Genomic DNA, 62,551 nt, shown 5'->3' with positions numbered 1-62,551 from the left:
AGTCTGCGTCCAAAATCACCAGGGTGAGGGGGTTGGAAAGGAAAACAGAGAACTTGACGTGCACTGTTCACCTATTGGAAAAATAAGGAGAGGTGGAAGTTATTTCCCATATTTTATAAACTGTCAGTGGACATGTCATGGAAAGGAAGATTCATTTGGCAACAGGTGGGCCAGGGTTTTTTGCCACGAATGAGTTACCTCCAAATAGAAAAAAACTCACATCAGCGCTCAGTAGCATACAGCATCATGTGAGGGCCCAGCCTTTTCTGTTGTCCTGACTCAAAGATAGAAACTGTGTTTTTGTATTTAGGGTCATTGTCTCGGTAGTGTCCAGGTATTATTAGCCCTTACAGCAGGGCTGATGTTGTTTTCATCTTGTGTGTGTGTGCGTGTGTTTAAGTGTGCGTCATCATGGTAAAATGTGGTCCAGGAGACACATATTGTAGCAGGAACTACCACAGACGCGGTTTTGAAAACTTTGGCAGGTGTTTTCATGTCTGTGTGTCTGTCTGTGGACAGATTTTGTCACTGCAGTAACGTCAAAACTGAGCAAGCTGCAGCCACACCATTTTACAGATGTGTAGTTGAGATCAAAATGAAGGCTGAGTGTAAAAATGGGTGTTTTCCGATAAAGGGCGGCAGATGTAGGGGGCTAATAGGGAAGGGGTAGAGTTCAAAGATGGGTATAGTCTGACCCATGAGTCCTGAGTAGCCTACTCATGTAATAATGTAGTAATGGGTCGTAAGCTTGACGAGCAGGTCCCATCGCAATATGGTCTCTAGTTAGGAAACAATCTCAGAATTGAAGTGAATGTACATGACTGGCAACTTCATTATTCTTGTTTTATTCCTGGAGGTCTTCCCTGAATTAGATTTCAAGAATTGGCTTGTTTGATTTGAATTTCAGGAACTGGCAGCCATTCACCACCTTTTATTTAATCATCTCATCCTAAATTAAGTTAAAATGGCCCATTTTTTACTCTGTGCTGCCAATAACATTAAGGAGGGGACAAGCCAATGAAGTTTGCTCCCTCATAACCAATTTTATATGTTTAGAAGCTTAGTGTTTCTTAAATTTTCATCTAAGATTTTGAGTCATGTCAAAGCATAATGCTGCAAGGGGTAAATGCTAAAAATAAATAAATAAATTGCAGTAAGTAAATGTCTAATCTTTTTGTTGATATCAGCCACTCATCAAATCTCAAAATATTACAAATCACTTCAGTGGATTGCTCCAGGAAACCTTTGTTATACTTCAAAATAAAGATTTGCATGTGAAATAACGGGACATCAATATTTTCCTGTTGTGGCAATGGTGGCAACAAACAAAATACTAAATGCTAACATCACAATGCTAACATGTGCAACAAGAACAATGTTTAAATGCTGATATCTAGCAGGTACAATAAAATATTGACTATGTTCACCATCCTAGTTTAGTGTTTTATCATGCTAACATTTGCTGATTAGCTCTAAGCTCAGCAAATTTATGGTGGTATTAACTTTTAACTTCCTGGTAATGGTATCAACTTGTTCATAGTGTTTCGTCTGATAGTATTGTTAGTTAGTTGATATTGCTAGGACAAAGTGTGTTACAGTTGCATTACATTTTTTCTCTCTCTTCTGTTTATTGTAACTTTATTACAAACAAAATGATTTTGTCATTTTAGTTATGTTGGTACTAATGGCTGCAAATGAGCTGTTAACCCAAGTCAGCTGATTAGAAAAATGTGGGAATTTATTAGATAGCAGCATCTTTGTTTATTTTGTTTTATATACTTGCCACAGTAACGTTGAATGTGTGATCTGGTTGGTTTGTTGTGTGTTACCACATCTGTATTTCTCTCACTAACAACAGTCAGTCGTTAAACTGACGTTATAAAACCAGTGTCTTGTGCAACACTGACAGCAACCTGCCATTTCCCACATATGGCAAAAACAATATTTTGATATATTCCATATTCTGCTGCGCTAACCAAGGCACATTTACAATGGTATGATTGATAAGTGAATAGTGTGCACTGTCTCATGTAAAAAAACAAAACAAAAACAATAAACTCTGTCACCCCAAGTGGACAAAAAAATTAATAACTGCAGGTTAAAGTTTCCTACCGTTTCATTTAAATGAGCTATATAGACATCACTAAAAACCTAATTTCTTTTCTTTTCTTGTTATCACGATGTCACACATCCCCTCTCATTATCAACCTCCATGCTGTTGACACACTACCATGGTTTGTATGTTGCGGTGAGGTGGGAGTGACCATGTTGTAGGTGCATATTGATCTTAGAGGCTTCGATGATCCTGCAGTGGCACCGTCTGTGGTGTGAGAGGATATGAGCCCTCAGAAGAAACACTGGATGGTGACATTACAAGAAGTTTTCTACCCTGCCTTAGCAGTGGTGGGCATCCCCTGTAAGTACATCAAAACTCAGCATCACAGTTAGAGCCTGTTGATTTCACACCAAAAATGATCTTATGTCATTTAGAAATGTTCATTTAATGGATTCATTGTGAAAATATTGGATGTGAGACATCAGATGCCTCAACTGACACAAATCCTCTCCTCAGCCAACACCATCACCTTTCTGATCATATGGAGGAGGAGCTGCATGCTCTCCAGGTCCAGCACTTTCTATCTGATGGCCATATCTGTGGCTGACAACCTTGTTCTGATCTTCATTGTGATTCTTGAGCTTTCTGTCAAATACCACCAGCAGGAGCCGTTTTGGAGTTATGATCCGTGGTGCAGCCTGAGGGACATTTTTAACTACGGGGCCTACAACGCCTCAACGTGGCTGGTGGTCATGTTTACAGTTGAACGCTTTATCGCCATCCACACGTGGAAAATGAAAACTAAAATCTGCACACCGAGATGTGCAGCATGGACAATTACAGCAGTCTTCCTCTTCAGTCATCTTTGTGCCATTCCTTACTACTGGTCTAATGCCTCAGTCTATGTGAACAACCAGACCAGGTGTATTTACAAGACAGAGGCTCCGTTTCAGTTCATTCACACCTTGGTTTGGTTTCAAACACTGCAAGCCTACATAATCCCCTTCCTCGTCATCCTCACACTTAATGGCCTGACTCTGCGCCTCATCTCTCTCAGCAATCGGGTTCATATCACTGCGGATTTGACCTCCAGGGTCAACAAAGTCATGCCCCTGCTGCGCTCCAGGAAGAGAAAATCTGTGGTGCTTCTAGTGACTGTGTCCATGAGTTTCATGCTGCTGTCTGTCACCCGTGCTATAACTCAGATCATCCTCCGCACGACTCACATGTACACTTTTGATCGTAATGATTACTACCATCAGATAAATATAGCAGCAGACACTGGCACCATGCTGAGCCTGAGCAACGCGGCTGTCAACATGTACCTGTATGTCTGCACTCAATCCAAGTTTCGCCAAGAGTTCTTAGCCTGTGTCAGACAAGTGTCTTTCTACTGCAAAGCAAAGCTCTAGGAAAACCCCCGTGTTGTTACTAAACACAATTACTGACACTGTCCTCGAGGAAGTTTGTACAGGTGCTCTCGCCTGGTGTCTGGGAACAGAGGAAATGATCTCATGGCAATCATAACCAGTTAAATGTGAGTCCATAAAACACAGCTTAATTTTCTTTATCACTACGTTTTACTCATTCTGTCCCTGTATTACATGGGAGGATTTGCCTCCATGTAAACAATCCTGACACACATCTGCACTGTTTTATGTTTCAAAATTAATTTCCTGCAATTAGTTTCTAGACTCAGAGCAAACAAACAAGACGGTTTCTTCATATGATTTTACTACAAAACGTGTAAAACCTGTCAACTTAAACCTGTCGCATAATGAATGTGTACTTCACTTGAATATTTTTTAATTATTTTCCCTTTTTTTTATGTCAAGACTAAATATGTTTCATATTTGAACCTAAAAGGCTATAAGAGTTCTCAATGTTTAATACATGTAAACCAATGATATTTAATTTTTTTAGCATTTGTTACTATTTGATTTAGGACCAAATATTGACAATATACTGCATATCTTTTCTTATCTTTTTTGACTATGAAACCAGGTCTGCAATAAAGGATAATTAAATAAATGTAACTCGATTTTTGTGCAAAAACCACATACATCATCTTTTACAACAAAGTACTCCCCAACTATGCCTCATTAATCCACAATATGTGCTAATCAGTTCTTCTGTAGGTTATTACTGAGTATCACAGAGATATGCATAAAAGGTAAAACTGCTTCTTTCAAGGATTCATTGATGTCCATTGATGATATTAACTGACATATCGTCTGTGAAAAAGGCCCTTTACAAACGCAGTTCACTCAATGGCTGCTTCAAGGAAAGGAACAGTTTTTCGTGACACTTTGCAAGTAGGTTGTTCCAAGCATCTTGGAGAACCTGCCACAATGGTGTGGATTTATAGGCTGCCTTAGTATCTTCTGTCTCTTCAATGTGATCCCAGACTGAGTCCATGATCCTGGGATCAGAGCTCTGTGGGGGTCAGACCATCTGTAGGAGGGCTCCTTGTCCTTCTTGTCTCTGAAGATAGCTCTTTTTGATGCTAGCTGTACAGAATACATCACAGAACACCATGAGGATATTGTCTGACGCATAAGAATTTAAACATCTCAATGCCTAAAACTTTTGCACAGTACTGGATGTGTAATAATTACTATTACTACCATACTACCAAAACTATTTACCATATTTGTTGTATTATTACAAACAACAGAAACAATATGTTAATGCTGTAAACCAGTTCTAGTTCATGTATAGTTTCCTTTACAGATACCTGATATTTTCGGATAAATAAGTAGTTCCATCTGAAAGCACCTGAAGCAGACTCAGATGAGAATCACTGGCTGAACAGTAAGAAGGTACAGTTCAGAGAGACTTATTAAGAAAATCGACCTGAAAGTATTGGCTAAAAGTGAGAAGGACAAAAAAGCATTTTAAAAAAGTGAGCTCCATCCACCTACCCACCCATTAGGGAACTATAAGTAAATCTTAATTGCCTTTAGGGGAACAACAGATTGACACAAATTCCATTGTTTACCACCACAGCAACATCCTCAAGAAAACAAACAAACAAACAAACAAACATGATATAGAAAGCAAATATGCAGATGGAACACTAGATTGCTCACCACGGAGACCTGACCGCAACATAACTGAGGCTGTGTAATTACAGCTTTAGTTAAAGTTGAGTCCATTACTTAGAAAAACAAAACAGAAACCTGGCAAAAACAACCAAAATCAAATGAAGACTTAGAGCAAATTCTGTGAGGAGCCTGAAAGAATTTACCGCAGGAGAATTAAAATTTCCTTTGGTGTGGTGAATTCACCAAAGTGAAACACTGCAGTTTTGAAAATACTGGCTTGTTCGAAAAATACGGTTTTGTTACTTTCTTATTGTATCCATATTTCTTGGTGTTTATTGTTTATTTTTTATTGATATTTTGTTTTCAAATAAAAACTAAATATCCTGAAATGTGCTGGTTAATTTCTGGACTTTCAGTTATCCCTTGGACTTAACAACGGTGACAAACCTCAAAGTGGCCGGTTTAAGAACAGGGAAACTGTCCACCAGGGAGGTGGATCTGCTCAACTTCCTGGTGCGAACATGGAAATATGGGTTAAAAAAAACACACCGGTTTTGGGGTTAAAGCACAGACCATGACCCTAAACATCCCTGGTCTGCTTCCAGCTGGGGACCATTGGTGCATGTCATTCCTCGTCTCTCTTTCCCCTCATTTCCTGGCGTCTCCCCACTGTCGGCTGTATAAAAAAAGAGCCTGAAATACCCCCCAAAATATGTTATATGTTAAATTATATCGCTTTCAAAATCATACAGAACATGTTTAATCATTGTATATGGAATTATGGAAATATTTGAAATGGATTTTGGCTGTTAAAAATGATTACATTTCCTTTTCTTTCATTTTTTTAATGAATCAGTGCTTATGTAATGAAGACTATTCTCTAAAATGTTTTTATAAAACTTGTCTGGCACAGCATTAAACTGTTTATAAGACAAACACTTGCACAAGCGCCTCTTTTGATCTCCTGCATATTCATGAATATGGTTATTATTATTATTATTATTAATGTGGTTATTATTATTTACTGATTTGTCCACTTGTTATTAGTCATTATTACATAGTCTTCATCTGATCGTTATTAGTTGTTATTTTGCCTTTTATTGCCTTAGTTAATATTTTACTTGCTTGGTTTACACTGGTTTGTATTCTCTGCACTGAACAAGCTACTGGATTTGCTTTGGGATTAATAAAGTTTCTATCTAATACAATCCAATTAGTGTTTGATCAGTTTGGTAGTTTCATGTGGACAAAACAGTTTTCTCCTAATGTTCTCTCTCACCATCAGAAACCAGTTACCTTGCAATGACTGCTTACTGACCCACCAGTAACTTTACTCTGAAATATCTCTGGGGGCCAAATCAGATCAATAAAACAATAACAACTTCAGTCAATGAACTTTATTACATGTTGTGTTTGCATACAGTAAAGCAGCTTTAAAGCTTCAAAGACTAAGCGGCTGGTGTAGCAGGTAGCGACACTACTTCTTCTTGCCACCTTTTAGAGCTTTGTCTAGTCCTTGGATGTACTTGCGAGGAATTTGATAGTGATCTGAAATTGAAATAAAAGATTAGACAAAGTGAATTTATTTCTGCAAATAAAGCAATTGAGAGAAATTGTGAGAAAGATATTTGAAGTATTATTAAGTTTCAAACCTAATAGCAAACTGCCAACTTGGTGAATCTGGTTGCCTTGGATCTGGACCAGGACTTTATCCTTGGCCCCGGGGATGGGCTGTAAAACAGAGCTGGCCTGGACTCTGCGCTGCAAAGTAGTGGCCACGACTGCAGGATCCAAACAGTACACTTCCAGGTTCTTTATTAGAGTTACCTAGAGACAGCACATGGAAACAATTAAAGCTAGAGCAACAAATCAGCCGGGCCGATAGATGAAGTGATATTAACTTCTCGCAGATATACTTGCATTGTGTATGTGGGTCATTCCATACTAACTCACCTAGAACCACCCAGTTCAAGTCAGGGATTTTCTTGAAAATAATCATATAAAAACTTAATATTAAATTAATTCAATTAAATTCAGAGTCCTACAACTCCAAATACTTATTACTACAAATTCCATAATTTTTGTAATTTCTCATATGTGCACTCCAGGCCTGCACTGACTGCTTATATTTCACTGGAGTTGAAATTTGTACTGAACAAGGATAATTTGCAACAGGTATTCATGTTTTACAGAAATCAAATGAATAAAAATAAATTTTTAACGGAGCAAAGTCTTTCATTTTCAAAAAGTATTATCTTCACTAGTTTTTACTTTCTTGCAGCCAAATTTTGATTATGTGTAGTATTATTATATATTAAATATTGTATGTCAGGTGTTTAGTGGATATCTGTAAATTGTAGCTACAGAAAATAGGGTGGCACTCTCCCCTTCTAAACTGCATGAGTCTGCATCGGTCACACGCCATGTCACCCACCACCACAGGTAAATTCTCAACCTGTGGGAAATAATGATATTACTACATCATTTAATAATTTTCTGTATAAAATTTCAAGTTAGCATAATATTAACACTGTATGGCAGAGTTACTGTCGGTTATAGCATAGAAAAATTGATCGTACATCAGCAGTATTCAAGGATGGTCCAGTTTTCCTCATCATTCTCGGACAGGTAGTACTGTCTTCCATTTGTTGTAGCCGGGGGATCAATGATGCACAGCACTTTCTGAAGAGGCACCCAACATGTTTCCTGTCTTGCCGGCCAGTGCAAGGATTTTGCTGGTCCATGTGGATGCATGACCATGACCATCATCAGACGTTTCCATGACAGATCCAAGCCACCACATCTGGTCACACATAGAAGCAAGGTATTTTCCCGGATCACAGTGGCGTACATTAGAAATCGTCAACTCAGTTGCTGATGCTGAAGTTGCTGTTTTCAATTCAAGAGTTTTCTCAGTGGCTGGAATTTAACTTGGTGACTACGGGTGCCACTCACTGTTTTTGCATTGAGATATCTGTATTTCAGCTGATCATCGTGCTGAAGTACATCTTCACTTGAAATATAGAGCAACTTCATATTTCGTATGTTGTCATCTCCCCAATCACACAGCTCTCTTGGAGTAAATATGTGGCTAGTGGAAAGAGCCTTGCTTTTACTGCTTCTTGTTTTATGGTGCTCTCCAATGCTATCACAGGACTTCTTGCCGTGGCTGGTGGCAAACAAGTATCACTCAGCTGTGAGGCCAAAGTCCTCCTGGTGATGCTGGTGATGATTAAAATTTTTGTACTGTGATGCAGCACCATCTGAAAAGGTACAAAAGAGTTTTCTATTGGAAATGGGAAAATACACTGATGTAGTAAAATGTTGTAAATGATCGCTGATTACACACATGCTGATGTGACGGGTGTCCCCATTGTCATCTTTAGGTCACAAAGGGATGGATAGTGGCCTGGGAGATTTCCCAATGAAATCCCTGGGCTGCATCTTGGATCAGAAAGCTGTAACTTTCTGAAAAATCCAAAAGAACCACAGCTTCAATTTGGTGAGTGTTCTCCTTTAACTGAGCCAAGTATGATGAATGGTTCATTACAATAAAATCATGACTTGTCAGTTTATCCAATTTGTCAGCCAGTATTTCCATGAAATCTTGAAAGCTGCTACTGAAGCCTTGAAGGTTGGTTCTGTCAGTTGTAATCCATTGCTTATATTTTAAAGTGTCATCTAAAGACACTTCATGGGCCTGTAGGATGTTTTCCAAGTACTCCCGCAAAGCATCTGATCAAGGAGAGTTGGGACATCTGTGCAGCATGCAGTTTGTCATTGGTTGAGCAAACAAGCTTATGCATTAGTCCCTTATAAGTGGCTATGTTGTGTGTGAGCAGTGGGAGGGCACGCACCATTAACTCGACATTCAGATGATTCGTGTACTTAGAGGACTTAGGAGCACAAACATTTTGGTACAGTTATTTGAGAGTCATGAGGATTCTAGTGCGTTTACCCTCGTCCACCACACTTAACATCCTTTGCCCCTGGCATAAGCCTGGAATACTGGTCATCCATGTAAAACTGTATCACTCATATTTGAAGGTCATTAGCTTAGGGCCTGGCTAACTTTGGTTCCACTTCCCCGAAACTGTCCTTTCATCAACATCAAGTTTAACCTTGTGCTCAATAACTTTGAATTCTTGCAGTTTTGGCATTTTACCAGCTTGATAGTTCGAAAGTAAGCATCTGGACTTGCTTTCGTCATGAAGAAATACAGATTTTCTCTTTGAGTAAATCAATGAGCCTGTCTAAATAACATGGCTGGTTGACACTTCACCCTGGGGCACATCCACTGCAAGACATTGAGCAATTTCATGCGTAACAGCTTACTTTAATTCAAAACATTTATGTTCCCCATAGCTGGCATTGGGTTTCATCTCTGCTTGCTACAGATGTTGGTGTGTACTCTTTCAGTCATCTGTGTATCTTCATCAGTTTCTATTTGAGTCCTTTATCACATGCGGCGGGCACAACTTCTGTCCAGGCTTGACAGACCTTCCTGTGAGTGCCCTTGCTTCCTCCTAATGATCCTGAGTGAGTGACTCCGTTTGCTGTTGACATGGAAGTTGAAGGGCTCACAACACTGTTTTTGAAGAAAGCTGTATTTCACCAAAATTACTTGGTGATGGAAACAAACTGTGGCATCATCCGTCAAGGAAGTACATCCACTTGAAAGATCCAAACTTGAAAGATGAGCTTTTCCATTAGTGTAGGCTGTCTCATGACAGTTGGCTTCTTCTGCTGGGCTTTTTTCCGATAAAGTAGGGCTCCAAATGACAAAATGAAGTATGATTGCACTCATTTATATACTTCAGGGTATGTTGCAATGCATTGACCTAAACCTAAAGTTCTGGATTCTGGGTGAATTTGCATGGAATGACCCATAAGTCAGCCACTAAGTAACAAGAAGCTGCAGTACAGAAATCCCAAAAGTTGCGCATCCAGCTTATACAGTGCATTAGCCGATATGTAGTCATCAGAAGCCCTGTTCAGACCTGGCACTAGCACGCGTCTCGAGTGATCTGATCACAGACGGACAGCTCTAAGCACGTGAGTTCACACAGTGAGAGAGAGAGAGAGAGAGAGAGAGAGAGAGAGAGAGAGAGAGAGAGAGAGAGAGAGAGAGAGAGAGCGAGAGAGCAAGAGAGCACGAGTGGGGCATGCAGGGGCTGAGTGAATCAATTTGCTGCACACAGCTCTACAGTGAAATTTAGCCATTTGAAATAGTAAAATATTTTTGGTTCATTACGAAACTGTGGCGGGACTAATTACACTGTGGCAGAGGATGTCAGTTAAGTAGGCAGTCCTTCAATGTGTACAAGGACACAATTGCATTCACACTGCTAAAAGAATGTGGCCACATGTGGCCAGGACCACATCTGAATGTGGTCTGAGTGATCGGATCTCAAATGGATCCTCCATGCTTCTTGGATTGCGTTCACACTTGAACTTAGAGCTGTCCACCTGTGATCGGATCACCCGAGACACATGTTAATACCAGGTCTTAACAGGGCCAGAACTCAGGGTCATGAAATTTTGTGCAGACATTAATAGTCCCCAGAGAATGAAGCCTTATGTCTGTGGTGACCCCCTGACTTTTCCTAAGGCACCACAACTCACTCATATTTGTGGTTAAACTGAAATGTCTCTGCAACAATTAGATGGATTGCCATGAAATCTGCCAGACATTCATAGATCATTTAGCATGGCAGTGGACCATAAACTGTCAAATATAAAGTATAAAAAAAATCCACACTGCTCTACAGCAAAGAAATTGTAGCTTGAGTTGTCACCTTCTTATTGGAGCCTCGAGAAGCCACAGAGATGTCTATGGGCTCTATGTGACCCTTCTTTATTATGGGTGTTTGTCCGGGGAACACAACTTGGTAGCACTCCTGCATTCTTCGCAATGTCCTGTGAAAATGACGTTTAATAGTTTAATCAGTACCAAATGTTAGATGATAGAGAGATGGAGACTGATTGCCCTGCAAAAGAGTTTCCTTGATCATTACATAGAAAAATGTCTAGCTTTACTGAGAAGACAAACACTGAGCCTTTCTTCACCTTGATCTGTTGTCTTCGCTATCAACAATCTCTCCTGGCCCAGAAAATCACAGTCCTTGTGGTCTCCATGTGGTACCTCGTAGCCCACAATGTGTATTCACATGTTTTGAGGAGGTGCGTGTCAGCTTCAGCAGCAACCTCCAGTGGAGCTACAGACCTTGTGTAACACCCTGATGCAGATGTATAAATCTGGCTTAAAAATAGAGACTCCTATTTTGCTATTCAAAGTCATCAGAAATCATTCAAATGAAATATGACACTGGTAATTCTTGAAACTCCCAGGGGTGGAAAAAGCAATGCAAGGGAGGTCTTTGCTTTTGGCTGACCAGGATCACAAACAATATCACTGATGCTCAGACTTTTCAGAGCAGCAGCGATATTGTTGTTTACAGATCTGGATTAACTGTGGCATTAAGGGTGATTATTTTATCTCCTGCCCATCCCGCAATGATGATGCTCACCACCTCCATTTCCCTGCATCAGTAAATATAGTATATTTGCATGCTGACTCAGGTTGGTATGATGGATGACGGTATTCAAGGGCTGAAAGGAATGGGTAACAGCAACAGTTTTGTTTAATATTGTACGCGGTCCCTTAAAAAACAAAATGAGAAACAAAATGATAAAAATAAGTCTTAACCTGCTGAAGAGGTCATCCCACTTGAGAGACTCCACCTCCTGGTACTCCGATTTCTCCAGCAAGCAGTCACATAGAGTCGGGTTTATGGTCACGTAACTGTCAGAAGGGAAAAAAAGCACTGAAGCCACTTGTACTGAAAGGAACAGCACACAGTTGATGCAAAGCACTCAACAGGAAACACACTGCCTTTTTAAGATATGCCAAGTCTGTGACAGATTTTATTTAATTTCTCCTATCGCTCATTATCAATTTGTTTCACATGATGATGCCCAAATTTCTATGACCTAAAAAGAAACATGAGATGTCTCTTTAGTTTCAGAGTCACATTTAAGCATTTTAGCAAATTATAACAACATCACATGGCCTAGGGTCAGCCTCATGTTTGTGCAGTGGCTATTAGGCTGCCCTTTTACCACTGCATCCAGTAATGGAAAAACCAGCGAAATGGTTATATTTAAACCCAAACTGAGCTTGATTGTGTCAAGAATGGAGTTTCTTTTTTCTCTTATGTCAGCTGACAGACACAGAATTTGATTGTGAAATGCAAATCCATGAAATCTTTCCTAAAACACCCTCACAGACACGTGAAACATGAAATACAACAAAACCATGAGCTCTGACAATACGCTCCGATATCTGTTGTTTTCAAACAATGCACTCATCAACACACCGATTTCCCCTAACAGGACTTGAGCATCCACTTACTTTTTATTATTTCCATCCACCAGTTCATTCTTCTTCACATACTCTGTGACTATATTTCTCACTTCAACAGGCTGCAAAATTGCTCCTTTCCTGTAGGGAACCAAAGCACACATTAGTACAAGAATAAATGTGCAAATATGAGAAATTTATCAAGGTATCTTCAGTTTAAGGAGTTATTCAGTATTTCTGTAATGCCACTAAATTTAACACCAACTTAAAAATAAAGACATAGAATTGGCACTATTATTTGAATATGTATTTATTTGATGTATTTAGTGTTTATTTTTAAGTTTTTATGTCCTAATTATTTATTGATGTGTACCATAGACCGTGATGTCACCCATAGGTTTCTGAAGAGCTGTTTTGAAGCTCAGTGTGGGCTACTCTGCTGTTGCCACCTTGGCAGTGAATTACTCTGCCTGGGTCCCGGGTAATCCCAAAACAGGCAAAGTGGTGGGGTGTGTGGAACTGAGGCTTCAGTGAATGCTGGGTTGTGGTAAGTATATGCTCCCCCGTCTGTCACTCAAAGGGCCACACCCTCAATTATGCATAACTTAAGCCTTAATAGAATATAAACACTTGAGTTATATAAAAATTCAACCCTAGCATTTATAGCCTCAGCCGAGTTTACACTGCCCGTCAATGCATGGACTTTTGAAATACACAAAACTCGACAAGAAAACACATTAGCCCAAAACATGAAAACAGCCATTTAAAGATCCCATTCAGTGCTCCTGTTTTAAGATATAAAAACACTCTGCTTGGAATAATAGTTTGTATCTAATGTGTGTGTGTGTGTGTGTATGTAATCTACTCCTCTCTCATTGAAAAATCCTTAATCCCTGAATATACAAGCATTTTTCGTTTCAACAGTTTAACCACTGAATGAAAGATGTCTAACTTCACTGAAAACTCCTTCCTCAGTATAAACTATATATACACCAGAGGCTTCAAATTTCCACATCACACTTGTTAAATTTTCATTTATTTAATTGGCTGCAAACTAATTGATGTCAAAATGTCATGCTCATATACATATACATATATATACACACACACACACACAAAGACTGTTGATATTTGAACTCAACAACAAAACAAAAACACCCCTCCCTTCAGTGCTCCTTCAGAAACTCCACTTCCCAAATTGATGGACACGCATTGCCAAAGCACAGACACTGTGGTGGAATCCAGAGCATCTTATAGGGCGTGGAAGTGAAGATTCTTTCTCATACTTGAAGCAAAACAAACTTTATAATATATAATGTCATCAAACAAATGACATGCACACAAACACAGGACCACAAACAAAGCAGAGTAAAAACTAGAGAGTTAGTTAGTCTTTTACAAAACTACAGTGAAAGAAGAGAGGACTGTGATATGATATGATATGATATATAAAAAGTATATTAACTTACAATTGCTTACTCTACCTTTAAACTCAGATTTGAAGTGATCACAGAGAAACTTTCCCCCTCTGACAGATGAATATACACTCACACTACACATACATCATTAACTAATTCATTAGTTAATTAAATTAATTTATAAATTTAAATAAGTACAGATTACTTAGTAACCCTCATCCTTTTTGGCGGATATCATATATCTTTCTCTTCATGATTATTGACTTTTTACCCACTTCCTGCAGATCACTTCAATTTTGGATTCATGATCTACCCACAGATTTTCAATGATGTGTAGACATTTACACTGGAAAACAAACCATGAACTGAAAACAAATGAACTTTTGCAATTCTATTTTCTCTCTTCATACACTGTATTGTGGCCTCAAACATTTCCACAATAGAATAAGTGTAAATAATAAAATTAGTGATGGCTTAATTCAATGTAGCTGCTTCAGTTCAGTAGCTCTTAGAGATGTGATAAATTGCAGCCTACAACTGTCAGTAATGACACAAACTAATGATTCAGCAGTGTCAGAAATCTCAGTTTGCTAACTATGGAGCAAAACAGTTGAGTGACTATTCTTTATGGAGTAGTAAATGAGTGAACCAAAGACTGATTTTGGGCAAAGTTTAGGATAAAGTGTACGACGTGTGTCTTGGAAATATCGTCTTACTGCCTCACAGGAAGGTCAGAGGTCAATGTCAGCTACAGCTCAGCCCTCCTGGAGATGGTAAGGATTTAGTGTCTCATTCAAGTAAACCTGAAACTTGTGGATGCTTACTGAAACACAAGCTTCAACGCTCTCTGCTACGTCCCCTTGCTGTCAGAAGGGAAGTAAAAGCACACACGCATGCACGCGCACACCCCACCTCTTGTTTGCCTCCAGAAAGAGAGGCTCCAGGCGAGCAGAGACAGAGTATAAAGTTGTGATCTCAGGAGGATGGTATGGAGTTTCTCCTTCCCCTCCATCCTGCACCGGAGCCGCTTCACCGCCTGTCTCCTCAAGAACGTTGAAGGAGCGCAGTCTATAAAGTGTTAAAGTCATACAAAAAGGAAAAACACAGGGCTAGTCAGGCTGAATGTGGGCGGGTTGTGAGTTTGAATCTCAACCAAGAATTTCTTTAAGTTGAAGCAGGGCTTGGCTCACTCTGGGTTTTTCCAGTCCACCTCGACAATGCTCTCCACCCCCTTGGTCAGTTCTTTTACTCGCACAAGGTTGTGCTGCTGCTGCATGGCCTGAAGAAACTTTGACAGCTGTTGGAAAAAAAAAAAAAACAACAAAAAAAAAACATCTGATACATTTACTGGAGGAGTTATATAGTAGTCTATTTATCTGTGTAAAATATCATATTATGGACATTGGGTATACCTTTTTATAGCTGGATTTCTTGATATCAAGTTGCTTTCCACTTGGGCTGAAAAGAAATGCAAAAATATTTTCAGTACTAAATTTAATTCCTCCTGTGCACTTATTAAAAGATAAACTGTGTTTTACCAGCAGGCGAACATGTGGTTGCGGAGAAATGTACTGGTCAGCAGAGGGAGCTCTGACTTCTTCACCTTGCTCTTAAGAGCATGCAGGAAACACTGCACCAGCAGGGCATCCATTATCTCTGTGAAATCAGGGTAAGACCTGGGTCATATCCTTTTCCCTCACAACAAGCTCCCATTTTGTCACATCATTTATCACTTATTTTCCAGTTGAAACAACAAAACATAACCATATTGTCACAAAAATCACCCTGTGACCATTTATTGGTGAATGTGTGAAAATTGGATTTGAATCAGGGATAACAGAACTTATGAAGTTTTAACTCAGTTTTATTAAGAGCAGATTGATGGTAAGTACTTCAAAGTCAAATCTACAACTTGAAATAATTCCCTTTTAAATGAAATTTTAATAAACGATCGGAGATATGACTAAATCTGGTACCTTGTGGTGTTTTCTGGTCATCTTGATTCTCCTCCTCTTCTTCATTGCCCTTTTCACCTTCCTCTTCCTTCTGTTCAGCCAGGCTCAGCTCCTCAATACCAGAACAGACTTGATCTGTGACCATTTCACCGGCACTCCGTTCCTCCTCCACACACGTCTCAACCTCCTCCTTTTCTTCCTCCTCCTCCTCCTCCTCATCAGTCTCACATTCGTCTCCATTCACCCCTTGTCCATCGTTCTCTATATCCGGTAAAGAAGGAGGAACTGACTTGTCTCCAAAAGCCCTTAAAAAAGGATATAACAAACCACACGTGCAAAGTTAACTCACCTGTAGTGCTGCACAGTGAACCCTGTAAATGTAATCTTGATTTTGGCTTCTACGATTCGATATACTCCATACTACATTTGACACAATTTCTATTTAGAGAATGACTGAATATTAAAATAATGATAAATGCGGTGGATAATTCTGCTTAATGTGATAGAAGTCTTGCTGGTTGACTTGTGATGGAAGCAGAAACATTTGTTGAAGCTCAGTCGAGGAGAACAGAGATGAGCAATACATTAAGGGCGTATTTAAGCCGATACAAAACTTACATGCCCAAACAAGGATATTCTTCATGGGACCTCAGCACCAATACATGTGTGAATCCTACACATTAAAGCAATACTTTCTTCAAGGGATGGCTATCTCAGAGCTATGACTGTTCACTCCCTCCACCCATGGCTTGGTCCATCATATCTTTACAACCTTGGTTGTTATGACAACGGCCGGAAATATGCTTATGAGTGAGGTTTAACTGTTGGGGGCTGAAGACAGGTTTAGATGTAGTCTGTTGTTCAGGAACAGAAACATTTCAAAAGGACACAGTTATCAAACAAGGAAGGTTGAGCAGGGGTCACTTTACAATTCTCAAACCAAAGACTAATAAAAGAAAACTCTATGTCATGTATGAAACCATATCTCACTGGAACAGTTTGTTTCATATCTCAACAATATAAAAAAAGAGAACTGAGAATGTTATTGCTGTTTTGTTTTACATGCTGACTGTCTACTATTTTAATGTTTTGTATAGGTTTGATGTAATTTTACTGTTGGAGGCAATGGTAATGTAATTACATTGTTCACTATAACTAGTTTAAATGTAAACCTGTTGATGATATGTATTTGAAAACAACCTATGACGATCACAATAATCAATAAACAACAACAATACACTCTCCTATCTGTCTGGTAAATTACAGCTACATCCACGAGCTGGTTATCTTAGTTTAGCATAAAGATGGAAAAAAAAAAAAAAAAGGGGGGGGGGGGGGTTATTTACTTTTTCGTTAACAAAGCAAATAAGCTTATTTCCCAATATGTCAAACTATTCCAGAAAGGTTCATTTAAACAATGTAGGAAGATGGAAGCTACTCACCAGAGATTATCCATGTACGTGTGGACAACACACACTCCTCTTCCCTTCATGCCCGAACTGTGCATCTCTGCACTGGACACTGCAGCTGTGCCGACTGCAACAGGAGCTCTACAATCAACCGGGAGAGCGGTGTCACACTTACATCCGTGAGGAACGTGTTAGTTAGTCTTTCCAAATCTTTTATTATAACCTACCTATTATTCACGAGTGTAACAGCACAGCAGTCGCCCCGTTTCACATCTGGGAGACCACTTGAAGGCACCACTACGCCTGGCAGCATGAGATCTTTGTGAAACACAGTGTTTGTTACTTTATATCAATCTTAAAGTACAGTATTAAACATCTGTCCAGGTCTTGAGCACAGAAAAAGGAGCGTACCTGCCCCTCCGATCAACTTCTGAAGCACAGGAGTCCATGTCCTTAACGTCGGCAAGAGAGCAGGGTAGCGCCAAAGCACATATACTGACAATGTAACAATGGACAGTTAAAATAAGTCACTTAAAGGAGCAAGTCATTCAACTCAGTGTAACTGAATATCTGGCTTATTACCTGTAGGATAAAGTCGTTTCTCCAGTTCAAAGAACAGTGGATTTTTATGAAGAACGTAAAGCGTCACAGCTTCTCCTTTATGTGCATAAATCTTGACTACATTTATCTCCTCTTTGTTGGGGACAAGCTCCGACAGCTCATCAGCAGAGAGTGAAGGAAAGGCTGCAGATATGTCAGCTTTGAGCTTTCTCCTAAAGGCAGCAACAAAAACAAAACTCTCATTCAGTGGGTAATGTCACACTTGTAACACCTTCTGCTACAGATACAGATTTTGCATATTTTACAGATGCAATATTTTGTTTCCTCTTTGACTGAATTTGTTGTTTTCCACACTTCCTAATCACGACGATAGCCATAAGCCATACTTTCCTCAGACTTAACAGCAACTTAATGGGACTTCCTAACAGGGTAAAATTACAAAGTAAATATGCTGTGTTTTTTTTTTTTTTTTTGCTTTCAACTGTATTTTTTTTAATACAAGGAAAGCTTACCAAAGAGTGATATCTGTGCCTTCTTTCTATGAATGTTGAATGATCTGTAAATAATCCGTCTAAGTGAACTGGAATTAGCCATGATTTACCCAATAAATGGCAATTCATCCTGGAGCTGATAGTTATTTGATTAATCAATAAGTCAGTCAAAAGAAAATTTATTGGCAACTATTTTTATAATCAAACAATTATCTAATTACTTTTTAAATAAGAAATGCCCAATAGTTGAAGGTTCCAGGTTCTCAATTGTGAGAATTTGCTGTCTATTTCCAATGGTACAACCTCATGCTCTGGGACATCATTAAGATGATTTTTGAAACAATTGGCAGATTAAGCAATAATGAAAAATAATCAATGGTTGCAGCCCCAAGTCTTCCCACTAGACATTTTCAAATGTTGTTAAAATATGAGTATGTCAGAGATTTCTGTGAAAACTCTGGCGGATGTTGGCTGTGCAGCTTTAATTTTGAAAGAAAAATCTTGTATTTAATTACAGCAAGAACAACAATCCCTAAATAATCCTTAACAACACTCCTGCCAGCTAATGAGCTGACTTTTTTCACCTCAGTCCAGATGCTGGGATTTACAGGAAATTCAAGATAGTTAAATACAGCTGGCTAGCCAAACACACACTGCTTGGGTCTGAATCTGGAGCCTCAGGGACAAAAATGAAGTTTTACGAGCAGTACACTGTTGGTATCAGGTGAGGTCTATTTCAGTGGCCTTTTGACGTTAAAAGTAGTTTGCAATAATGCCTGCATAGAAAAAAATCACGCAGGAATAAATGGCTGAGGGTAAAAGTGGCTATTCTGGTTAGAGCTGGCAGCAGGCAGCAGCACTGACTCACCTGTCTGATCCTTTGATCACGGTGTTAGATTTGACACGGAACGGTTTGGCAAACATCTTCTCAGAAAATAAACAACTACTACGACGAACTCAACGTGTCCGCTTCTCAGGTAATGTAAATGTGTCAGTACATCATCACAGATATTTTAAAACAACACCTCTGCACCGGAGACACTGACTAACATATTTCTTATTTTGGCATTGAAGTAATCAGCTGTTCCTCGTTGGGTATGATGGTCCGACACATATTTATTTCCGACGTGAAACTGCACAGCGGCAACGCGACGTAACATCAGTTCCGCATGACAAATGAAGCACGTGAATTATTATTAGAACAACATTAGTTTATCTATGTATTCATACTTCTTTTTTAAGATTTTGGGTAATATATCGCCCCCAATCCTCAAAATGTCCATCATAGTCAGTACTGAAATGTAGATGTAACCAGGTACATTTACTCAAATAGACAACTTCAGTACAAATTTTGAGGTACTTGAGTTTTTTCTTGTCATGCCACTTTATACTTGTACTCCACTACTCTCTAATGTACTTATTGCTCCATTCCATTTATTTGACAGTTTTAAGTTACTAGTAACTTAACTTTAAGATTTTTACATGCAAAACAAATGAAAAGCTTATAAAAGATTATGCTTTGTTATAAATGAAAGTAGCCAATAGTACACATAAGTAAAGCTGAAACTAATTGTCAATTAATTCATTATTTGATTGATGGAAAACGAATTGGAAACTATTCTGTTAATCATTTAAGTTATTACATTCATATTCATGCAAAAATGCCAAACATTTCTTGGCTCCAGCTTGCAACATTAGAGGAATATGAGTGATAATAATAATCTAATAATATATAATTGTGTAAAACAATTTAAGGGGCATTTTTTGCACTGAGTAGTTTTGCTTTCAACATATCAAGTACATTTTCAAATACTTTACAGTAATGGGTAATTTTTACAGTGTGAAATTAGTACTTTTACTTCAGCACAGGATCTGAATTCTGATGGTTCACATACAGATGTACTGAAGTGCATTTGAACTATGATGACCATGATATCTTAGGCAAGAAGATGACTACAAATCCTTGAACTGAGCCAAACAAAGCGATTCAAATCAACAAAGGGAGTCATGATTTCCACCTCTACATGACTGGAGCACCTTATTTTTCAGAAACATTTGCTGGCTTTATAGTCTCAAAAATCCTGAGTTTGGGGTGGCAGTGGCAATGCCCCCAATCCCCAGGCACGCCCCTGCCCGACCGTTGCACAGAGATGCTATTTTAACGTCCACCATTTCAGGCCGGAAGTTTGGGCATTTGTTTGTCTATTAAGTCATTTATGTAATTCTATATATTAAATCACACTACGCGGTGTGAAGTCCGGGGCCAAGACTGTGTGACACGAATCACAGCTGAAAGCGGACTTTCTGGAGAGTCACCCAGCCGGACACCTGTTTGTAGGAGGACTTGAGCTGTCGAGCTGTCCTGTTAGCGGTAGGCTAATATCACACAAGGGCAACCAGAGCCAACCGTTAAGTGTTATGCAGCTGAGACAGTAGCCGTTTCTCAATAGAAAGCACGCCAAGTCCGGACTCGCAGTGAGAGGACGAGAAACGCACCTGTTGAACCCAGTTGTCTCACTCATGTGTTGCCGTTAGTTAAGATGTCGAATCAGCACCAGCCGGTTTTCCCGATCCAACAACAGCCCAATCTGAACTCTGCCTCTTTCCCACAATTTTTCGTGAAGCCTTTTAACAGTGCTCTTCAAATGAGAAGGAATGTAATAACAGACGATTACCGTGTATCGAGTCAGGTGCTCGGGATGGGGATCAATGGCAGAGTGCTGGAAATATTCCACAAAGAGAATGGAGAAAAGTATGCACTAAAGGTAAACATTGTTATCTTAATCTTACTGTGCAATAATATAAACTGATATCAGAATGACAAATGGGTCATTTCATGACTCATAATTCAGACGTTTTCCCAGTTCATGTCAGGGATTTTCTTGAAAAAATAATGTGAAAATGTCTATTAAATTCATGGGATCTTGCATAATCCTATAGCTCTACTCCAAATACTCATAAGTTATGAATTTTGATGTTTGGCCCCTAAATTTAATGAATTTTGCGATTCTTTGTATGTGTATTTTAGGCCTCATGTCACTTACTTTTCACTGCATTGGGTAAAATTTTATACTGAACATAGAAGAAGCCCTAAGGATCTCTCTCAACATGTAGCCATGTAGCCTAGATAGTTGTTGCTGAATGTTTTGCAGTAATCTAATTAATAAAAATATATATTCTTTAACCTAGGATTTTTTAATTTTAATTTTCAAAAGTTAATATCTCCACTATTTTTCACTTTCTTGCAACCAAATATAGATTCTGTACATGATTGATAATGTTCTGTCACATCTAGAAGTTATTTTGTCCTGCATTAAAAAGCACTGAATGCCACTGATTCCTGCTAAATAGCCTATAGCTTTGGAGCTAAAAACACACTTTTTAAGATATTTTGAAAGATATTTTGACTGCATATTTTCCCAAGCAGGATTGTTTTAATTTCCTTGAAACTTTTTTTTTTTATGGGAAAGAAAGAAAGAAAGTTAATATTCAATGCAGGTATATATAAATTATATGGCCCTATGGATTTAATAATAGTTTTCACATGAAGAAATCCCATGACATGTCCGGTGAGTTAGTATGGAATGACCCGGCTGTATTGAGACAGGACCCCTGACGCTTTCTTTGCCAGAAATAAACATTTATTTTTTTATTGTGTGTATTAAACAGCAAAGTGGATTAGCCTAGAGACAGCAGCACATGTTGACTGTAGCATTGAAGCACCCACCCTCTTCTAATTACAGTGAAAGATATTTGATATTGGTTCATGATATGGATCAAGTCATGTGCTTGAGTTCATTCAGAGGGATGTTTTTGTATTTGGCTGTCAGGAACTTGAGTCTGTTATATATCACCTCTCACAACTGCAGTAACCTTTGCACAATCTTGCACATTATACAGACAATAACAGGAGACACACTCCGTGCATGTTGTTTGATTTTGACCTACTGAGCCACACCCCTTACAGCCAAAAATTACTACAGGTCTATGTAATATGAATTGAAAGAGGTTCATGTTGTTGTCTTCAGAGAGTGAACATTGTGCACTTGGAGCCCCTAACACTACCAGGAGCTTTTTCAGGTCTCTAGTCAAGCTCTTTTTCATTTTCAAGGTCATTAAAAAGTCAAATATAGTAATTTGGAATACACAGAACTGAGCCCAATCTGCATGTAGATTTGTTTTTGGGTTAACAAACAGCATTGTGCATTAATTCCATGCACATGCACCCAGCATTTCCTTTATCTACATGTCATTGTTTAGAGAATGATTTTCCCAGAAGACTTGGAAACTCCGTTTATGTGATTTGTGTGCAGTAAACAGGGTTAAAGTCTGACTGTTTCCGACAACTTTGTAGTAACAATCTTTGTGCATTGAGCTTGTCTGCTTTTTGTCACAGTCTTAGAACCAAACAAACAAAGTGCAGACAAGGCTGAACTCAGAAGTATCAAGCCAAGTTGAAAGTTAACAGATGCTTGTCCGTTATCTTTGATTTTAGAAAATCTGATCGTCATAGACTGCTTCCTTTTTCCCACTCCTCAGGACAGTGACTTTCAGCTAATAGCAGGAGATAACCCTGATGCATTCCTCTGGGATCAATTAGTCATTCCTGAGGCATGTGTGATGTTTATCCAACTAAACAGAAACTGTTCTCTTTGGTTCTGGAGTGACAGGCAGTATTTAGAGTTAGAGATGAGAGCTACCAGAGTTCAAGAGGTAGGGTCACTGTTGGTGCTCAGTGTGATTTGCAGATTTTTTTTCTGGTAGAAACCTGTGATTTTCTGGCATTTAGGCCTTCATGCACAACAAATGGCTCTTTTCAGGGTCTAATCTCTGTCCTGGAGTTTGTAAATTATATATTGTGCAGTTGCTCTGGCCTGACATGTTCAGGTGTCTGTTTTGAAAGAGGAGTGTTGAATTTTCCTATCCAAATGCTGCCAGCCAGAAAGAGAGAGGGGAACATGCCTGAGTCTAAAAGTAGCTTCATGCGAGAGGCCTGAGATGACTGAGAGATTATGATGTTTGCTGGGGTACAGGCAGATAGCACACTCTCAGCTTTTATTAGGCTGTGAAGGTGTTTTAAGGCGAGTAAACATGGTGAAGAAACTAGCAAATGACCAGTCTTTTTATCCAACAGTTGTTTGTCTAAGACAAGCGCAGTGATTATTGAGTTGTCTCTCTTTCGGGCCATTTTGGAGAGCCACGTATTTGTGTAGACTTCAGATGCTAATCTTTTTTCTATGAAAAACAAGTGTCTCCCACCCACTTTTCTGTGTTTGTGTGCCGTCTAGTTTGTATTTGTCAGATCCACCCACTTCAGCACCAGTGTATGGTATTTTTATTGAAAAGAAAAACACTTAATTAGTGTGAAAGTTAGGTCCAGTGCAGCTTTACACGAACTTTATTTGCCAGATTTACAGGCTGAGTTTGACTTAAAGTGGACAGACATGAGTGTGGTGAACTATGGGCCTACGGTGTCTACAGCATAAATATAAAGTTAAACATCCAGTTATAGTTTGTGACTCTTTGATTCAAGTTTGCCTTCCTACTCTGTTTCGACATGTCAAGATTCATCAGTGAACCATACATCATCTTCTTTTGCACCCTATTAAAATAGTCATTGTGGTATGATCCTGTGAGGGAACATTCTGTTACGATTTGTAGTGTGTGAGGCGGACTAATATAAATAGCAAAGTCCTGGAAGTTTCTGAATGTACCACAGTACATCTCAATGAGGTCCCCCTGAAAGACTCTGATAAAGAAGATTGTAAAATTGACATCCTTGAGATTGCTAAAAATTGATGTAGTGGAAATATCACAGAGCAATGCAACTGAAATGCAACATGCATTTATTTATTTTTTGTGTCATATAGTAGTATTAACAGCATTCAAATTATTCAGCTGCCAAAATTGCAGTATTGTCCAGATAGAGTCATCCAGCAATTACAAATATTTCAAAATAAATGAATGAGCTTAAAAAAAAAAGAGTAGGTTATTGAATAAAAAGGTTAAATATACAGTTAAATATACAGTATACCTTTTAAAATGTAGGGAAATTTGTTTAGCCCCCAAATAGGATAGATACTCTCTTATTTGCCCAGGCATGTGCAGCCTCTAACCCACAACAGGCAAGTTTAAAGGAAAACAGGTTATACTTATAGACTTATAGACTTAACCACTCTGGTGCCAATAATTGCCATGGAGCTAATTTGCAACTAGGGCTGCAACTAATGATTATCAATTATAATTAATAATATAGTACAGTAGTAGTAAAAGTATAAGTCATTTTTGGATTCTTTTTTTAATTAATTGTATATGATATATAAAATGTCAGAAAATAGTGAAAGATGCCTTTTATAATTTCCTAAAGCCCAAGGTGATGTCTTCAGATATCTTATTTTGTCAGACAAACAACACAACGCTTAAAGATATTCAGTTTACTATCATATGTCACCAAGGACACTATCAGATCTTCACATTTGACAAACTAGAGGCAGCAAATGTTTGGCAATTTTCCTTAAAAAAAAAAAAGAATAAAACAAGTATTCAATTATCAAAATAATTCATTTCAGTTAAGATCAATCACCTAATCCATTAATTGATGCAGCAACTCCCATTTGCAACTGGGGCAAAGGGTTCTTGCTGTGAAATTTATTGTTACTTGTGAAAAGCCTGAGTTCCTCAATTGCTTTCAAAACAAAAATCTGAGGAATGGGATTATCATATAGTCCGGATTCTGACTCATTATCTTGTTCTTTTTTTATCTGCTCAAAATGGCAGTTAATTTTGAGAAAACTGAAATCTCGTCATGCTTTCTGAATTATTAATTTCTGAGCTGTTGCTGTTTTTTTCCACCATGTTCCAGATGCTGCAGGATTGTCCAGAGGCCAGACGAGAGGTGGAGCTCCACTGGAGGGTGTCACCTTGCTCCCACATTGTGCCCATCATAGATGTTTATGAGAATGTCTACCAGGGCAAGAAGTGCCTCCTCATTGTAATGGAGTGGTGTGTTAGCTAATAATGTTTGTGTGATAGCATATGTTGACAAAAGTAGATTTCCGTCTCTGGACATTGTCCATCTTTTGAATGGCTCGTGGGAGTTGTGGCTTGTATTAGTTGCTCTGTGTGATGATGGAGCCAGCTTCTTTTTTTAATGCGCACCAACTGAGGTGAGTAGTTTCCACAACACTTTAGGGCAGAAAGTAATAAAAAGCAGGCAGAGGCTGCTTTGTCTAGAATATAATAAGGCAGGCGTCTACCTTATGACTTCAGCCACCACATATGAAAGAATAGCAAAATGTACTTGAAGCTGGATATGATATGATCAATATGATGTCATGATTGAATAATCCCTTGTAAATGATAAAAGTGAGTGGACTGAATTTTTAGTCAAATGGATGCAAGTGTGGAAATCTGCCAGCTACAGTAGATTTAGGTTAATAGTGTTGTACTTAAAGATCTAATTTGCAGATTATTGTGTTATAGAAAATAATCATAAAAATGACATTTTTCAAGCAAAAATGACGCTCGGATCGAAACATTCACTATTTCAAGCATCTTGTTTTCTTCATCTTATGTGATATTAAACTAAATATCTTTGGGTTTTTACGAGGGTTCAGACAAGAAACAATGCGAATCAGAACAATCGATTATAGAAATAAATGTTAGTTGCAGACCTAAGATGATGATACATGATAATATTGTATCTGAAGTCTGATACCAACCCCAGAAATTAACATGGAAGTGATTTTACACTCATTGTTATAAGTAGCCCTTACACAGCCTTGTGCTCCTGCTGCCATGTGTTATCACCTTTGCACTTGGGTGAAGCAGAGGAGACATTGCATGTCAAAGATTGAACAATTAAATTACTGTACCCTTATACCTGTACACACTCAAAATACTTGTTTTTTTTCATTTTCAGTATGGATGGGGGTGAATTATTCAGTCATATCCAAGACAGAGGGAATCATGCATTTACAGAAAGAGGTAGGAGGAAGAGATTATCATTTCTAAAGCAAAATCAAATCAACAAACGTGCTGCTGAATGTACTGTATGGTTTCATCTGTGTTTTTCTGTATTAACTCTTGTCCATGTTATTTCTCTCTCCTCTGCTTCCTTGTTATTCAGAAGCCTCAGATATCATGAAAAGTATAGGAGAAGCCATACTTTTCTTGCATTCCAACAATATTGCTCACAGAGACATCAAGGTAATACCTCACTGTCATTGTATTTGTATCTTAGACATAACCTGCAATGGAAAACAAAAATTGAGGACTATTTTTGTGGATGAAAATGAAATATCTCTAGGGATTTCCTTGAAAAAACTTGTGAAAACTTCTATTGAATTCATGGGACTTTGCAAAATCCATTAGCTCTACTTCAAATACTTATTACTTTTTGAAGTTTGGCCTTCAGAGCTTATTTTTTTTATTTTTTATTTTTTGGTGATTCTTTGTATGTGTTTTCAAAGCCTCACCAATTGCTGATTTTTCACTGGATTGGGTTGAAATTTGTACTGACTATCCAAGAAATGTGAAGAATCGTTTGTATTCATGTAGATAGTGTTGTTGCTGAATGTTTTACAGTAATTCAATTAATACAAATAATGATATTAAAAAAAAGTAATTTATTACTGGAGTGAAAAATATAAAATTAATAATCGCCTAAGTCTTCACAAATTTTGATTCTGTGCAGTATTAATACAGTTCTATCACATCAGTTGACCAGCATGATAGTGCTAAAGTAAACATCTGGACTTGCTTTTGACGTAAAGAAATGCAGATTTTCACTTTCAGTAAATCATTGAGCCTGGCTTCAGGCTCATTCAGATTTTTCTGTGAGGTACATCGACTGCAAAACATTGAGCAATTTCATGCGTAACATCCATTCATTTTGTGCCGCTTATCTGAGGTTGGGTCGCAGCAGGTCAAGCAAAGTTTTCCAGACATACCTCTCCCCAGCAATGTTTTCCAGCTCCTCCTGGGGGATCCCGAGGTGTTTCTATGCCGAATGAGATATACAATCTCTCCAGCGTGTTTTGGATGTGCCAGTTGGGCTGCTCAGCCTCCCAGGGAAAGCCTATGCCAGGCTTCTGGAAAGGAGCCTCCAACCGATTGTCGAACCTTGGATTCAGGAGGGGTGATGCAGATACCTCCCTGGCCGTGCATCAGTGGACCAACCCTCTACCGTGGCAAGGCTACTCGAGGGGTCATGTGAGTTATCCTATCCAGTCTACATGTGCTTTGTGGACTTGGAGAAGGCCTATGACCGGATCCCTTGAGGGATCTTGTGGGAGGTACTGTGGAAGTATGCGGTTCCGGGGCTGTTGCTACAAGCTATCAGTCCCTGTACAACCAAAGTGAGAGTTGTCTGTGTTCTTGACAGGAAGTCAGACATGTTCCTCGTTTGTGATTTTCATGGACTGGATTTCAAGGTGCAGCCTGGGGAAGGACTGTGTCTGGTTTTGGTGCCTCAGAATTTCCTCTCTACTATTTGCAGATGATGTGGTTCTCTTGGCTTCATCAGACCATGACCTCCAGCATGCACTGGGGTGTTTTGCAATCGAGTGTGAAGCAGCTGGGATGGGGGCAGCACCTCCAAGTCTGATGCAATTGGCGCCTTCCATTGGAGGTCTTCATATGTAACAGCTTGCTGTAATTCAAAACATTAAGTTCCCCATAGCTGGCTTTGTTTCTTTGGTTAATATCACTGGACTTCAGAGGAGGAAATCCTGCATTCATGCAGCACTTTTGCAGCACGTAGTGTTGACCTAGCTTGCATTTCATCTCTGCTAGCTGCAGATGTTGGTGTGTATTCAATCATCTGTATCTTCATCAGTTTCTGTTACAACAGTGAATTATGAGTCCTCTATCATACATGGCGCGCAACACTTCTGTCCAGGCTTGATTGACCTTCCTGTGCGTGCTGTGAGCTCCCCTGCTTTGTCTGTGTTAATGATCCTCAGTGAGTGACCCAGTTTGCTCTTGGGATGGAAGTTGAGGTGCACAACACTGTTTTTGAAGACAGCTGTATGTCACCAAAAAATAGATATATAATACGTGATGGAAACAAACTGTGGCATCATCTGTCAAGTCAGACCATCCACTTCTCAACTTCAACCGATTTTTTGTCTGTTCGCAACTCAGCCAAACTTGAAAGATGAACTTTTCCATTAGTGTAGGCTGTATCGTGACAGTTGGATTCTTCTTCTAGGCTTTTTCCAATAGAGTAGGGCTCCATGATATCACTATCACATCAAACTGCTTTATACTACTGGGTATGTTGCAATCCATTTTGCAAACATCCGCCCAAACTTTTTTCAGGTGGGATTAGCTCTGACTTGCTCTGCTGTTTTTGCATGATACTTGTTGGCAGTGTCAGAAATGTTTGAACTTTGAATAATATCTGTTGATTGAGCAAAGGAACCAAGATTAATATTTTGTCCAGACACATGGAATAAGATGTTCTAGTATGCCACAAACCCAGCCATTACAAGCTATGAAAGGAAAAACAGGCTCAATAGATCACACAGAGACAGAAAACCTTGAAGTCAACATAGTATGAATATGTGGAATAAAACCACAAATGTAACATTACAGGCAGTGAAAAGTACGAAAATTAAGCTATTTTCAAAATGAAGATTAAATGACGGAGTAATATAATCTTTATTTTTATTTCTCAACAATGAACTCGAATAAACCTTTTTTAGGTTTAAATATGCTATCATTCTGTTTTTGGTTCGTAATTGTTTTCTTTTCTTGTGGTTGATCAACAGTTATCTGAATTCTATTGTTCAAAATCTTTCTCTCTTCTTTAAGCCAGAAAACCTGCTGTACACCTCCAAAAGACCAGATGCCCTCCTTAAGCTGACTGATTTTGGGTTTGCCAAAGAAATCACCACATTAAACTCATTGGCAACGCCATGCTTTACCCCCTACTATGTCGGTAAGACCAACTGCCGTCTTTAGTTTTATGTTTGCCATACAGAGATGCTGCTGGATGTAATTTCATATTTACTGCAAAGATATGAGAATGGCATTGATCTCTACTCACCTAACTCTCAGTAGGAAAGTGAATAAATGTGTTTCCCCGACTGGTCTCAGCTGCCCCAATATTTACTGTAACATTTTTCCTCGATTCATCCCTCCTACATAAGCTTTGTGGTGTTTGGCAGTCACAGCTGTGAACATGCGTTTTTGTTTTGATGAGGATCAAATTGAATTTCGTGAGTTCGTGATTAGGAGGAATTTTGGACCACTATAGAACTGCTTCAGCTCAGCCATATTCTTAGGATGTGTGATGTGAGCGGCTCTCTTCTCTACTGGATTAAGGCCTGCATGTTGTCTGGGCCACTGCAACAGGTGGATTTTCTTTGTTTGAAGTCATTCTGTGGTAGATTTACTGTGTTGTTCAGGGTCAATGTCCTGCTGCATCAGCCAACTTCTACTGAGCTTCCACAGATGGACAGCCACCCTGAGATTATCCTGTGAGATACCTTGATAAACGCTTGATAAATTCATTTCCCCTTGATCATGTCAAGCTGTCTCGGCCCAAAGTCAGCAAAGCCCCAAATCTTGATGTACTTCACTTTTGGGATGATTTTTGCATGTTGGTATGCAGTTCCCCTTTGACATCATACATAGCGCTGCATTTTCTTCCCAAACAATTCAAACTTTGAGTGTGTCACGCTGCTTTTTGGCAATCTTCAGGGGCACAGCAATCTTTTTTTTAAAGAACAGAGGCTTCCTCTGTGGTGTCCTGCCATGGATAACATGCTCCATGCAACCATGCACCATGTTTTTTGTGTGGTCGACTCATGAACAGAGATATTAACCAGCTCCAGTGTTTCCTTTAAGCCTTTAGCAGTTACTCTGATGTTCTTTGTCACGTTACTGATCATTCTGCGTTGTGCTTTTGGAGTCATCTTAGCTGGGGGCCCACTTCAAGGGAGAATAGTCACAGAACCAAATCGTCTCCATTTATAGACAGTTCATCTGATTGTGGACTGATGAATATCTAAACCCTTTCAGCTTTATGCAAATCAACAATTCTTGATCATAAGTCTTCTGAGACCTCTTGTTTTGGGAGGAATAGTTCACATCAGCATGTTTCTTGTGAATAGCAAACTCAAAATGTTTAAGTATTTCTTTTACACATCAAAGTTGCTCTAACCCACACCTCCAATCTGGTTCCATTGATTGGACCCCAGGTTTTATTAATCCTGACTCCAGTTAGTTTTTGTAAATGCCATTAGCTGAGGGGTTCACACACTTTTTCCAGCCTAGATTGTGAATGATGTTTTCAATATGGACAAGAACAATACAATGTGTGTTATTAGTTAGAATAGATTGCGTTTGTTTGTAATTGTCACTTCTTCTTGTAACTAAAATCTGACTGTGTTTTAGGATAAATTTATACATAAATGGAGGTAATTCCATTTACTAACTAACTTACTTACTTTTTCTTGCCACTGTACTTTAAAAATTGTCTTCTGGTGAGTGCAAAGCATTACCTAGTTGTCTGGGGACTGCACAGAACATACTATTTTGTGTAATTATGAGACTGTTGAGGTAATTATGTATGTAATTGTGCAATGTGTAATTATGTAATTGCAATATACAAGTGACTGGCATTTTCTTGACAGTGTCAAGTTTTTGATAACCAGATTTTTAATCGTCACGTTTTTGCCACGTGTTTTTCAAACTTAACTTGACCCAGTTGTTTAGTTCAGTGCTTTCCCTGAGGGAACGTAAAATAAAAAAAAAATCTGCAGGCAGTTTTCTTCCTGTGGAAAATGACTAGACAAATGTGGGTTATTAGACTTTACATCCTGTGAACCGGTTGGAAAATCCTACTTATGCTACCTTTAATAACCTGGTTTTTCTTTGTTTTTTTTTGCAGTCATCTGTCTTATAGACTACATAAGACCTTAAAAGTGAAACAGAAGCAATTTCTCCAGTCCAATTTAAATAATTTCTCTTGACACTGTGGCAGCTCCAGAAGTTCTTGGTCCAGAGAAGTATGACAGATCCTGTGACATGTGGTCTCTGGGTGTCATTATGTATATTCTGTAAGTGAATCAGTGTGGTGTGTTTTTGTGTTTTCTGTAATTTTACTATTTTCATGTCTTTCACATTGAAGGTTCCCTAAACAATTGCTGCTTGTCATCAGGCATTTCTTTCTGTCTTACACACAGACTTTGTGGATATCCTCCTTTTTTCTCACATCATGGTCTCGCGATATCCCCAGGGATGAAAAGACGGATACGTAACGGACAGTATGAGTTCCCCAACCCAGAGTGGGCCGATGTGTCTGAGGAAGGTGAGAGGGACGCATGTCAGAAATTCATTTTTGGTCATTTTTCAGGTTTCTATCACTGTCTAACTTTTTCCTAACCTTTTTGAATGGTTGTCTTTAGGAAATGAGCAAAACACAATAAAGCATGATGATAACTCAAAAAGTAAAGAAGCTACAACACTGAAACCTGGTGAAAAGCTTTCCATACTTCACCTTCTCAATAATGGTAGAGATAGCATCACCATGTGGTGAGAAATCAGCTTCCAAATATCGAAAAAAATGTTTGGCTGATATCTTGGAAGAAATCTGGTGTCCTTGGATTCGGTGGATGATGCTGAAGAGACTGATACAGGCCATGCTCATCCGTGGCATCAAAATGCCTTTATGAATTTTTTGCTAGACAGATTTTGTCTCCTTCTCTCGTATCTTTTATCCAAACTTCACCAAGCTGGAAACATATCATGTTTGGATGGCCCAGAACATTGCCCATACATTAGATTTCATTTTTTCCATGATTAGCTTTTTCCATGATAAACCTTTGCGGGTGTGGTCAAACCCAATCAACCTGCTGTAACTTTTGAATGCTTCATCCAATTGCAACCAATTTACGCTCAAGTGTACAGACTGAGACCATGAATAAGAATGACGAGTTTCATGTCATTTCGCCGCCAGGGGCCGCTATGTTAACAGTAAAACAAACATTGCTTACTACAAATAGCTACTCTGAGATCCTGATGGCTAGAAAGATGGTTCCACTTTTAAAATGTCAAGCATGACTTGGCCATATGAGTTTTTTAAACAGTTTGTTGAAATCTATAATAAATTAGTTGAATTGTGAATTGAAAATTGTAAAGGTTACAGAAATGAAACTTGTCAGACAACTGGCATATGAAGGAATTCTTCACATCGTAGACAATCGTTGCGATGGCACCACCAAGTGGACAGTTATTGATGTTTTTTGTTACAAATACTTTTATACCTATATTATTTCACATATGTTCATGTCCCTTGCTTTGACCATGATAATGTCCTTTTTGACACATCACTCACCAGCAGAGATGGCAGCAGATTGAGCAATCACATGCATTTTCCTTTTATATAACATTCATTTAAATGTTTTCATAGGAATTGTCAACCAGACTGATTACATTTGGAAACAACAACAGCCCGTGTATTTACAGCCACTGGATGATTTTCAAGGATGTTGCTCATGATAATGGGAGACGCATGAACCATGAACGATGATGATGATGATGATGTTGATGATGATGATGATGATGATGATGATGATTTCCTGTTGCAGCCAAACAACTGATCCGCCACTTACTGAAAACCGAGCCCACCCAGAGGATGAGCGTCACAGAGTTCATTAACCATCCATGGATTAATGTAAGACTCCCTGTCGGCTTGAAACTGTTGAATTAGAGCAACTGCTGGTTTAGAACAATGTTCGTGAGATTTGGTAAACACCATATTCTCTTAACACCGCAGCGGTCCGTGGAGGTGCCACAAACGCCTCTTCACACCAGCCATGTGCTGCATGAGGAACAAGACGTCTGGGAGAAAGTTAAAGTAAGTGTTGGTGATGTTCATGCGTGTAACTTTTTTGCAACTTCTTTAAAAGGTAGGAGAAGCTTTGATGTCGGACGAACAGTTTTGCAGCTCTTATAGTGTTTTATGCAGGAAAACAGCTGTCGCCAAAAGAAAAAAAAAGACGCTGCTCTTGATTTGTTTTTATCTGTTGAAAAATTGTGAGTGGGTTGAGTAAAAGGGGGTTGAATTTGACATTATGCAACAGTTTGTTTTCGATTTGGATATTTCATGCCTGAATCTGTCACAAAATAATGAAATCCATATATAGATATATAATATTTACTTAAAACTGGATGTGCACATTGAGTGTAGTCCAGCTTTGGTCTTTTTGATAAAAGTGATGTTTTTGTTGTTGCTGTTGTTGTTGTTGTTGTCATTAGGAGGAAATGACAAATGCCCTGCAAACGATGAGAGTGGATTATGATCAAATTAAAATCAAAACTATTGAAGACTCAACTAATCCTCTCCTCTTGAAGAGAAGAAAGAAAACTAAAAACTCAGCCACACAACCTCCAGGCTAGCGATATAAAGACTTTTATAAGACTTTTAAAAGGTATTTTGTTTCACACAGACACACCAGCACACATGCATAACATTTTTGAGAAAAAAAGCTTTCAAGAGGAACTTTAGGAAAACAGGAAATGCTTTCAATGCTTTTGTGATATTTTGTAGCTGTTTTTATTTCCATCTGTTAACCTCACATGATTTTATTCTCAAAATTTGAAAAAAGGAAATGCATCTTGGCATTTTGTAAATGTGAATTAAGGACTCTTTCAATGCATGCATGCTGTATGTACACTGAGGCTTATTCCTACGTCCTATGACTAGTATATATGTGCTGCTTATTACGGCAGTTCTTAATATTTCGATATACATGCTTAATATGACATTTGAGTAAGCTTTGTTGGCAACTCATAGATTATTTCTGGGCTGTCTTTTGGACTGCTAGTCTGTTCTGAGTGCTGAAAACCATTTAAACTGAATTTTTGCCTTGAAGGTGTCAGGGGTGAGAAAGTTTGCCAGTGTCATTTATATTTGTCTATGAAATGACTCATCACCAGAAACCGCAACTTTTGTTTTGTAAGCTAAAGTAATGTCAGAAGCGTTTCTCCTTGCCAGAAAAAAAGGACTTTTGCTTTTGTGCATTGTGTATTGTGGCAGTGCAGTATCTAAAACTTACTTACCATCTGTACCAATAATCACGTTTGCTATGCCTACGAGACAGTTGACATAATTGGCTTCTTCGTGCTTGTGTAGCATTCATTTTCCCCAAAGCAGTAATATAAAAGTAGTGCATGAAGGCTGTTATGTGAACGCCATGGAAAGAAAAGCGGATGGCTGTAAACCTTTAGATCAAGGGACTAGTGACGAGAAGTGCAGTGGAAAATGTTGCGCAGCACTGTTGTCCTGTCTGTCTCTGTCTCTGGATTAAATGTCTTGATATTCTCTGTGGTTTCGCGTGTTGTTTGATCAGTTAGCCATTCATCATTAGCATCTAAAGTCAAACAAATGACCAGCCACTCAGATTTTTTTAATAAATAAAGGACATTATTGAATGAATGGGTGAATGGAAAAGTCACTACAGTTGTTCTAGATGTTTGACTTTGATAACCCCCTAAAAGTTGTAGAGTTTGCCATTAGCTCCACTGCCTTCTGTTCACAAAGGTCTCCTTTCCCCTATTACTAATGCATATGTTTTTGAGCATACAGACTGTGGTGAGGTTTCAGTAAAACAGCTGACTGCACATTGTGTAGTGATGTAGTTGTGGCTATGTAAGAATAATATTTCTCATAAAGTCCATGACATTTTTCAACTGGACTACAACTACATGTGGAGGGCCAAGTAGTTCATCCTCAACTAAGTTACACATTAAAGAAGAAAATCATCTGAAAAGTGTTGAAGTGATGGTGGGAAGCTCAAAGTGAGTGAGAGTGACCTGGCCGTCTGCAACCTTTTTAATGCGGGAAACATTTGCTCAAGGCGAAACGTCTTTAAGAAAATGTTAGCGTGCTCAGCTTAGTGCCATAGCATTCAAGAGATAATAACCGATTTATTTAGAGGTATTTTGTAAACTTTCATAAACTGAAGTGACAAGTGTTGACCTATTGGTGGTCCTGGCAATCCATCCAACTGTTAAGGAATATCTACAGCAGAACCGTAATGTGGCCAAAAATGCCCTCAGTCTAAAAAACTAGCATGCTAAAATGTGTGGTTTAAGTTAGTTAATGGATTAAATAAATCAAACATAGTATAGTTAACAAGTATATTCCTTTAGATTGGATACATGCACATACTCAAAAACCACCACTCTCTCATCTGTTTTTTAAGGATTCTCATGCAGAAAATACACAAATCTGTTTCAAATTAACATACTGTTTTCATTACAGTCTCTCCCATCTCTAGTTTCTTGTTAAAGATACTCAAGACAAGAGAATAGTTTAGCTTTACCTTATGGTACAGCTCACGACAGCGGAACAGCTCCAGGCTGAACGTTTATTGTGTGCTATGGTATAACTGGAACTATATAGGCTCCTCAAGCTGTACTTGGATCCTTGAATAAATGACGCCCACATTTGATTTGAATGATTTAAACATGATGTTCTAATTACGAGATAATATTTTCAGCTTTTGCATCCTGTTTTAATTCAGATTTTCTTTTAGAGACACACACACAGAAAACAACGCTGTCTTGCCTGACTAAATGGATTAACGGGGGATTTGGACATTATTTGATCATAACGCGATGATAAATCCAATATCAAAATTGTTTTTATTGAAACTTTAATTTCCCCCACTAATTACCAATCCTTTGGATAAATTGGTCTGGAAGGATTTCCATTTATAATTAATGTTGACAGCACAGTTATAACACAATGCACAATGATAGGCATTATTTCTTTAAATATAGAATAACATCACTTGGGAAAAAAATTTATATTTACTGTTACATATTTGGCCTTACTTTTATGTGCTATGACTAAAAACCTGCCAAGTCCTTTTGCAAAGAAGTTCCATCTGTGTTTCCTCAGGTTCCCTCTCCCCTCAAAGGGGATGTAATTGTTTCATGATTAAGCTCTATTACTCACTGTACGACTTCTATTTTCAAATCAGCATGTTGTTTTGCGTTTTCTAAAAGAGGGGAAGCAGGCTGGGGAAAACAAACGTAATTCCTGAAACTCTGCCTCCAATTCCTGTTCTAGTGAAAGAACATGAATGGTGAGGCCCTTTCTGAAGACAATCTGCAGGATGTTAATGGCTCTTCTCTGGCTGCAGGCGCCAGCACAAACATATGTTAACTTTCTCCCCAGCTTGAACACTGTAATTGACAAAAGTATAGTGAGTACCTGGAGCAGGCAGGGACAAGAGAAAGCAAAGAAAAAAAAATGTTTAAGGAGAATGATGGTGAACAAATAACAGGGTTTGTCAGGCTTTTTACATGTTGAAACATACATATGTATATAATAGATGAAAGCATGCTGCGACTTAAAGGTTACATTTTATACTATAACTAAGCTGCATTGTTTTATGTAAGAAATAACACTCCATTAATTATAGCGTCTAGTCTGGATCGTTAATTTTTCTATACCATAACCCCCTAACTGCTCCATAGCCTCCACACCACAACAATAAACAGCAAACCAGACATAGAGTGGCCGTGCTAATGATAAGGAATGACACAGTAAGAGAAAACAAGGCTGTTAAAAAGCAGATGTCTGTACCAGTTCACAGATGGGATTGATACTGACATGGCTGGAGGTGATATGGTGTAGTGTAGGTTCAACATGCAAATGGAAAAATGTATGTGCTCCAATGAGACTGGGTGGCTGGGGCTCCAGCTGCGAGGAGAGGGGGGATATTTACTCTATACCAACAACATATTCTGCTCAGTCTGAGAAACACACAAGCAACGTGAGCAAGGAAGGAGGCATCGTCTCTGATCAACCAACTGGTAGGTATACTGTACCTACTTTACTTTTAAAAAAAGAGGAGCAAAGAGAATACATCTCTACATGTCCTGGTGTACTGTAGTGTTGGTTGCAAAATATTTCATATTATTCATATGATTCTGTCTTGGGATTGGGTAATCATGAAATATCCTAAATGTGATGTCATGATAACTCTAAATTACATTTTTTTTTTCCCTGGGTTTTCTATCAGTGATCATGCGGACAGTGGTGCTCCTCCTCATAATGGGAATAGTTGATCTGAGCATCAGCCAGCGTTACAGCCAGTTCCAATGGCTGTCACATCTGCGAGGGCGGCGGTGGCACGCCAGCTGGCAGGCCGAGGAAGTGGACTGCCCCCTGGAGTGCGACTGCCCCTCAACCTTCCCCACAGCCATGTACTGTCACAGCCGCAACCTTCAGCATGTTCCCTACGTCCCCTCACATATAAAGTATGTCTACCTGCAGCGTAACCAGATCACAGGCATCCAGGATGGGGTGTTTGACAACGCTACCAACTTGGTCTGGGTTGTGTTGTTTCACAACCAGCTCAACTCAGACAAGATCGGCAAAAACGTCTTCAGCAAGCTGAAGAACCTGGACCGGCTGCTCCTGGATCACAATGAGCTCACCCGTGTGCCTTCTAACTTGCCCAAGTCTATCACAGACCTGCGACTTGGTCACAACGAGATCTCGAAAATCCTCCCAAACTCGTTTGATGGGATGGCCGACCTCACTACCCTTCAGCTCCAAGCAAATGTCATTGAGGATGTTGGAGGTGTGTTCAAGGGATTGAAGTCTCTGACCATGCTGGATATGAGGAAAAACAAGCTGAGGAAAATCCCTGACAACCTCCCTGAGCAGCTGCAGCAGCTCTACCTGGAGTTTAATAGCATAGAAAGTGTGCCGGTAGGCTTTCTCACCATGTATCCCAAACTGCAGTTTGTCCGTTTGGCTCATAACAAACTGACAGATAGAGGACTTCCATCCAGTGTCTTCAATATCAGCACACTGGTTGAGCTTGACCTGTCCTTTAATAAACTGGAGAAGATCCCTGTTGTCAGTAGGAACCTGGAGAACCTTTATTTACAAGCCAATAAAATCAAAGGTATGGATACATCTGTTACTTTTAGTCTTACAACTTTTTTTTTATTGTGAAGCTAGTCTTAAACTGTATAAATGTTGATTTAAATGTTTTGTTTGAAGTTATTATGGCTTAGTACCCTTAATGCCATTTTGAAGGTTGACTCTGCAGCCATAAATTCCAGTGCTGAGCTAAAGTTATGCTAACTCAGGAGTAGTTTTTATAATTGGGGTGGGTCAGTCAGTGGGACACACTGTACTGCTCACTGAACAATTAACAACACACATAACACACAGATCTTCAATGGCCGAAAGTTTGGTTATAAGTTGAAACTTGTTTTTTTGACCTTCCTCCACTGGACTTCGCGAATTTTAGGCGAAGATTGATTTGATTACCAAAATATGGTTTGTCAGTTGAAGATGTAGTGTTTGGTTTTATAGAACCTATACTAATTTTCCTCTTGTACTATAGGTTGTGGAACTTAAGTGAGCCCAACCTGCCCGCCCTCTAGTGATTTATCGCACCGCAGTTGCCTGTGTAATTTTGAACTACAGTGAAGTTCATACATGCACCAGTTCATCCATATTGTTTCTAGCTGCCTTGTTTTAACAGAATCATTCAGCTGTATTCTGTAGATCAACTTCATTAGACGACACCTAAAGCAGGATTTTCAATTTTTGTGTGTGTGTGTGTATGGTGTCATTGGAGTGCCATAAAAAAGAATACATTGATACATTTGATACATACATTGAAAACAAAAAAAGGGGAGGTTTGAATAAAAGAATAAGTAAATTTAATATGGAAATTTAATGGGAATAAAAATACAAATAACCAAGTAAAAGAAAAATTATTAGAAGCTTTTTAATTTTTTTCACATTTATTTCTTCATTTATTTCCGTATATTTATTCATATATTTTAAAATATATAATTTGTTTATTTCATAGAAGTTACTTTTTTCTGTATACTGTGTTTGGCAGAAGTGGAACAACGGTTATTTTAACTTAAGGCATCCCAGATGTCAGCAGTTTCCCTCAGTGACTTTAAAACAGCCTTCTCCATGCAGATTACCAGAAAATACCTGCTGCTCAGAGGAAGCAAATCATTTTCTTCCCTCCCCGATTCAAAGTTTAACTCAAGCTTCCAAGTCTGCATCGCATCTATTCTCTGTTGTCTGCGGTAAAAAGCTCCCGCCAAAGCAGGATTCATACATGCAGGAATTTCAGTACTGAGCCTTGGCAGGAAGGCCCATCCAATGCCATTGCTTGACAGCTTGGCCCTTCAAGGAATAGCAAAAGTAATAGCAAAAAGCAATAGGAACAATAATATGAATAAGGAAAAAGGGATCAAAATAAATAAATTACATTATATAAAATAAATAAATAAAACATAAATAAATAGAAAAAATAGAGTAATTAATGTGCAAAAATTAAATGAATATATATTCTGTCTTCATATTTTCACATTTATTTATTCTTTTATTTATGAATTTATATATAATTACATTTATGTATTTTATATATTTGTTACTTTTGATGGCACCCCTAGGACTCCATACTATGTCACTCTGTACCCTGACAGGGTAGAAATTTTCCATAAACACTTTCCTCAGTGGAAGCTCATACACAACACAAGAAAAAGCAAACACTGTAAAACAAAGTTTAAAATAGATTTTATGAAAATGAAGACATCAGAGAAAATACTGGCTCAGTGTACTTAAAAAAGGGGAGACATTTTTATTGATGTGATGTTGATGTGTGATGTATGTTATTCTGTGGCTTCCAGAATAGATTGGTAATATAGAAATGTTAGAGCCAAGTCTTGCCTTCTAGCACAGAATATATTTAAAAGTCCCAGGCGGAATATACTGCAGTATTCAGTTTTTGGCTAGACTGCAAATGTGGGGCCAGCCCTATAAACGCAAATGTCCATGACTGGCTGAATGAGTGACTGAGTGAGTCATAAGGTTACACCATTGTAGTTTCCCCATTGGCCATTGCTCTTTCAAAATTAATTAGTTTGAACAAGCAGTGTTACTAACTTAGCACATTTGTGACTGAATTTACCGACTTTTCAGACTCATTTAGTGACATTTTTGCAAAAAAGTACCTAGCAATAAATCTAGCAACTTTTTGGAAAAACCTTATCTACTTTCCAGAGAAGCAAATTATGAGTATTACCCTGCGATTGAGATGCACACCCGTGTCTGTGTCCACTTTGTTCAGTGAGTGGCAGAGAGGCGGAGCAGCAGCTTGTTACCCAATCGGAGTCTGTATGCTGTGTGAGAGACAAAATAAGAAAGATATTCTGCTGCTTCTAACTTTCTCTCTGAGTGATCATTTTACAAGTACATATATCTGAAATCACAGCACAGCTGTTGTCTTTAGCAAATGCGTATTGCAACTTTGCCAGACGACGTCAGAGTTATAAAATCAGGATTATAGCAGGGCAGAGCAGCAGCTTTGAAATGGCTTGGAAGTGACTGCTAGTTAACATGTTGTATTAATGAGCCGTGTTTCAGTCAATATTTCATATTTGTTCTGTTGTCTGAGAACACAAACAGAAAAACATGTAAATGACAACAGCTTTATTGGAAATATTTATTGGCTGTATTAAAATACTGTCTATTTGACCACAGAGACTAGGGGAAAAGCAAACAGATAAAGACTGACACTGAGCAGAATACAAATATGACGAGACGACGTCAGTTGTTTACAGCGGTTCCACAACAGTTTTCAAATTCATCCTCAAACATTGACCATCCACACGGTCCAGCTATAAACTCTTGTATTAAAGTTGGCTTGGTTTGATAACGTGTGACGTGAATGCATCTGTTTGCTGCTTGACTCACAGACTGACAGTGAGACAACATGTAGCCTCCCTTTATATTTTCCTCTTGTGTCTTTCAGAGTTTTCCCTGAGAAGTTTCTGCAGTACAATCGACATGACAAACTTCTCCAAGCTGAGAATGCTTCGCCTCGATGCCAATGAGATCAGTGCCAGAGACATTCCTGCTGAAGCTGCCTACTGTTTGCGCCGTGTTGCCTTTATTGATGTGTAGCCCTTGCTCGTCTCTCTTGCTGATGTGTCTCAACTCAATCCAGGGCGTTTCTCCTTCTGTAACACTCATACCTCATGTCACCTGTCACTATATTTACTTCATGTCAGTCACTGTCCTCTCTATCAAAACATTTTTGAGATAATGTTTTGTTAAACTGTTATAAGAGCTACTATCATTATTATTCCAAATGTTTAAACAGTCCTAGCATTAGTCAACGGGAAATACCACAGTTGTATAATCATGTATCCAGATGATGGCAAATGGATGACAGAGGGATGACAGACATCCGTTCAACAAACTAATTAGATTATCAGTTCCAGTATTCTGGCGAAAATAATTCTCCATAAATACGTTGTAGCTGATGACAACAAGTTCTGCTTGTGTCATGTCTGGCAATGTATAACCTGTATAAAACTGCCAGTCATCAGTGTGAGATTCAGTTTGGCTATTTGCCTCCACCATGCGGCACAGGATGATAAAACAGTAGGTTGAGCAGTGACGATTTTCATTATCTCCCCCAAGGAGGTTATGTTTGTTTATTTGTCATCAGGATTATGCAAAAAATACTGAACTGATTTGGACCAAACTTGGTCGAGGGATGGGGCCTAGGCAAGGGAAGAACCCATTAAATTTTTTTTATCACTGTGCCTTACCATTGCGAAATAGGGTGTTCTTTGACATTTTTGTCAATATTTGGCCTCGGCGGACGCCATTCTAGTTGTTATTATTTGGTAAGGCCATTTTTTAACCTACAACCAGTGCATACTTAATAAACAGTTTACTATTTGTTGTGACATCTTTAGAATAATTTTACTTTAAAAACTGCTCATAAATTTTCCATCAACATGTAACATTTAAAGTTAAGTGATCAAGTGTTTTGCTAACCATATGTCATTACTGTGTTAACTCTTATCTAATGTTTCAGTTGTTTTTTTGGGTTTTTTTTTTGGGAACTCTGTTTCAGTAACTCACTCACTTTTGAAAGATTTGTGCAGGTTGTAATTTCTGAGCCAGTGCACATTGTACTGTATATCTCATAGAAATATGTACTTGACAGAGAGATTGACAGAGAAAGTCAATAAGCTTATACCAGGATTTTTAACCTGTGACTTGACATGACGATTTATATCAACTTTGTGAAAAAACTTTGAATAATGCATTTTTGTATAAAGTGAATTGTTATCACTTTGTACCTATTATTACATCTGAGTGGGGAAAAAAACTGATATATTTTTAGCATCAACAAAATGTTCTGTTTCATCTAATTTGAAAATAAAAGAGGCAGAGAGGATGGGAGAGAGAAAAATGCAGCAGCCCTATTAACAATTCTAAAAGGACAGCTCCTACGTATTTATTGTTGAGGACAACTTTCCTTTTCATCTTCCACAGCTGCCTTTAATCCTCTGCAGAAAGGCACTAAATTGAATTATAGAAATACTTTCCTTGTTTGGTAATTGAGCAGTGTCTAGGGATGAAGAATGGATTACTGCCAGTGCAACAGTGGTTTGCACACTGATAAGCGGTAGCCTGTGAAATTAAGTGAGTTATAGATCATGTTATATTGCAGGCTGCACACAGTTCTGCAGAGGCTGTGGGGTAGGGCTGTGTTGTTTTTACTCTTCTGCTTCCTACACAGTCTCTTCAAAAACAAAGCAGAGGCTAGCACACATGCACATGATGACATGTCGGAATCTTTCAACATGATTTACTAATGTGGTCTTCTTAGGCTGGACCATCACTGAGTAAACACTGGTGAAAGTCATGACAGCATTAGGGAATACACATACACTGCCCTCCTTCTCTCAGTCAGTGTTATTCTGTTACATGTAGTAATGATTAAATGTCATATATGCATATGTGTAAACTGTAGTAGCATGTTAGTCCCACCAATTCCTGTCCTTCCCTGTGCAGTGAAGACATTACTTATGAAGCTGCAGCAGCGACTGGTGTGTATCTATCGAAATTGTTTCTCCACCTCTCTGCAAGTAACAACAACTCAGTGTGTTTGACCAATAAGAGAATATTCTCCAGAGTTCATGTTGAAACTATTAATACTGTTTTGCAATGAAACTTGATATAGAAATCTTTGGTCATAACTTTGGTCATATTTTAAACATTAAAATTGAATTACTTAAAAGTTGGCTCCATGAAGGCTGTGTATTGATCAGCAGTGTAAGCTGATAATCAAGGAAACTAAGCTGCTTTCCAAAGCAGTGGGAAAGACTGTTTTGGCAAGGATAAAAGCATTTTTGACTCCTCATAAAGTGTTTAGTCAAACAGGATGTACGCTTGTAGGCTAGGCTATTAAGTGGCCTAAATCCCTTAATGAGGCCTTTACCTGTTCTTTAGATGGGATTTCATGAGGTGTTCATAAAAACCTGTGACAGCATATTCACATCACCCACACACACACTTTAGTTATGTCCCTCACTTGTAAATCGCTTTGGATAAAAGCGTAAATGTAATGCGAAAAGTGTGTTACATTACATATATACATATAATGTAATGTAAATGTATATACAAACATATATACTGTATACATGTGTGTGTATATATGTATATACATACTGTGTGTGTGTGTGTGTATATACATACTGTGTGTGTGTGTGCGTATAGTTATTGGATTTAATGTGGCTGATTAGTATATGAATGCACTGGTAGCTGTACAGCTGGAGAGCATTACAGTTTGGATTTAGTATTGATGGTTAACTTTTATTATCAATACGGTAATTGAATAGAGTCAAACTAATAAATAACTTGTGGAACTGTTTGGCAAACAACATTACAAACAGTTGGTTAAGTGGCAGCAAATGGAGACACATTATTCAACATTCATAACTAGTGTAAAAATAAAACTTTTTTGTGAACTGGAAAAGATATCTGCAAAAGATAACGCATAAACATAATATACATAGCATATTATTCCAAATAAGGTCCATCTTTGCTTTCAGTCAAAGCGAAGCTTCCGATTAAACAGGAGAGCCTGATACATTACATACAAGGTAGTGATATGAAAACTTGTTCATGATGGATAAAATGTACAGCTTCACAAGTGTTCCGTCTGCGGCTGCAGCGTTGTGCTCTTTACCACCTGAAGGGAGAGAAAAACACTCAAAGTACAAAGAAATATAAACACATACAGGTGTGTGCACAACCGTCATACGTTACATTGAGGCTGACGCATGTGTTTGTTTAAGACATTTAATGTCTGCCAGATCCAGCTGTTTAACTGACCATAACATTTGATATAGGTTAGAAGAATACTCACATTATTGTGGCTCCATCTCTATGTCCTGCAGGTCTCTGATTTAATCCAGATGACAAAGAGATCCATTAGGATGACTTCAGTAAAATGGAAAGACCAATCATTTTTAATTTTATATTTCAGTATGTTCTTACCTTGAGTTTGTGTAAGATCTTGATCTGTGAGGGTTGTGAGTTCTCTGTTAAGGACAAAAAAAAGACATTATGAAATGAAACCAATGCACACATAGGGTGAGTAACTACAGCGTGAGTGACAAAGTAACAAACACCTCATTTTATTACATTTTGAAGTGACTACGGTAAATCACTTGATAAAATGCTAGAGTTCTAACTCATGAAAGAGCGAGAGGCAGGCGACTGACAGGGTTGTGTGCGAAGGTTGAGACAAAATAACTGTATTTTGCCATAATTTAGGAAAGATATGACAGAGTTGGAACATACTGAGCACATAAATGGACAGGCCAGTAGAAGGTAATTCTGCAAGAAGTAGAAAAGTCTCTATGAGTGATTCAATATTTTTTTCCACTGTTAAAACTTTCATTATTATCATTATTGGAATCTGTTATAACCGCTGTGAATCCAAGCTGCTGCCACTGCCTCCATTCTCCTTGACCAAATAAACTTTTTATAACCACCTTTCAAGTTAACAGTGAAAAGATACATTTGTAAAGTCCTTGGTAGTGTGATGTTTATGAAGTTATTTTGTCTCACCCCTGTAGACAAACCAAAGCAAGATCTTGGTGGGTGGGGTGTGACCCAAGGTGGGTCACAGGCCATGAGGATTTCAGTGAAAATAAATATATTCTTTGAAGTCTTTTCAGTGTAGCACTTAGGGATTTGGACTCACTGCAGGCAAACTGTGCAGTAGTGATGGGAATTCCAGGTCTGCTGAAAGAGGCAGCTCTGGAGACTAACAAGAGTCGTATGTCTGGCTCCTGGTTGAACCTTCATTCAGTTATGCGCTTGCCTCCAGTAAAGCTTTGATATTAACACTGCCATATTGTCCAGAAATTATACAGATGGACAGAGCTTGCATGCATCAGAGACAATTTACAGACAAGTTATTTTTTGAACTCACTCAACTTGTTTCAGCCTATATATTTAGACACAGTCTAGAAAATGTTTGACCATCTGCCTTTGCACGGGACACTAAATTCAACTACATGGACTAATTTGTTTGTCTGGACAGGATTTCTCCTTGCACATATACTCAGAAAATGTAATAGACCAGCTGCATACTGTAATTACACTGTTCATTCAGCTGACAGACATGAGATGGCGTGGTAGTTAACTGTATTGGCCAATGCATGCTTCATGGCGACAGAGCAAATACGGAAACCAACATAAACATGCCAGTTCTTAAACAGAATATTCACAGACATGCATCTGCCCAAAGTAACGTGTGATTTCCAACGTTGTCCATTTCCTCACACAGCATTTAATCTCATGCATTCCTCTGTAGTCACACATTCTCACTAAGCGCACAGATGATGTTAATTAAAGTCAGAGAGGGTTTACTGCTTAGATCTTAGGCTTTTAGGGGCACTTGGCAGGACAACATTTACCCACACACTGTGGCAGAACGGAGGATAGTCAGGAAATAGAATTAGCAGGGTCATAGACAAAATCTGCGGGGGGAAAACATGGCTTGCAGGATATCAATAGCGTGCCACAAGTGGAGCATGATCCACCTCATCGAGCATTTTAATGTGGTTAATCTCTATCAGTCTATGGTATTCACTGCCAGCCATGCAGCATCGCTCCTGATGCTGCTGATATGTCACTGCGTGCAACTGGCCAAACAAGGATGTAAACAATCAATAGGCCTACTTCCCGAACAAGAGGTCTGTCCTACCTGCTCTCCAAAGCCGTCTGGTCTTGGTATTCAAAGTTCAATCAATCAACTCTGAACAAGACAGGATCAATTTATGACAGAACCCAGTGCATTTCTTTCCCGTCATCATTTACAGGAATCAGCTGCAAAAATTTGGTGTGATTTGGCTTTGCATCCAAAACCCACTGATGTCCAGTGTTGCCCGTCTACCTGGTGAATATTCCTTGTTTGTCCACTGATTACCTTGCTTAGCTTTTGCCTAATTCTGTTCGCCTGCTGGTGATTTAAATGGAGATCTGAACACCTTTATAAAACAAGCTTCTGACTAACAAAGTCCTATTAGTGCATGGGTTTAGCAAACTGCAGAACTTCTATCACAATACAGCTGCTTGCATGTCCAAACAATGTGAATGGAAGAGAGAAAGAGCCTCTAAATAGTAATTTTAGTGTGAAGAATCATCCCATATTAACTTAAAATAGTCACTCAAAAAGAAACATTTTCTTGCCAATTTATTTGTGAGACTTCACTTCTAGTCTAATGTGATAACTGAGAACCTATTCTCTGCCACCCATGTGATCAAAATCCATCCTGCCATTCAACGCAAGTTTGTGCAAGGACAAAACACAATGTGATACTCCAACTCAGTGGTTTAGCACTGTCACCTCCCAGCTGTGGGGGTGTTTCTGGGTGCTCCATGCATCGTCTTGAAGCTACTATACTGATGTTACAGAAAAAAACATATGCATCAAATGCATGTTCGGCATTAGCAATCCTCCTGCAATTGCTTGACCAAAGCGCTGGCCTCAGAAATAGAGTTAGTCCCCAATGCTCAACTGACATCCCAATGCTCCTAAATATTTGTCGAGGTCAGAAGCAGTACACAAATTTCTCCGTGAGGATTAAAGGATAATCTAACTTGACAAAGTGAACACTACACGTGGCCAAAGAGCGGCTTTATTTACCAGTAGGCAGAGTTTTTGACTCTTCTCATAAGCAAAACCTTTCCCAGCTTCCCTATTAGTGCGGTTTCTTTAGAACTCTCATTAGCCAGTAGGGAGCTGGTTACTACGTGACTATGTTTGATTTTTTAAATGGATAAAAATGTTTAGGAAGCATGCCACAGATTGTTCAGAGACCTATTATAACTAAACCAAGGCTGCGATGAAATTCAACAAATTGATGTTTCTGCTTTTTTCCCCCTTTTCATCACGCACTGTGCTGTTAGCACGCCTGTTAGCATATTATTGCTTTCTAAAAAGCCTATATTTTTACCAGGAGTACTCTGCAGCTGGGACTGTTTCAGTGCCTTTATTTTATGGGGTTATTTAGCTCTTATTACACATTTGTGTCTGTTTCATGTTTTTAATAGTACATAAAAACACAGCAGTTACAGTATTCATTTGTGAAATAAATTTGACTAATTTCATCTTAAATAATATTATGACTTCGCATTAACGTATAAGGATGTGGAGGGGTGGTACTTTTGCAAGAGGAAGCGCCGCAGAGAACAGAGGCAGGCTGCCAAGACTATTTTATTGTAAAATGACTGGAATGCGTGGCTAAACTTTATTAGGTCACATGTGATGTAGGAATTAACAAGGCAGAGGCATCTGTACCTTTTGTGTGATCAGACAGTAGATAGTTAGTATGAACAGCAGTCCTCCGCAAATGGAGGCGATGATGAAACCAAGCTTGTACAGGTCTCTGACCGGTCTTCTCAGTGAGGCCTTCACTGACTTTCTACCATAACTGTCTGTAGAAAAAGACAAGAAATCTGTGATCTGGATAGCCCCTGATATCTGCATAAATAATCACAGCACTTTCCAGGCAATTGAGGTTCTGACCTGTAAAATGTGTGGGTGACTCTGTGGATAGCTCTGTGGTAGAGTCAAAGGTTTCTGTGTATTCGTGCTGACATCTCCAGTCTACTGGTGTATCGCTGGTCGTGACCAGCTCCCAGTAAACAGACAGCACCTCTGAAGCCCGCTGCAGTGCCTCTGTGGGAGACCCTCTGTAGAGCATCTCAAAACTCTCTGGCTTGTCCTGCCGTATCCAAGAAACATAATTTAAATATTTATCTCCATGTGCTGGGCAGTTTTTTTGATTGATCCGAATTATTTCGAACATGTTAAAATCAAAATGAAATATACCCAAACAAACAAACAAAAACATCAGCAGACACATCAGAATCCCAGTAAATAATTCAGATAACGCAATCCATGCTTCCTCTTATCACATATTTCTTTTTCATGTTTTATATCCTAGAAAATGTAATCCTTCACCCCTGAGAAATAAGCCGCAAGTGCACCAGTCAAAAACACACACTCACCTCGACCTCTTCATTAATCTGTGGCACACATTTCTGAGAATATATGTTGAGGATGAGCGCTCTCAGAGATTGAACATAGTCATCATTGACTGAACCCCGGCTATATTTGAAGTGGGTGGTGAGGAGCTCCAGGATCCAGGGTAAAGCAGCTTTTACAAAGCAACATTTGCTCTGTGGGAAATCAGAGCATGAGGTAATAATCATAAGAAGCACGTACAGTTAATGGAAAGTTTGAATCAATGCTCTCCGAAGGCAAACAGTAACAATAAACAAATGTTACCTTACCAAACTTCTCCGTTCTATGAATGTGTAGGTTATCGAGCACCCGCTTCTCAACTGGTTATCCATCTGCAGAAACAGCACATGTTGTGTAGTGTGATCAATGTCTCTACTTTTGCATCAACAGCTGTTTCTAATGTTGTTTCAACACCTACCAGATGCCTGACTGTAAGCAGGTGCTCCCTAGTGATGGAGTGTCTGCATGGACCAGGGATCTCAGCCATATTCAGAGGGAAGCTCAGGAACATAAGCACACACAGACACTTTACCTGCAACTGACACAAACATACATTATCTTCTCACCCCTTAACACTTCAAGGAGGGTCTGATCCACAGATATTTACTCAGCTGCAAAGTGCACTAGCCCACTGGAAATACTCAGACATTACCCAAGTAGACATACTCAATGGGTTGTGCAACCTAAAATAGCAAAATGGAGCAAATGCTCTCAACCACAAACCCAACAAGGGCGACATTAAGAGTCAATGTGGTAATACTGACATCAAATATTTCCATATGAATGCACTCCACATAGCAGTGTGATCATCTTTCTTTTGTAAGAGAGGAAAGATGATCTTGTAAATTATTTTAAAAGGAAAACCAAGTTCAAAGGAAACTCAAATGGAATTCCCTCCTAATTTGTGCCATACCAGTATAACAGCAGGCATCTGAGCAATTCTTGCCTTTCCATCCACAATCTAGTAGTTCATGGGTAAAAGCTGTTCAGTTGTAGTAACAACAATAGTTTCTTTCCCACTTGTGTGACCTCAGAGGAACCCACCCTGGCGTTAGATAAGTTCCAGCTATGGTCAAATAGTGCCATCTACCATGAAAGCATGGTCAGAGAGCGCAACATGCATGTACTCCGCCTGTAGCCAATGATGTCTACTACCAAGCACCTTTTGGCATCTGTAAGAGTAAAATGGGCTCCAGATGGACCTAATTCTTCTACTCGGGTTTAAAACATGGTGACAAGCATATGTTCCCAACGCTGTGGGCAATGTGTGTGCACTGGAAGGTATTCTGTGATAATCATCCTCTTGACTTGACCTGTGAGTTCAATGCAGCTTTTGCAATAAACAGTTCAGACAGATGCCAGCAAAACACTGAACTGAAACAATAAAAGATGATTTATTTGTTGCCTGGTCGACTTCTGAGATGTATTAAGGCACAAAGGACAATTCTTTGAAAGCCTCCAGAGACCAGAAGTATTCTTTTCACATTTTGCCGTCTGTTCCTCATATAATGCTGAGCTGTACAGTTTAACTCTTGTTTGGGTTTTTGAATTATATTAACATAAACATAAGCAGGTCCTGTAGATTAAATGTCATGATTCACCATGAATCTAAGTTGCTCAATATGTGCACGCCAATCGATTGTCGGGAACTGAAGGAAGGGAAAAGGAAAAATCTTTTGCCATTATGGTTTTAATCAACTATTAAAGCAATTTAAAAAAAATAATAATCTTGAAAAAGTAGCATTTGAAACAAGGAGGATTTAAAAAGTGATTCTCAAAGTAAAACAAGATGCTACGTTTGAAGTGAGGGACTATCACACCAGCCGCCAAGTCTTATTGGAAACCCATTTGATGACTGATGATGACACATAATCTGATTAATGTAATCTAATAAAACTATTGATGTGACTGGTATGTGGCAAATGCAGGAGCACATGATGCAAATGTAACCTATCACATGATTTGTTTTCTCCATGCTGTCCATGATATGTATGTAGGTCAGCAAACTGCACAATCAAGCATCAAGCTTCATACTCTCACTACCACTTGCATGTTCTGTTCTTTTCTCGCCTTGTACTCAGTGAGCTGTTGGACTTTTTACTGCCGTGATTGTAGAAAAGTTCTCACCTACCTTAGCTTTGCTCTGAATCAGGGTTGACACAAGGATGGTCATCTGGTAAGTGTTTGGCAGTGGAAAACACCAGACTCCTCTGTCACACACATTGAAGCAAAGAGATCCTTTTCATAAATTCAGTTCCACTCCACAGAAAGGAATTTGCTGTTAAGTAAATTTGACACTTCGTCATGTGGCGCTGGTCTTCAAAGCATTGCCTGATGTGCTCCTCCTGCACAGAGTGAGTTCAAACTGAGACTAACTGTCTCTGCTGACAGACAGCCCTTTTTAAAGACCTCCCATCTCACTTCTGTTTGACAAGATACAACGTCCTGGTCTCTGCAGATGTGTTTTAACAAATTGGTTTTGGGGTTGTAGATTGGCTGAATTTAATGTATAATCTGGTCAACACGTCTGGCGAGAGTCTTCATGAAGAATTATTAAAAAAGAATAGAAAAAAAGAAAAGAAAAAATAGACAAAAGGACCTTGTGGGAGCTTTAAGAGGGTGCTGGTAACATCTGTTCTTGTTCTTGAAACTCTATCCCTTGAAAGCAGCTTGCATTTAAAACAGTGTTCCGCATACGAACCCTCAGAACAAAAATTTGGTCCAGGGCCATACACCCTTGCTTTCCTCCGTAAATGCTACGACTGAGTGGACACAATTGAGTCAAACGGAGCAAGAAAAATAAGACGCACTCAACACTTCAGCAGAAGATCTGCACATCACTGTGGGTGTCTGCAGAGGCTGACGGAGGCATGCTGCTTGAGGAATCCTGAACTTTATATTTTATTTTAATTTTTTTTTTTTCTGTGATTTTTCTAACTGGATTTATTGAGAAAAAGTGGGTGTGTGCTACTATTGGGAAGACCTGACCAAACCAAGGAGAGAGAGAGAGAGAAATACACACACACACACATTCACACACATTCACATAAACGCCTTTATGGGCTATTTTTGATGGGGATTCGTTCTCATAACAGATCAACGGACTCAAACAGAGAACATAAAAACATTTGGCCTGGGATCTATTAACACAGGAAGTGACTTCTTACACTTTGTATTGTGAACACATTCCTCTTAACAACATCACTCATGTATCTGAATCATTTATTGGTGTCATACTGTGGAATGTAGTGTTGTTTTTCTAGTTTAGAATATGAAATAACTGGGTGCATGTGCTCAAGCAGAGTACTAACACAATCTTGAGGTTACTACAGAGGGAAATTTTAGTTATTAGTTACGTTGGAGATTAACCTCTTACATACAAACATGTGATAAACAAATAAAATATGATGCATTGTTGGAGGTTAGACAACCCAACAGCATTAAGAGTAATTCAAATTAGCTCCACCTCAATAAGCAACAGCATTACATTGCTACTCATATTACAGCATCAACAATAACAGTCTTGAAATCTAATATATATGTATTTTTATTTGTTTGCACGTTAAAAGATGTTATTACATAAGATGTAATATGTACACAAAGACATTTATATAAATGCACTTTAGCCTTCATATACTCATGAATTTAGAGTAAACAAAAGCTTGTGCAGGAGAGGCAGGAAGGTGACAGCTAGAAAGTGTAAAGTTCAGCACTATATTATGCAGTACTCTGTGCCATGTCCCTTCTGCCACAGGAAAATTTGTATTTAACAGTCAGTGCCCATCTGTTTCACATAAACTTCTTTTTTAAATTTTATCACTACTACTTTTCTGTATTTCTGTGTTTTTCTGTCTTTTCAAACATCATGTTTTCTGTTCTGTAGCACAAAATGTCCAGAATAAAACTCCGGGGGTGGGAGGGGGGTTCAAGTTATTGTGGATAATAACTTGGATTATATCCACAATAATTTGACAAACTGCTGACATTTCTGGAATTTCCCCTGGAGTTCCCTCTGATTAAAATGACACAATCGACAACATTTCAAATTAACACTGCCTTTTTACACATTGGCTTTTGTACATATTAAACAAACAAGACATCATGTCTTAATGAGTGAGCTTTAGAGTTGGTGCCAGGCTGATTCTGTCACTCTGGGACACAGTCAGGCGAGCTAATCATCTGCTAGTTCCAGCTTCATACTGAACTGACAAATATAAGAAAGCCTTCCTTATCCTCTCATCTAGCCCTCAGCAAGAAAGCAAATAAATGTAATTCCCATAAATGTACAACTGCAAGCTAAACGAACATTTCTTTTAACATTTCATTTTGCACTGTATGACAGGTTGATCTTGAAACTGTAGTCTTGTATAACTACAGATGAGGAGAAAGACATTGTATTGTCCTTTATAGATTATGATCTTTTCAATAAAGTTTAACACGAAAAGATTTTCTTACACAGTGTTCCCTGGCTTGAAATGACGATAATTATATACATAATACTAATAGTATAAGACCATTTGTTGTTGTAAAGGTTCACCAGTTCAAAAGTAACTAAAACAATATGTAACACTAGATCAGTAATATGGTATAGTTTGGGGTTGTGTGAAGCAATAGTGGGCAATTGTTCAAGGGTCAAGGCATGGATTCTGTGTTTCGAGCTTTTAGCTATAGGTTTATTGAACACATATTTGTCAGAAATAATAAAATATATTATATGTTATGAAACGTCTTTGTGTGACTGGGTGGTTGTTTGGGCAGGTTTCCAGGCCGAATAGTTCTGTTGACTCATACTGAGAGACGTGTTTTTGCAATGGTTTGAAGAGACTGTTGATAAAATGCCAGTGCAGACATATCCACCCTCACCTCACTGAGACAATCAGCAGATAAAATCCAAAGCAGACAATTCATGGATGTGAGAGTGAGGAAGCATGACATCCCTACTGTCATTTCACTGTAGCATTAGAGGACTTTCCTGAGCAATTCAGATAAAAAGAGACAAAAAGATCTGACAAAAGCATCTGATGAATATGTGTGTTTTTATTGTTTTGTTATCTCCCTTGTCTCGTCTGCCTGCTAAGTAAGCAGAAATAACCATCTTTGTCGAGTCAGTCTTAAAATCACCCCAAAGAAGCATGTTTACTCCTTGTGAGTGTCGTAGTTCAGACTCTGGATTCCAGCCCTAAACTATGATTTTCTAGTGACAGAATTTTTTTTTTTTTTTTTTTTTACACCAAAAATAAGTCTTTTTGCCACAGAGAAATAATTGTTTTGATTTGTCAGGGATCACGAGCTGTACAAAGACTTGAAAAGGATGATTTGATTTGGAAAATATAATTGTGGCATTATATCAGCCACTCCTGCTGTAACTGTTGGTTAATAATTGTAAAGCCACAAAATGCAGAGGAAACACTGGTGGGAGACAAGCAATGTCCCTAATCACATGACTGCCACATGTGACGCATAGAGACAAATGTGTATTGTTTTACCTTTTTCTACCTAAAAATAGAAATGTTTATACACAGTCATTCATAATCAATGACAAGTGTTTCTGTGACTGCTCTGGTGTGGCTGTTTGATTCTGCTACAGCAATCTGGTTCTCACTTTCACATGGTCACAAAATGCATTCGACAGACTTGGGCTGAAACAATGGAGGAGCAGTCAGAAGCGAATCAAATTGAAACCCCAGTAAACAAGTTTATTCTTGTTACGTCAGTGCGGTACAGATATGGATTTCCACTGTTGCTGTATGATAATAATCAGTAGACTCACACACACACACACACACGCATTTGCTGGTAAATGCTTATAAATAAAAACATGTTCAGAAGGCGATCAGTGCAACTGGTAGAAAATATTCATATATAGTAGGAAAGCATAGATTTGCAAGAAATGTGAGGATGAGTTCTTTTATGTGCACTCTCTAGCATTTTTTATAAGACAGACTTATTTGGATCATGAGTTTTCATAAAATACAAAGGAAGGGAGAACTGGACAAGGAAGCATCAAGAAAACGTTGGGAGATAGCAGCAAAAATAGTGGAGAAGAAAAACAGGCTCGGTTCCTGTCAGACTGCAGTAGCAAAGCCTATGCGATTATTACGACGGTCAAACTCTGTGTAGTAGCGGGCGATGAAGTTGGCCCCCAGAATCCAGATGGGACCTGTAGGGGGCGGCACATCCAAGCCCCTGAAGGTGACGGTGCAGACGTCCCCTTCAATCTGTGATTGCTGCAGACACAAAGAGTAGTCTAGTTTTATTATGATAAGACACTGCAACAGTAACATATTTACAGCGGTCGGAGAAGCTCGGATTCTTTACATAAGAAAAAGTAGCAAAAAATTCAAATTAAAAACTAAAATTACACTGTTACAAGTAAAAGTCCTGCATTCAAAATCCAGCTTCATTAAAAGAACAGCAAACTGTACTTAAAGTATGAAAACTACAAGTGCCTCCTTTCAGAGAGTTAAATTGGAGCCCACGAGGTCCTGAAACATTTTTATTAGTTTCTTGTAAATGTAAAAAAGATCAAAAATAGTTGTTTTTCAGGACTTCAGGGGCTCTTCTAGCTTTGTTGTGGGACAAGTTGTGACTTATCATTTGTACTAGTACATAGTGAGCTGAACTCCCAGCATGTAGCACAGAGCTACGTGCTGGGATTTTGCCAGAGCTGAAACCTGACTAGGTTTCCACAGGTTAGGTCTCACCACATAACTGAAAACACCTGTTTGCGGGTGCAGGGCATTAATTTCATAATAACAGCTCATATTTTATTAGTCGGTCATATCGTTTTTTGGTAAAAATAAAAGTAACTAGTAAATCTAAATGTCAAATGATTGTAGTGCAGTAAAATGTACTTTTTTCCATCTGAAATGTAGCAGTAACATAACATGGAAATACTTAGTGTAGAGCACCTAAAAATTGTGCTTAAGGACAGTACTGGAGTGTATGTGCTTGGTTACATTTCACCAGCATTTTATATATTAAAATGATACAGTATTTGTCATCCTTACCCATAAGATGTAATCCTCCTGGCTGAGTGAGTACTCCTGGCCACCCAGGTGGAAAGTGACACTGGGCAACGTCTTTACAGTGTCACAGTTGACTTTGTACTGATGGGCACAAATTAATGAGTGATGACGCGTACTGGATTTTTACAGACAAGTGTTTTTGTGTGGCAAAACATGTTGCGTGTGTAAAAACTTACTCCACTTTCATCCAGCTGTGCTCCGATGGTTTTCATCAGCGCAGACACAGAGGAGGCTGGCCCTGTGATGTAGGAGGAGCCCGTGTCGATCACAGCTGTACAGCCCTCTGCACAAAACATCATCTCTGTTCCCACAGAAACTCTGAAAGAATGAAAGAAGAGGTGGAAAATGTAACGCATTTCTGAATGGGTGTGCGCACACACACACACACACAAACAAACACACACACACACACACACACACACACACACACACACACACACACACACACACACACACACACACACACACACATATGTATATGATATGAAGCAAATGTCTTACCCTTTCATGATAACTTCCCATTTTCCCACCTCCCTGGTGTCCATATAGTTAAAGTTTCCAGTGTAGTAGTTTGGGTCTGTGCCGCCGAGCACCAGCTCTCCACCTGGTGAGTGTTTTGGGTCCCTGGAAGCAATAAATAAATCACCCCTTCAGCCATTTCTGCTCTGCATATTCTCAATGTCACTGCTGTGGTGTTCATGAACATCCTTTTGCTGAAGTTCCTATGAACTGTCAATCTTATGAGGCTTCCCCAGAGAAAAGAAAAACATCATCTTTTTTCAACTGGTTTCTTCTGGGCATAAATGAGCACAATAAATTGATGAGAAAATAGACTTAAAGATTCGCTTCTTTCTCAAAACACCCTCTTCTCGCAAGATCCAGATCCAGATTTAGCTGTTAGGGTGTTCTTGATGTTTTATTTTTGCTCACTAATGCTCTTTTTCTTTCTTCAGTTCTACCAGTAATTTCAAAAAATAAACTTGACACATGTTCAGACAAGATGATTTTAGACATCCTCCCCCCCAATTATCAAATTAAAGTCTCCACAATGACTACATTTAAAAAAAAATCTCATATTTGTGTCACTCCAATCCAAATTAGTTTAGATTTTCTAACTGAGCACCTTTTATAAATCTAAATGACGTTTTCTCTTCTTCAGAGGTGACTTTATACAAAATTACACAGAAACTAGAAGAGGTGAGGTGACTCAGTTCAACCCACCTGCTGTAGTAGACAGAGAACACCTCTTCCTTGAGGACATGCTGAGACATGATGCGGTCAAACACAGGAGTGATGCCATCGATGGCCACGTTGGGGTAACCCATCCCCAGGACTCCATCAAACTTGGCGAAGATGAAGGGCATGGCCGACAGAGAGGTGGCCTCAGCGAACACCTGCACCACAGGAATACCACCCACCTGCAGGAATAAAACAAGCAGAAGGTCCAAAGTTTAACATATAAGAAGAAGTTCAGGCATTTATGTGAGAGAAAGAAACTCCTTCAATTTTCAAGTCGATGACTTTGAACTCACCATGACCACATCTTCACTCAGGAATCCCCTGACATTTCCAGAGGCGTACTGGATGGAAAATCCCGTTCCATTCTCAACATAAGTCCAGGATTGAGAGGCATCATACCTGTTATGAGTAACTAAAAGTTCAAAATTGATTTGAGTCATAAAACAAGTGTGCATCTGGGAATCTTTATTTAAGAATGTTTCCTCCAACATCTCATTTATTTGAAAATAACATTTACTTCATTCATTTAAACCTGCAATAACTGATTTTGTAGCCACACAGGCGCAGCAGAAACAAACTGAGAACACAATGTGGCTGAATCATCATCTTTCAAATTGATCTTGTGAACTTGTCAGGAAACTGTTTCTTATTTATACATCTAGCAGTTTCAATATTATTATTCTCTTGCAGTTGTGTGTCAGCCTACTTGATGAATGTAAGTCCCATTTTCGTTCTCTTTAAGCTCAGTACCAGCTTCTTTAGCTCCTATTTTCTCCTTTACGTTCACCAGCTAGTCACAATTCATGGACTGTGACTGTCTGCCATTTGGTGCTGAGCAGGTAGTTTATAGTGAGTTTTTAGAGCTGTATTGTGCCTGTTGTGGCTCATTACGAGCGACCCCTTTCGCAGTGTCATTTGCTACATTACTATTAAATATTATCTATATCAATTATTGCCACGTTAGGTAAATGTTATTTTCCTGCTTGTACGTGTGCACATGGACACTTACAACAGGCGGTTGAGAAAGGTGAGCAGCTTTGCGAGGGCACCCACAGGTTGGCTGAGCCTGTGTCAAACACCACATTGAACATCTGGGCCGGAGAGCCAATACTGATTTCCCCAAAGTACTGAGTCTATTGGGAATAAACAGGAACAATGTAAATTTGTGATACAATTTCAGACTTTCCTAAACTAGTGAATTCTTATGTTGGTTTGATGTTGTTTGAATGTTTCTTTAAAATCTGTTGTCCATTGTCGTCTTTACAATAAGGAATAAATGTAATTTGACGATATGAAATGTGACAGTGAGAGTGAGAGTATGACTCATACACAAGGAATAGCTGAAGTGCTAATTCGAATTCAAAGGCAAATGGATCTGCTGTTTTACTCTTTAAGATGTCATGACAGTCATCCAAGAGAACTGATGAGGCCTCTTGGATGAGTGGCCGCTTTAACCTTCAAGGCCAAAGTCTGTTTTTGTCTTCAAGAGTAAAACCAAATCCAGTTGCTTTTGATTCCTATCATCTGCATGACTCAGAATCCTCTCTACCACTCAAAGAGGTTTTTTTTTTTTTTAAATTGTGCTGTTAAATACACGGTACAATGTAAAACACCAAAAAGTATCTCACATCCAAGTAGTTGGTTAGAGGTGTAGGTACAGTCCCGTTGTTGTTGTTGTCGGCTGTCCTCTTCTGGGCCAGCTCAGTCAACACCTGCTCTGCAGAAACACCCATCTCCTGCAGTGTCTCTCTGATAGATGGCATCTTCTTCAGGGTGACTCTGGAGACATATGAGCAGGGAAACAGATCCTCAGCTGACAGAAACATGAATGCACAGAGGAACGGTGTTCACGATAACTTGAAGGCATCTGTGAAGTTTGAGAAGTACATTCTCCATGCTTTATGTCGGATAGATGTGCCTGGTCATCATCTCAGTAAAACAGTGAGCTTTAATAAAGTACAGACAGCTTAGCTCTCAGCGCCTAGCCAGAAAAATAAACAAAAACACATGTTAAGCCCATGCTGAAAACATTAACTTTTATAATGAATCAATAAAACACATTTGTTTTCCTGTCCTTATTTGTTTTGTTGTTTGCTGTCACTGCTTTGCTGTGGCACATTTTCTCTTGTGCGAATGCAATTAAACAATAAGTTCCTTACTGGCATTATCTCTATGGAAATCAGGTAAATTAAGGAATGATCTTTCTTACCTTCTCAAAGCATGGCTCATGGTCACTGTCAATGATAGAGCAACCACACACATCAAACAATTCATCAGTAGTGCCATGGTGACTTCTCTGAAGACGGGCTAAAAAAATAAAAAACGAAGGCTGTATATGCAAAGTCTTGTGAATATTCCACGTTTATTGAATCTGAATTGGTGAAAGCTGCCACTCTCTCTCTCTCTCTCTCTCTCTCTCTCTCTCTCTCTCTCTCTCTCTCCCTCTGCGCTGTCTGGTCCCTCAGCTCTTTTTATACCATGTCCTCTTCACCATGCTCTCACCCATGGGCCACTGACTCTGGCTGGGACCTTTCCTGGAGGTGACCACTTGAAAACAACCTCTGCTTCCCTCCCCCCAACCCACCCACTCACCCACGCCACCACATCTTAACCTCTGTCTGAACTTGGTCACACAACCCCTCCTGTGATAAACAGGTCCCAGTGAGAGGTCTGAACTTTGACCCCTTAAAAAACACTGAAGACAGAAAGCAGGGGTGCAGAGCTCCTGAGATTGCTGACGTTGGTAGGCTGGACACCTTGTCTGCAGGGCTGTGAGAGCTTTGGAGGGACTGACTGATGCTCCGAGCTGTCGGGGGGCAAATTAGACGTCATTTTAAATCTCTGCTGCTGCGGACCTAGCTAGTTTTACAAAATGACTGATTTGGTGAAAATGTTTGAATCGACGATCAGGTCAAAATGTTGATAGTCGTTTTTGCTTCAGTTGATAACATTTAGCTTGTCTTCTGTCTTTTCCCCCACAGCCATAAATTTTCTCATCTGTACAGCAAGACAGGTTTTATAACTCTCTGTTTACCCTCTACTGGAGATTTCTCTCCTCATGCAAAGCAAAAGTAAAAGCAAAGTCTGTAGCCTTTGCACCACTTTAGTATTGATTTTCACATAAACAGGCAAAGACGGAAGGACAGCACATCTGTAAGCTCAGTTCAAGGTCTTAGATAGAGATCACTGGCAGGAGACCGGGCCCATATTGAGTGTATTACGTGTTGCAGGAGATTGGCAGTATCCTGTGTTTTCGCACTGTACCCCTCGCTGCGATGCTCAGACTCGACAAGGCTTAACACCTAATCATTGTGTGCTAGTTCTAACTGGGTTTTAACACAGGGAGGATTCCCGCAGTATCTGGCCTGTCAGGATAGGGTCGTGTGTTGGTACTGTACCGACCACCCAGTTGAGCTAGGAGATATGTGGGGGCTCCCATCAGGCACAAGCTCGGACAGCCTTCGCAGAGATCAGAGGTCAGCCACTAAGATACTCCTGGTAGGTAGAGCTTCCAGAAAAAGATAGCGTGGATCCACACTGCTTATAGAGACTTACAACAACACTGTATTGCAGCAAGATTGACTAGTAATTTATGGTCTTTATAATTTAGAAGCAGTAGCTATTGTTTTCTCGTGTACAACTCGTGTGAATATAGAAACAGGAACATTTCTCTTAACAGTGGATATGATTGATTTTTTAAAATGAAATAAAAGGGGTTGCTCATAGTGATGAACCTACAGAGAATTATCACTTGAATCTGCAGCTCCCACAGCTTTACAGGGCTTTACTCATTGGCCTGCAACTTCACTACTGTGGTTGACTCTCACCGCTCTCATAGCTTTGTTGTTGGTCGCAGCACGCAGCTGTTGTCAGCAGAAAAACCTCTAAAAACCAGCAACTCCATATGAATGATAATGTTTTCAATGAATGTAATGTTTTCTGTATTTACTAGATGAGTACATATTTGCTAATAATTTAACCATATCAACTTAAAAAGGTGATATTATGTCAATATTGTGTTTACAGTGTGTTTTTGCTGCCCCCAAGAGACAAAAAAAAAAGGATTATTACAAGTTTAAAGCAGTAATAGCAGTGCCAGGGAAATGAAACAGTAAAGTTGCGGACTGGAAAACAAAAACAATGAGCTACTAGAAAGTTGCTAAAAAGTTTTTGGATGATAATTATATGAGGGTTGATCAGTACAAGCGACGCCTTTCACATGACATAGTCATTTAATCCATTGTCAGTATAAAAAGATTGATCAGCGCAGCTTTAAGATTACACATTTTATATAATAAGAGGCCACTATACCTGTCTTATCTGTCCTTCAATTATCCCTTCCAGGCTGGTCTTGACAGGACATTTTGGGGACAATCTCACAGACATCTGACTCCTGACCTGCCTGGCTAAATGGATACCCACAAGTCTCTTTCCCACACTGCCTAGAGAGACCCATGCGTCACTCCTGCCTGGCCTCCCACCTCTCCAGCAAGTCCACTCAACTAGTGGGCATGGGAAATGTAAAGCTGTCTCCTGTAAGACGACTTATTTGAACTTTGTTTGAATGTTTTTTTAGTGTAATTCATATTCCCTTGGAGGCCCACACATCAACTTAATACTCAGTCATCGACTGTACAGAAATCCTCAGAAGCCTTTGGCAATTATAAAACTTTCTGGTTCACAAAAGAAAGTGAAGCAAAAGAAACGTGTCCATGACAGATGAGGCTGTTGAAAAAGATTCAACAGACTTAACCTCAAATGAGGTTCCACTGACTGACGCACATCAGAGGCAGAATTCACGTAAGAGGATCTTGTAGGGTTGTGAGCTATCTATCATGATAGGAAAGATATGAAGCAGAGCAGTGGGTGTTTGCAGGAAATGAGACTTGAGGGAAGTTATCACTCAAACAAACAATTCTGACTCCCAAAGCCTCAAAAGATCAAAATCCCGAACAGCTGGTACTAAATGAAAAATGTTTGGATGTTTGTGGCTCACTCCGTGCTTAATTACCTCTTCTAAGTAATTGCTTCATACTATTAAGTGCCCAAAAAGCAGAGAGGAGTAATTTGGTTTCACTAATTTTATGCTTAGTAGTATTTTTAAATCTGAAGACAATGAACACCAAATTAGAAAGGAAGAGACTGCGATTCCATCTGGAGACAATATGTACGAAAATATGTGGGACAGTCTTCACAACAGGAGGTAAAAAATGTAGAATTTGAGTCCAAAAGAGGTAGTAAAAACATATTTTATGTGCAACAGCATGATATTCATCCCCAAGAGCACTGTGAGTTTTTGAGATTCTTTATTTATTTTTTTTAGATTGATTTATCATAATAAATAAGTGTTTTATTTTTTCTCACGGTTGTGTCTTTGTAGACCTTATTGGGGGCGTAAACATGCTGTATAACTCCTGGCCAGCAGGGAGCAGCATTGGATTTAAAAATGCATCAGAACAGAACAGGGAACAAAATAGATTTCAACTGAGGGAGTTGAAGGGAGTTACTGTGTGTGTGTGTGTGTGTGTGTGTGTGTGTGTGTGTGTATCTTCTGTATATTTC

General features: G+C 39.0%; 6 protein-coding genes across 9 annotated transcripts; 3 read left to right on the top strand and 3 right to left on the bottom strand.

Annotated features, from left to right (window-relative positions):
• The first annotated feature begins 2,337 nt into the window (after nt 1-2,337).
• LOC111217280 (probable G-protein coupled receptor 139) lies at nt 2,338-3,468 on the top strand. Its single transcript, XM_022739063.1, has 2 exons — nt 2,338-2,416; nt 2,573-3,468. Exons 1-2 carry the CDS (start codon nt 2,338-2,340, stop codon nt 3,466-3,468), a joined length of 975 nt encoding a protein of 324 aa, XP_022594784.1.
• Nucleotides 3,469-6,504: 3,036 nt separating this feature from the next.
• Nucleotides 6,505-19,394, bottom strand: eif2d (eukaryotic translation initiation factor 2D). The gene is made up of 15 exons (XM_022739102.1): nt 19,169-19,394; nt 17,831-18,021; nt 17,660-17,743; nt 17,476-17,566; nt 17,282-17,389; nt 15,861-16,144; nt 15,423-15,540; nt 15,297-15,342; nt 15,075-15,181; nt 14,797-14,952; nt 12,518-12,607; nt 11,813-11,908; nt 10,902-11,022; nt 6,756-6,930; nt 6,505-6,651 (listed from the first exon to the last, which is right to left on the bottom strand). The coding sequence occupies exons 1-15, from the start codon at nt 19,222-19,224 to the stop codon at nt 6,581-6,583; spliced, it is 1,794 nt and encodes a 597-aa protein (XP_022594823.1). The 5' UTR covers nt 19,225-19,394; the 3' UTR covers nt 6,505-6,580.
• Nucleotides 19,395-20,650: 1,256 nt separating this feature from the next.
• On the top strand, nt 20,651-37,375 carry LOC111217307 (MAP kinase-activated protein kinase 2-like). 2 transcript variants are annotated; one of them, XM_022739106.1, is made up of 10 exons: nt 20,651-21,065; nt 25,163-25,302; nt 26,222-26,286; nt 26,429-26,508; nt 29,119-29,245; nt 31,295-31,370; nt 31,497-31,621; nt 32,901-32,986; nt 33,089-33,169; nt 37,350-37,375. In XM_022739106.1, the coding sequence occupies exons 1-10, from the start codon at nt 20,841-20,843 to the stop codon at nt 37,350-37,352; spliced, it is 1,008 nt and encodes a 335-aa protein (XP_022594827.1). In that variant the 5' UTR covers nt 20,651-20,840; the 3' UTR covers nt 37,353-37,375. The 2 variants fall into 2 exon arrangements, with proteins under 2 accessions (XP_022594827.1, XP_022594826.1); XM_022739105.1 differs by lacking the exon at nt 37,350-37,375 and adding an exon at nt 33,571-33,824.
• LOC111217309 (fibromodulin-like) lies at nt 37,355-42,336 on the top strand. Its single transcript, XM_022739110.1, has 2 exons — nt 37,355-38,243; nt 41,127-42,336. Exons 1-2 carry the CDS (start codon nt 37,355-37,357, stop codon nt 41,276-41,278), a joined length of 1,041 nt encoding a protein of 346 aa, XP_022594831.1. The 3' UTR covers nt 41,279-42,336.
• A 20-nt stretch (nt 42,337-42,356) lies between these two features.
• LOC111217308 lies at nt 42,357-51,252 on the bottom strand. Of its 2 annotated transcripts, none has more exons than XM_022739107.1 (9): nt 50,854-51,252; nt 49,141-49,260; nt 48,992-49,054; nt 48,707-48,877; nt 48,222-48,420; nt 47,994-48,130; nt 44,678-44,721; nt 44,547-44,581; nt 42,357-44,369 (listed from the first exon to the last, which is right to left on the bottom strand). In XM_022739107.1, the coding sequence occupies exons 1-8, from the start codon at nt 50,893-50,895 to the stop codon at nt 44,548-44,550; spliced, it is 810 nt and encodes a 269-aa protein (XP_022594828.1). In that variant the 5' UTR covers nt 50,896-51,252; the 3' UTR covers nt 42,357-44,369; nt 44,547. The 2 variants fall into 2 exon arrangements, with proteins under 2 accessions (XP_022594828.1, XP_022594829.1); XM_022739108.1 differs by having other exon boundaries at nt 49,141-49,254.
• Nucleotides 51,253-54,409: 3,157 nt separating this feature from the next.
• On the bottom strand, nt 54,410-59,423 carry LOC111217305 (renin-like). 2 transcript variants are annotated; one of them, XM_022739104.1, is made up of 9 exons: nt 59,199-59,423; nt 58,618-58,768; nt 57,999-58,122; nt 57,283-57,401; nt 56,972-57,168; nt 56,252-56,374; nt 55,927-56,068; nt 55,733-55,831; nt 54,410-54,969 (listed from the first exon to the last, which is right to left on the bottom strand). In XM_022739104.1, the coding sequence occupies exons 1-9, from the start codon at nt 59,273-59,275 to the stop codon at nt 54,808-54,810; spliced, it is 1,194 nt and encodes a 397-aa protein (XP_022594825.1). In that variant the 5' UTR covers nt 59,276-59,423; the 3' UTR covers nt 54,410-54,807. The 2 variants fall into 2 exon arrangements, with proteins under 2 accessions (XP_022594825.1, XP_022594824.1); XM_022739103.1 differs by having other exon boundaries at nt 54,410-54,949.
• Between the last annotated feature and the right edge of the window lie 3,128 nt (nt 59,424-62,551).

Source organism: Seriola dumerili, unplaced genomic scaffold (genome assembly GCF_002260705.1).
Source record: "Seriola dumerili isolate Sdu_G_001 unplaced genomic scaffold, Sdu_1.0 BDQW01000043.1, whole genome shotgun sequence".
In the NCBI taxonomy this organism is placed as follows: Eukaryota; Metazoa; Chordata; class Actinopteri; order Carangiformes; family Carangidae; genus Seriola; species Seriola dumerili.
This window is presented reverse-complemented; position numbering and strand designations above follow the sequence as displayed.

Excerpts from the sequence above, each read along its gene's own strand:
- LOC111217280 (XM_022739063.1), top strand. The coding sequence starts at position 2,338 with ATGAGCCCTCAGAAGAAACACTGGATGGTGACATTACAAGAAGTTTTC. Across the intron at positions 2,417-2,572 it reads AGCAGTGGTGGGCATCCCCT|CCAACACCATCACCTTTCTG; the intron begins GTAAGTACATCA and ends TCCTCTCCTCAG.
- eif2d (XM_022739102.1), bottom strand. The coding sequence starts at position 19,224 with ATGTTTGCCAAACCGTTCCGTGTCAAATCTAACACCGTGATCAAAGGA. Across the intron at positions 17,390-17,475 it reads GTTACACTCGTGAATAATAG|AGCTCCTGTTGCAGTCGGCA; the intron begins GTAGGTTATAAT and ends GGTTGATTGTAG. Across the intron at positions 14,953-15,074 it reads GTGGACTGGAAAAACCCAGA|ACTGCGCTCCTTCAACGTTC; the intron begins GTGAGCCAAGCC and ends AACACTTTATAG.
- LOC111217307 (XM_022739105.1), top strand. The coding sequence starts at position 20,841 with ATGTCGAATCAGCACCAGCCGGTTTTCCCGATCCAACAACAGCCCAAT. Across the intron at positions 21,066-25,162 it reads GAGAAAAGTATGCACTAAAG|ATGCTGCAGGATTGTCCAGA; the intron begins GTAAACATTGTT and ends ACCATGTTCCAG. Across the intron at positions 25,303-26,221 it reads CTCCTCATTGTAATGGAGTG|TATGGATGGGGGTGAATTAT; the intron begins GTGTGTTAGCTA and ends TTTCATTTTCAG.
- LOC111217309 (XM_022739110.1), top strand. The coding sequence starts at position 37,355 with ATGCGGACAGTGGTGCTCCTCCTCATAATGGGAATAGTTGATCTGAGC. Across the intron at positions 38,244-41,126 it reads ACAAGCCAATAAAATCAAAG|AGTTTTCCCTGAGAAGTTTC; the intron begins GTATGGATACAT and ends TGTGTCTTTCAG.
- LOC111217308 (XM_022739107.1), bottom strand. The coding sequence starts at position 50,895 with ATGACCATCCTTGTGTCAACCCTGATTCAGAGCAAAGCTAAG. Across the intron at positions 48,878-48,991 it reads TCATAGAACGGAGAAGTTTG|AGCAAATGTTGCTTTGTAAA; the intron begins GTAAGGTAACAT and ends GATTTCCCACAG. Across the intron at positions 48,131-48,221 it reads GTCACCCACACATTTTACAG|ACAGTTATGGTAGAAAGTCA; the intron begins GTCAGAACCTCA and ends CTTTTTCTACAG.
- LOC111217305 (XM_022739104.1), bottom strand. The coding sequence starts at position 59,275 with ATGGCACTACTGATGAATTGTTTGATGTGTGTGGTTGCTCTATCATTG. Across the intron at positions 57,169-57,282 it reads TGAGTGAAGATGTGGTCATG|GTGGGTGGTATTCCTGTGGT; the intron begins GTGAGTTCAAAG and ends TTATTCCTGCAG. Across the intron at positions 56,375-56,971 it reads TTCTCTGTCTACTACAGCAG|GGACCCAAAACACTCACCAG; the intron begins GTGGGTTGAACT and ends TATTGCTTCCAG.